The sequence below is a fragment of the Columba livia genome, chromosome 3 (genome assembly GCF_036013475.1).
Source record: "Columba livia isolate bColLiv1 breed racing homer chromosome 3, bColLiv1.pat.W.v2, whole genome shotgun sequence".
Taxonomy (NCBI): domain Eukaryota; kingdom Metazoa; phylum Chordata; class Aves; order Columbiformes; family Columbidae; genus Columba; species Columba livia.
This window is the reverse complement of record NC_088604.1, coordinates 6,996,305-7,068,393: the sequence shown is the minus strand read 5'-3', so window position 1 is coordinate 7,068,393 and position 72,089 is coordinate 6,996,305. Positions and strand designations below refer to the sequence as shown.

The window sequence follows — 72,089 nt, the reverse complement described above, 5'->3', positions numbered from 1 at the left end:
TTCTTCATGCTTGATGTACACACGCCATATTAGCAAAAATGTGAAAATTTGACTCAGCATGGCCTGGACTGAACATAAGTTAGAGCCCTAACAAGTAAACAAACCTATAAGTCATTTTCCAGCCAAGCTGCCAAGAGGCTCTTCAATCCCCAGGCAGAATTCAATGGGTGCCACGCTGCCAGACTGTCCACAGCCTGCTGCTAATAAGGAAAAATCATCACAGTTTTGCTCTTCTTTGATTCATCTCAGTGTACACGGAGAGCTAATCCTGCAGACTAATTCTCAGCTGGCTCAGCCACAGGACAAAGAAAGGGAAGGTCGTTTTAGAAAAAGCATCACAATTCTGCCTTGCTCAGCCTGTGGTCGCTCACGAGGCAGAATTGCACCATCTCACTGAGACGCCAAGGGGTTACACCCGCCACACGATGTCCAACACATTTCAGGAAGCAGCTGATACTTCCACTTAATCCTAAAAACCTACTTTTGTCATGCTCCTGCTAAGCACTGTATTGTCCTTGGTCCAGTCATTGCCTGCTGAGTAGGCATGTAGGTATCTCTGAAGTCAACCATTGCTGGTGAGTTAGTGACTCAAATCCTAGAGTTTCTCACCTGAGCAGCTCTTTGCCTGTGCAAAGGTAAGAGGAAGCAAGTCTGAAATAGGAATAAAATCCAAAACCAGGAGGATGAAATTATGTTTTCCACTGTTTCTAAGGTGGCTCTGAACCATCAGAGTTTGCTCTCTACAACTACCTGAAAGAAGGATGCTGCATGGAGGGGGATGGTTTCTTGTACCAAGTAACAAACAACAGGAAATGGCATCAAGTTTCACCAGGGGAGGTTTAGATTGGGTATTAAGGAAAAAGTCTTCCCAGAAAGGGTTGTTGGGCATTGGAACAGGCTGCCCAGGGAAGTGATGGAGTCACCATCCCTGGAGGTGTTTAAAAGACCTGTAAACGAACTTCTTAAGGACATGGTTTAGTGCCGGTGTTGGGTTAATGGTTGGACTCCATGATCTTGAGGGTCTTTTCCACAAAAAATGATCCTATAATTCTATGATTCTAGACTTTTCCAGCTCAGTCCCTACATGTCACTGTGACAGCTAAGTGAAGGCAGCTGCCTTTGTCTTCACTGGGGTGTGATGACCAATCCAGTTGCCGTCACCCCTTGGCTGGGAGATGGAAGAATCAATACAGCTGGGCCAACTTTTTTTTTCTTTTTTTTTAGTGAATGTTTTACCTGTGTCTTCCATCCTGTATAACATCTGCCCTTCACATATGTCCTGCTTCCTTGTCCCATGAATGGGGCATGTGTGGTACATAATGCCACTTGCAGCAAGAACATGGACGGGAGGAAAACGGGGTTAGGAGGGTAGAAAGGCTGACGGTGAGGACAAGAAAAAAATGAAAGAAACTATGAAAGACAGTAGAAATAAACCGGAACCTCTGTAGAAAGCTACAGCAGAGCTCAGAGAGAGGATGGCACATCTCCCTCTGGGTTCATTAACCACTAAGAGGATTTATGAGAAGAATTTGTCACACTCTTAGGAGTATTTAGAAAAATGAAAAAGTAATCTGGAAAGAATCTTACACCCTATAAACATCTATCATTTTTAATGAACACTTCATGCTTGTTAAGAGTGGAGGAAGTAAAAGGAGCTAAGCAGAAGTCAAGCAGGGTCTGGTTTGAGATGAAGCCCCCTGAGGTGTGCAAGGACCTGGAGTCCTTGGCTCACACAGATATTTAGGGATGTAAGAGGTTCCCTGAGCATCTGGCCTGGCCTCCAACCACCACTCAGTGGCTGCTGATGTCCCACATGTTGCACCTGGAGCATGTATCTATGTCTCTGATACTCATGAGCACTTTGATGCTTGGGACTTTCAGTGAAGACAAGCAATAGTGCTTCCATGGGCTTTTTTGTATGGGTGCTGCAAACTGTGGGCCAGGCTCAAGGGCCAGAAAGGTCACATCCAGATGCAGCAGATGTCACAACCTGAATGGACCAAAATCCTCCACTGTAGAAGGAACAGTCTCAAATGGCTGCTGGTGACCCAGAAGATTCTCATTCTCGCCTGGGGAGAGAAGCATCAGGCAATGACCTGCTTGAAAGCAACTGTGCCACCAAAGCCAGGACTGGTGACACTGAGGCAATTCCTGTTGCACCCCTGACTTCCCCACAGAGCTGAGCCTCTCAAGGTATTCTCAGTTTCTTCTGGGTTTTAGGAGGCCTAACCGTAAACCAACAAGTAATGCCTGAGGCATTTTCAAAGCCACCCTGATAGTCCTCAGCTTTCAACACAAGGTGGCAGGCTGTCCCCAAGATGGGGAGCAGCCAGGGCAGTCCAAGTGTCCAGAAATGGTCCTTTGTCACCACAGAATAGAAAACACTGATCCTTCTTTTCCCCTTTTAGAGGAGGAAGGAAGGGCATAAGGTTTCTGTGGGATCTGTGGTGACTTAGTTGTAGGTGGTGAATGAAGGATCATTGCTTTGAAAAGCTTCTTCTGAGCCTGAGCTCTCATCCAAAACAACCTACCAGGTTGGGAGGAAGGTGACTGCAGAATACCAGCAGTCTGGTTGTGGTGGTGGTGGTGGTGGGATGCTGCTGTAGATGCGTCTCTCCTGCCCAGAAATTGGGTACTGGCAGCACCCTCAGTGCATCCTCTTCAGTGGTTTGGCTACCAAGTCTTGGGGCCAGGCTGGAGATGGATTAGCTGAGGGCTGTTTCCCATCCTTTGGACCTGCCTCACTCATATGGACATGTCTGGTGACCACCAGGTTGTGTCTAAGCCCATTTACCCTCAACAGGCCCGATCCTGACCCTGACCTGCAGGTTGACTTTGCAGCTTGATCTTGGATCCACCTCATCACCTCAACTTGCCTGAGGACCTGGACTCTTGGTTATAGAATCATAGAATGTCCTGAAGTGGAAAGGACCCACAAGGATCATGGAGTCCAACTCCTGTCCCTGCACAGGACAACCACACAGTTCACACTGTGTGTCTGAGGACGTTGTCCAGTCTCTTCCTGAACACTGTCAGGCTTGGGGCCGTGACACCTCCCTGGGAAGCCTGTTCAGTGTCCAGCACCCTCTGGGTAAAGAACCTTTTCCTCATGTCCAACCTGAACCTCCCCTGGCATATCTTCCTGCCCTTCCCTCAAGTTCTGTCATTGGTGACTAAAGAGAATATCGGTTGAACTTGGTCACCATCTCCTGACCTGGAGCAAACCTGCACCAGCCATGTCAATAAGGAAGAAATGAGGGCTAGGGAGATGCCTTTGAAGGCCACTCACCAGTGCAGATGTACCCCTGGCTCAGCTGCCCAGGGTTACCCCAGGGCTTCATATCCCTGTGGGTGAGGGGTGGTTCTGGGGTCATCTACCTGTTCTTCATCATCCCCTGATGGAAGAACACAGCACACATGGACCACAAAGCTCCCCGCAGAGCAGAAGCTTCCCATGGCTCATGGGTCTCCTAGTCCTGAAGTTTATTTATACAGCACTTTATATTGCAAAGAGCAGCTGAGCATGGTGGGACCATGGAAAGAGCAGTCTAATCCACCAAGTCTCACATCTACAGCAGCTGTTGGCACTAGGTGACTGGTGTGCATGCTCCGCACTAATGACTTGATGCTCTGCCTTCCCCTCACCCAGCTGAGAGCATGCGGGGTTCATTAAGCCCATTTGCATACAGCTCTGTATGAAGTCATTAAGAAGTGCCAGACATAAGAGTGAAACTGGATGAAAGCTTCACCAGTGGGAACAATCAAAGGAAATCCCAGCGCTCAAGCTCCAGTTTGCCTCAACAGATGGGAATTCAATTAAGGGCTGATTTGATTTGTGCAGCTCAGAGGAAAGCCACCTGACTGGGTGTTGGACATATTTTTGGCCCTGAATCAGCCATAAATACCAAGGATTGTTTTAAGCAGACTGGAACAAACATGCTGGACCAAGCCCATATCTAGCTGCCAGCTGGGGAGCCAGGGTGGGCAGCAGAGGAGGGAGAATTGCCTGTCACAGCTAGAGAGTTGATGTGTAGATGCTCACAGGGGTTGTCTTCTCCACATACCCCTCTCTAGGAAGAGATCTTGCAGATTTCAGCTGTGCTGGATCTGTCCTTGGCTCCCATGCATCTTGCTCATGCTCCCAGCCACCGCACGTCACTACCCCGTTAGTCCTCTAAGACCTGCACAGTCCATTGCACTAGAAATGCACCTTCTCACTTCAAGAGCTTTTGATCTCGCAATTGCCTCTCTGGGGACACTGAGATAAGGACGGTAACCAGTTATGATCAAGCTTTACAGAAGTGATTAGGTATCCTGTGTTGCTCATTATCTTCCTGTTATCGTTATCTTTTCTTCCTTTGAAAAACTGCTGTTTGTTAAATGAACTGATTCATCCTTTGCCAACGCACCGGACGAGCAGTGCCCAGTTTGGTTTACTTCTCCCAGGTTTCTGGCGGGAGATACTCAAGATGAGTGGTTTCTTAGTGATCTGAGTCCACCTCTGGTGGGTACTGATCAAATCCTATCAGCTGCTGGTCCTCCTAAAGTCTGAAGGAACTACCCTCCCCGTGAGTGCACAGGGAAAAATAAGCTCTTGCATGCAAGGAGCTGCTGCACTAATAAAATTAATGTGAACCTTGCTCCCTAAACACACGGGCTTGTGCTCAGCTGTGCTGCTGCATAAACACGAGGCAGCTCATGCAGCTCCCACAGGGACCTTGTCTGTCCCCGGGGTCCCTCTGTGCTGGGTGAGTGAGGTGATTGTCCGGCTCTGCTCTGCACTGGTGCGGCCTCACCTGGAGCACTGTGTGCAGGGCTGGGCGACACAGGATAAAAAGGTTATAAAGCTACTGGAGAGTGTCCAGAGGAGGGCTATGAAGTTGGTGAAGGGTTTGGAGGTGAAGCTGTATGAGGAGCAGCTAAAATCACTTGGTTTGTTCAGTCTGGGGGAGACTTGAGGGGAGAGCTCATGGTGGCCACAGCTTCCTCACAAGGGGAGGAGGAGGGGCAGGGCTGAGCTCTTCTCTCTGGTGACCAGTGACAGAACCCGAGGGAATGGCAGGAAGATGTGCCAGGGGAGGTTCAGGTTGAACATGAGGAAAAGGTTCTTCACCCAGAGGGTGCTGGACACTGGAACAGGCTCCCCAGGGAGGTGTCACGGCCCCATGCCTGACAGTGTTCAAGAAGAGACTGGACAACATCCTCAAACACACAGTGTGAACTGTGGGGTTGTCCTGTGCAGGGACAGGAGTTGGACTCGATGATCCTTGTGGGTCCCTTCCAACTCAGGACATTGATTCTATGAATCTGTGTGTATCAGCAGCACCATGTCCTATTGTCCCCTGCCTCACTGTGCTGGGACCATGAGGATGGTGGATTTGGATGAACCAGCAGTTTGCTGAGCCAGCTAGTGTGCAAGGGATCTGGTGAAAGGAGAAAAAACAAGGGATGTGGCACGTCCATCCAACAAAGTCCTCTTACACCGTGTCTCTTCCACCTGCTGCCAGCAGCACCATCTCACACCCCAGGAGACCCCTCAGAGGTGTGTCAGGTGACAGCACGTGTCATCCCTGCATTCTTTGCTGGGGTTAGGATAGGGCCAGTGCTTTCAAGTTTAGACCAGTCCCAAGAAATTTATCTTGCCAGCTTCCCTTTCGTAACAGGAAGGATAGCGGGCAAACAAGAATTGCAGGAAATGTGCAGCTGACCCAGGCAAAGGTAGAAAGTTTGCTCTGGATCGACATTCTGTGCAGATGGGAATGAGAAGAAGAGCCATTGCTGAAAGATTGTCAGTCTTCTTCATGGACCATTTTTTCTTTAGCTGAGAAATGCTATTTTGTCACAAATGAATTCTTGTGGAAATGTGTCTGACTCCACAAAGATACATATGAAACACTGACAGGGTTATATGTGCTACAAGACAGCCTTTCTCACCGCCTGTGAGCCCCAGACACCATTGGTGGTGCTTCCAGGAAAACCCTGCCCAGCAAAGCCCTCCTGTGCTGAGGGCTCCAGGATGTCTCAGACCCCAGCTAGGGAGCCAAGGCAGCATAGATACCTGGGATCCATACCTTGTACACATGGAGTCTGTATCTTGGACACAAGAACCACTTCTGAGCTTTGTGGAAGGTCCTCAATGCCTTGGCCTAGGACAATTTTCCGCCAGTGCTCAAGTTCTGTAGAACCTGAGTATTCACTGTTTGGGCTGACAGCCAGCAAAGTTGAGAGAAATCATCAACACCCATGGCTAAGCCTCTGTTTCAGTCTCAGTATCACTTATCAGATAATTAAAATGAAGTCTTTTGTTTATTTCACAATGTTTTTTCCTGTGTTTCCTTCTCTTACAGACCCTATCAGAAATTCTTGTTTAAAGTCCTAGAGCAGGATACAATTTTTACAATATGTGATGACTTTCAGCTGAAGGGAAAGTCCAGCTTTCAACCACCTCTAATCTCAGCTATCTTCAACCTCCATTCCCAAGCCTGTTGGACAGATTGCATTCCAAAAATTAGACTGGGGAGCCTCTGCAATGTCTTAGCCCTTTTGTAAGGATCAGCATGTTCAGTGGTCTGGAGCCTGGGGAAGAAGACTCCCAGAGGAGCGGCTGTACTTGCCAGTCCACAGGTCTGATCCCCTTCTCCATCCACCCTTGAAAAATGAGAATTTACACTGATGCTGGTGAAATTCTGTTGGTGCAAAACTTGTGTGAGAGGAAATTCAAGCCAAACATTTGCTGTTCAGCTGGGACCAGAGAGAAGGTCAAACCTGTGTCCAGCATCAGCTGAGCCTGCTGATTGCACACCCTAGCCTGAGATCTGGGTTTATTTTCATGTACACAGTCCACTGTTGATATTTCATGTCCATGTATGTGTTAACCATTGAGAAATAAACACCTTCGTGCTGCACTAATGAAAAGGCCAGGTGTGTTGGTTAATAAACAAACCTTTTTAATCCATAAATTGCATATCTGGAACATGTTAACCTGATTGTTTGGTATTGTCCTGTCCCGTGCTCCCTTTTCTCAGAGAGCTTTTGGGGTCTGCAGCAAGAGATTTCTCTCCAGATCTGTTCTACAGGTGTTATATCTGTACTGGGCCACAATCCCACAGGTTTTCCAGTCATTTCTAGAGGTGAAATGTGAAATGCTATTGGGAGAAAACAGGTCTGGAAGAAATCATAAAATGCACATGCAGTCCCAGATCTTTGACTTGGCCGGAGACAGCCTGTAATCATCAGCAATGTCTCCCTATGCGGATGATGTCTGGACCTGGTCCAGGCTGAGCTCCTCAGAAAGGGACTCTTGGAAACCTGGGAAGCTGAACAGGGATCTACCCCAATAATTACTGAGCAGACAGAGGTATCTACAGGCTTAGACAGCAGCTGATGTGGGCTTCCAGCATATTTGAGAGGGCTATTGATAACGGATATGGAACTTGGCACCTCAGGTGGCAATTAAGTTCTGACATCCCTGCAGGCGCTTTGTTTTGGCTTTAGAGTTCCCTACTTCGAAAAGCACAGGGACTTCCCAGCAAAACCTGTTGTTAGACCCAGCATCTCACACCCATTCCTGCTTTACTTCAGAAATACCAATGTGATGCAGCCTCAGCACATCCACGAGACGTGAAGGAGGCCATGGCACTGCTTATCTCACTTAAATCCTTTAAGGTTCAGTTTGCAGTTGCTCAGCAATGCCTATATCAGCTCGACATGAGTGTCAGAGCTTAGCTTAAGGGATCCAACCAGAATAACTGCATACCACAGAGGCATATTTTGGTGTTGACAAATGAGAGAGCTCAGGGGATGAACAAAAGCCAAACTTTGGTCTCAGATATGGGAATTTGAGTTGCCAGTCAAGGTTGTGTCTGGCACTTGATCCCTTTGGCCTCTAACACTGAGGTAAGTGTTTTCCTTGTTAAGAAGTATTTGCTTTGGCTTCTCAGGTCTGTCTTTCTCTATTAATCTCCCTTTTTTTTTTCTTTTTTTTTTTTTTTTTTAATAAGGAGAAAACACAGCAAACTGAAGCCATCAGCACAACTGAGGGCCCCAACCATGGGAAAAGTCTCTAAGTGAGACTGCTGAGAGAAGGATCCCATATCTAGCAAGGCACAAGAGATTTGGTACTCAAATGCCACACTGTTCTGCATTTCACTCTTGCTCCAGCTAGATCTGAGCCATAAGTTGATCAGTCCTTCTCGTGTGTAACGGCAAGCCTGAATACTGATCTGAGAGCAAAGTATTATGGTAGGAACAGATGCTTAGATGAAGTGCTGCCTCTTTCTTCATGTTGGGTCTAGGTATCTTTGAGTTTTGCAATATAACTGCATCCCTATTGACTGAAATACTCCCAGTAGTCATTCCCTATGGATTCAGGTGTCTATGGGCAAGCATCATGATCCTGAGAGCACTGACAGGCTTTGCAAGCTCTTTCTCTCTTTGAGGTTTGTTTGCCTATTCCCAAGGCCAGATCTGCAATGGTACAGATGTGTAACCAGGGGTCAGACTGCTGGAAAGACAGTTAAGGTGTGAGAAGAAGCCGGGAGACATCTCACTGGGGACCCTGACTGTGCTCAGGAGCCACATTTAAGTTTGCCCTTGGTCCTTGGCGGAACCACTTTTTGCACTGGTGTGTGCCCAGCCTTATACCTTCCTAACCCCAACAGTGACTCACTGATGTGACCTCCTGGCTTCACCTTGAACCTGCACTTTCACTATATGTTCATCTGGGAATGGGACTGTGAATGAACTCAGTCACTGTCAACAGACCTGCTCTGCTTTCCCTGTTCAGGTGCCACGGGACTGTGGACATCGGTGAGGACACTGTCCTGCCATTCTCAGCACCAGTACAGCTCCTGGCTCCTGCCATGTGGATCATCCAGCTCCTTCTGCTCCCTGGCACAGGGTCTCTCCTTCCCCTGTGGGTTGAACATCCACCCAGGCAGTTGTAAGCGAAGTCCGAAGTCCCTCAACAAGTGCCTTTCCACTGGTTTCCTGGGAATTTGCCAGTCCTTGGGAGCAAGCTATTGCAAGTCAGCCAGAAGCTATGCTGGATGCTTCCCTACTCCTACATTTATACAGTCCTAAAATTACATTTGGCCCTTTGAAGGTAACAATGAGGCTGATGTGGCCCCTGGTGAACATGAGTTTGACACCCCTGACTTGGAGAAAGTTTAACGAACTACCACAAGAACATGATAATGGGAAAATTCTGCCAGCTGGGGGATAGAAGACGATGCTCTTGGGAGGGGCGTTTGTCAACATTCTCCTGATAGGCAGCTAAATTGTGCCATACTCCTTCCACACTACCCAGAAAACAAACTGCACCTTCCATCATGCTGTTATCAGGCAGTTTCCTTGTTTCACAAGGCTGTAAGCAAACAAGGAAGTATCTCTCAGAAGATGGGAATTCAGGTGAACCACCTCTCCCTGTCCAGTAACACTGACAAAAGCTGCTGAAACACCCCTCACTGGAGCCAGTGTGCCCTTCCCCACCGTTCTGGCTCCAGGCCCATTACTGTGTCTCACACCAAGGACACTGGCCTGAGCTTCTCTATCCTGAATCCCTAAGGTGCAGAAACATATGGGACTGTTCAGCAACCTCCCACCTGCTTAGGATAGAACTGTAAAAAGATGAAGTTGTCTTATGAACCATAGAAGCGATGAAGTGTTTCCCCAACTTTATATCCAACAACTTTTATTGCAATATTGTGGAGTCCCATCATTTTATCATAGAATCATAGAATGTCCTGAGCTGGAAGTGACCCACAAGGATCATCGAGTCCAACTCCTGTCCTTGCACAGGACAACCCCACAGTTCACACCATGTGTCTGAGGACATTGTCCAGTCTCTTCTCGAACACTGTCAGGCTTGGGGCCGTGACACCTCCCTGGGGAGCCTGTTCCAGTGTCCAGCACCCTCTGGGTGAAGAACCTTTTCCTCATGTCCAACCTGAACCTCCCCTGGCACATCTTCTGCCATTCCCTCGGGTTCTGTCACTGGTCACCAGAGAGAAGAGCTCAGCCCTGCCCCTCCTCCTCCCCTTGTGAGGAAGCTGTGGCCGCCATGAGCTCTCCCCTCAAGTCTCCCACAGGCTGAACAAACCAAGTGACTTTAGCTGTTCTTCATGCAGCTTCACCTCCAAACCCTTCACCAGCTTTGTAACCCTCTTCTGGATACTCTCCAGTAGCTTTATATCCTTTGATACTGTAGCACCCAGAACTATTCCCCATAATATTTACCTGTTATGGTAGATGTTGTAATACAGCATAATACTCAAGCTACCACCCCTACCTTACACCCTACTGCAGTCCCTTTGTGTCCTCTATATGCCTCTGTTTCCAACTATCTCCTGTATTTCCAACAGACCTCCTCCTTATCTCCCCATAGGGCTTCCCAGTTCATTTCTATACTCGACTTTCTAATATCATCAGCCAACACATGTGTCTACTCCCTGGCTCAGCCTGGATGTTGGCCTGCCACGAGTCTTCACCATATAGTTGGCAACCACTTAACTGGTGTTTGACTGGTTGGACATGTTTTCTAGCAGCTCAGAAGCCAAACAAAACATACTTGTCCTTTAGGTATTTGTCTTTTAGCCCAGCCTCTGACAGGAAACATGTTGGTATTTATTATCGTTGAGATTACAAGAAATGACAAGATTTCTGTCCTTCACAGAAAATGTGTCATCAGTCTAAAAGGTGTTAAGGAAGGAATTAACAAATATTACAATATGCAAAACATGCTCGTGGCTAAAAAAACCCTGCTTCAAATTAGTTTTCTTCTCCCAATAAACATGGTGTTGTCTCTTTTTGGTGACATTAGAAGTGCCCGTGGACAACTAGCCAGGGGACCTTTGTGGAAATATTGTCTTCTTTTTAACAGCAGAAAGAGTGCATCTTGTCCCAGAGCAAATAAGGGCAGCAAAGAAGAATTTGATTTCATAAAAAAATAGGACTAGGACCTGGACCTAGTCCAGGGAACACATAGTGGTGAAGACATCTCATTCATATATGTAAAGGAGAAAAAAGATCAGATTCAGACAGGAAAAGTGCTTTTCACAGACAATTGTACCAAATACAAAGGTTTCTGTATGGTCAGAAGTTTCTGTTTTGCCTAGTCATTTTGTATGCGAAAGAGGAAATGGCTTGCTGAATGAATGGGCTATATATACATGTATTTATATATAGGGGCTCTCTGAAAGCTGGAATTCATAAATCATTTTAGTATTTGCCTTTCTTTGGGCTCAGTTACCTCTAGTCTCCCATGTGGTGACTCCATGGTTCCCATGGAGGGATCCGACCTTTGTTGCTTCATGCTTGCTTGGGATTTGCAGTGAGCTGATGGACATTTAGAGCAGAAGGGTGACTGGGGATTAGCTGTATGACCAAAATGCTCTTTACCGTTAACCAGCATCATGCATAAATATGTTTGGACCCAATAAAAAGTTCTCTTTTCACTGGAAAGGATATGCAAATCCATGAACTAAACATACATGCAACCCACTGCCATGTACTTCAGCCAACACGCGTTCAATGTGAATCAGTAGTGGTTGCACAGTCTGTATTCTTTCACTTTGGAGCTTCTCAGAGATAGTGGATCCCTTCTTCTTTGCCTTCATAAGACATTCTGCACAGAAAACACTTCAGAAGAAATGCCCATGGTATTGTGCTTTAATATCATATATGTCATTTGTTGTCAGAGCAAGAATTTTAAATCCATGTCTTCCTAGGCAAGTTTATTATCCTAATCCTTACCTACATGAGGCTCCCTTTCTCTTGTCAATAGATTGAATACTAAGTAAATAGAGTATTAAATGACAGGAGCATGAGAACATAAGAACAGTGTACAGATTGTCTGCCCACTTCTGTGCTTGTCATGGGGACAAGATGAGGAGGAAAGCTCCTGGAAGTCTTTCCCTACACGTTCTCCTTTACCCCAGGAGAAGAATACAATTTTTTTGATCATAACATAACACATTGACTTCCTTATCATGTTGAACTATGTGCCACATTGGCCAGACTTCAAAAAAAGGGACTTGACCCTGAAAACACTCCCAGCTGGGTTCTTCACGTGCATGATGTCACTCCCATGCCAAAGTCTGTGCACTACCAGAGGTTTAACTTTTCAGGAGCTCCCATTCACGCCCTGCCTAAATCCTGAAGGTTCTGCTTGATTCCATCTCCAGGTGATGATATCCTCTTCCCTCCATCTCCACTTGAGTTCTGGCCGTCTCACTGATGGCACCATTTGGATGATGACAATATTCTTCCATCTCCTTCTGCTGGTATCTACTCTTCACACAGAATCACAGAATCACAGAACGTTAGGGATTGGAAGGGACCTCAAAAGCTCATCCAGTCCAACCCCCCTGACGGAGCAGGAACACCCAGATGAGGTTACACAGGAAGGTGTCCAGGAGGGTTTTGAATGTCTCCAGAGTAGGAGACTCCACAATCCCCCTGGGCAGCCTGTTCAGTGTCTGCCACCCTCACTGAGAAGAAGTTTCTTCTCAAATTTAAGTGGAACCTCTTGTGTTCCAGTTTGAACCCATTACCCCTTGTCTTATCATTGGTTGTCACTGAGAAGAGCCTGGCTCCATCCTCATGGCACTCATCCTTTATATACTCATAAACATTAATGAGATCACCCCTCAGTCTCTTCTTCTCCAAACTAAAGACCCCCAGCTCCCTCAGCCTTTCCTCATAAGGGAGATGCTCCACTCCCTTCATCATCTTTGTTGCCCTGCGCTGGACTCTCTCCAGCAGTTCCCTGTCCTTCTGGAACTGAGGGGCCCAGAACTGGACACAATATTCCAGGTGTGGTCTCACCAGGGCAGAGTAGAGGGGAAGGAGAACCTCTCTCGACCTACTAACCACCTCCCTTCTAATACACCCCAGAATGCCATCGGCCTTCTTGGCCACAAGGGCCCGGTGCTGACTCATGGTCATCCTGCTGTCCCCCAGGACTCCCAGGTCCCTTGTCCTACGCTGCTCTCTAACAGGTCATTCCCCAACTTATACTGGAACCTGGGGTTGTTCCTGCCCACATGTAAGACTCTACACTTGCCCTGGGCAGTGTCCTAGTTTGTCCTTTGACACGCCAGGACCAGGACCACTCCTTTTGCCCCTGTCCTGTTCCACCTGTGTATCTTCAGCTCCTACTTGTCCTGCTCTTTGGAGCAGCAGCTCTGTGTCTACACAGCTTCAATGCAAAGGTATCCTCCTGACCGCTGGGCTTCTCTGTGATGTTATTATTATTACTTATATTAATAAATTTTATGAGCAGCTAATACAATAACTGGGAATTTCACAGCATACTGCATTGTATGGAGTTCTTAAACCTCATGTTATGTAGGATACAGCTTTGCAAAGCTCTCCACAGTCAAATCCCTCAGGCCACCATTTCTGTTTGATAATGCACCATTAAAAAGCATTCCCTTCATTGTCCATTGTCAGAAGAAAGGATGGGAAAATGGCCATTGCCTGGAGCCATCTGTTTTAAACAGGGCACAACTAACCCAAGGGAGGCTGCTTGATGTTTCAGAAAGGGATGGGTGGGTTGCACTTTGTGGGTAGGGACTCATAAATCCCTGGAGGAATTACCTCATTTTCTGCTAGGGGAAATCCAACAATCGCATGAACACAAAGGCTACCAGTTACAGGCGTCTTCCACTTCCCCTATTGGTTTTCACAAGAGTTCAATGAGTTCTCCATCGTTCTGCAGAAGTTGCTACCTTGGCCTGGGTCTGTCCAGTGGTATTTCCTATCAGCTGTGAAGGCCCTTGGCTTCCTACTGTCGATACTGCTTTTAGCACACGAAGCTTTATATAACCCCAGGCAAAATGTGTCATTAAAACCACAGTCCACCAGAGCACCCAGATGCCTAATTTAATAATAAAAGGGCTCAAGCAAATCTAAAAGCTGAAAGAGTAGGTCTTATATTAGGGATGTCAAATAGTTGTATCTCTATCTAAGCGCAAAAATGAAGAAAAATGAGGCATCTAATGTAGGAAAGCAGCCAGCTGTGATGTGAATGTGTCAAGTATTAGTGAATAGCACGGAAATTTGGATGGATGGTTGATTGTTGAGATTATTAAAAATGTGGACCTTTGCTTTTAAATTCAATTTGTCCATCTTTAGCTTCCCACATTTGCTTTTTCTTTTCCTTTCTCTATAAGATTAAATAGCCATTTAGCGTTTTGTGACTTCTCAACACAATGATGACATTACACATTATTGTAGTCATCATTCTCCTATGAGGAAATTCATACAAGTGTGGCAATTAGCCTGAAAAAAAACCCCGTATTATAAACCCAAGACACTTAAACCTAAAATAAACCCACAAAGTTGGGCCATGGCAGTGTACAACTGAAGCTCTCCAAATACCCAGATTAATTGTAATCACTGCAACAAATTCCTGGTGTTTCTAGGAAAAAGTAATCTTCAGGAACCTTATTCATGCAGATGAATATTTTCAGTTGACCACTGGCTGCAGTGAGACAGTCCAGAGCACATCACTCCTTTTGATATGAAACCATCCAGCCTTTCAGCACTACTGTCAGTTCTAAATATATTACTCAAGTCAGATGTATAATGAGACATTTCATTACTTCCTTCCTTCTCAGCACATTAGAGCAAAGTGAATCAGGATTTGCTGCCCCTGATATGAGAAAAGGTTAATTCTTTGCTCTCTGCCTGCATCACCAGGACAACTGAAATATCCCTTTGCTGTCCCTGTGCACATCAGAGCATTGCAGCTCACTTGATGGTCATGACATTCCTTGATAACGGGACCTGATATATCCTCCTTCTAGTGACCTGTGGCATTTAACGATTTAGATTTGTTATAGTTGTACTGAGAGGCCCCCGCCAACTTCAGAGCCCCATAGTGCTCTGTGCTGTGCAAACTGAATAAGCTTTGCCATGCAAAGACAGAGCACAGGAGATAGATAGATAGATAGATAGATAGATAGATAGATAGATAGATAGATAGATAAAAGCTCTCCTGAGGCCCTGCAAGCCTTTCCTAACCTCTAAACCAGATTAAGTCAAACCTAGCCATACTTTGCATTTATTCATACCTACTCAAATATTAGAAGTTCAGGCTTTCCTCATTCCCTTCAAAATGTGTATGCCCAGCCTGAGCACCAGTCTGCATTTTGGCAAATTGAATTGTTGTTTGATGATGCTAAACCATGCATGTCAGCTCTTATCTTGAAGTCCAGAGAATCATTCAGTTTTGCATAATATAACGACACATTGATTGCAGCGAGGTCTTTCCACAAAGAGTGGTATTCATCTCACTTCACTGGAAATGCCAGCAATGTAGATATTGCTCCTGAGATGGTCTTTGACACTCCTGTTAGTCAACAGGCAGTATGGGCATTTCTGGTCCAAGTCGATTTTGATACTTTCTTCTAAGCTATTTTAGACATTTATTTAACTGTTCTCTAGAATACTAATTTCTCTCCATTTCCCAGATGTGACAGTAAAATCTGCCTCAGGCTTTCTTGAAGATTTCAAACTTATCTTGATGACGAACAGGAACAATTCGGAAACCTTGGAAACTAGTGTGGGGGTGGAAACCACCTTCCACCCAACACAAAACCCATCAGCAACACCAATAAAAGTCAGAAAAACAAGAATGAACAATAAACGTACCACAAGCACTTTCTATATACTTTAAAAAATAATCCCTTAGGTGCTCCACTTAAGAGAAATAATCATTCTGTCACTCTAATCAAAGAATCTCAGCAGCATTTTCTTTCCTAAATGTCCCAACTGTCATATTTTGCTCATCCCAGTCAGCAGAAGGAAATAAATTGGAATAAAAATTCCAGCTCCAGCCAGACAAAAAAAAATGAAACTGAAAAACCCACTGAAAGGAAGTTAGTGCTGTTAGATTTAGAGGTTGCTGTTAAATACAAGGAAATACAGATCACACTCATTAATTAAAAGAACATGAGGATGTGGTATACAGCTCTGTCTCTTTCCCTCTCTGTGCGAAAAAAGGTGTATGTCAGTGAGCACAAGAGTGAGGTGTATTCAGTAGTGAAATGTCCAAATGTCCCTTTTTGCTTTTATAGTATGAACTGGATCATGATAGAGTAACTAAAAAGTGATCCTGAGTAGAGATATCAAGCTACTTAAATAAATTCCTGATGTGTCCAGAAAGAAGGATGCTCTTAGGTGGGGATCTTGAACCCTATACACAATTTTCCATCTTAAGACATCCTCAGAAGAATGGTCCAGATACACCCTGTTCAGACCCTGAAATAGAGACACGAGCTGTTCTCAGCTACATCCAAAGTCAAGACGGAAAAGCTGATACCCTCACAAAGCAACACTTATAATAGGTGACATATACCCTGTGCCATCTCCTGGGTTGATGTAGGACCACAGTGCTGTAATGTGTTAGTTTGAAAGAAGATCAGAGGTGGTGCAAAGGCAGGAGAGACAAAAGCAAGGAGGCCACTATAGTGTCCATAACCATGACTGAGCCTTGGGGAGCCATCCCCACCTTCCTGGGGTGTGGTCCTTTGGTTAGGTCATGAAAACCATAGAATCATGGAACAGTTTGGGTTGGAAAGGACCCTCAAAGCTCATCCACTCCAACTCCTGCCATGAGCAGGGACATCTTCACCCAGATCAGGTTGCTCAGAGCCCCCTACAGCCTGGTATAGGATGTCTCCAGGGATGGGACATCCACCACCTCTCTGGGCAACCTGAGCCAGTGTTTCACCACCCTCAGTGTAAAAAATTTCTTCCTCATGTCTGGCCTGAATCTCCCCTCCTTTAGTTTAAAACCATCACCCCATGTCCTTTCACAACAGGCCCTGCTAAAACATCTGTCTCCATCTTTCTTATCGACCCCTTTTAAGTATGGAAAGGTCACGATAAGTTCTCCCTGGAACCTTCTCTTCTCCAGGCTGAACACCCCAACTCTCTCAGCCTGTCCTCCCAGCAGAGCTGTTCCAGCCTCAGATCATTTCTGCGGCTCTTCTGGCCCCTCTCCAACAGGTCCATGTGTGTCCTGTGCTGAGGGCTCCAGAGCTGCAAAACTGCAGGTGGGGTCTCACCACAGCGGAACAGAGGGGCAGAATCACCTCCCTCAACTTACTGGCCATGGTTCTTTTGATGCAGTCCAAAATACAATTGGCCTTCTGGGCTGCAAGTGCACATTGCCGGCTCACGTCCAATTCCCCCTCTGGGATGCCCAGAGTTAGGTAGCCGGACCCACACAGCACAGTTTGGGGGTTATTCCAGGGGTACCTGTCCTTCTGGATGAATGAACCTTTGGCACCTTGAAAAGGAGCCTTTGTGCCACAGCTTTATCACTGGGGTGTTGCTGAACAAGAGTTCCGTGTGGAAAGGCTCTCCTATATTAATTTGAAGAAGACTTCAGCACCTTTCAGCATGAAAGGCACCATGGTTGAAAGTCTGAGAAGCACCTGAACAATTTAGACTCCAGATCACTGTGCAGAGTGACAACTGAGGAGGCTCTTAGAACAGCTCACCCTAGAAAAACAAAGTAATTTATTTTACTTTCACACCCCTGATCACCAAAAAAGTGTTTTCCTCATCTTGAAGTTACACTCTCCAGCAACTCTGTGAGCACCCCCGCCCAAGCGTCCCTTGCATCCACTTCCCCCCTCAACGGCAGGAAATTGCTTAGAAAATATTTCTCAGGTTCCTTCCTGGCCAGAGGTCATCTCTGTGTTTCGGACCAGCAGGAATCACCGTGTTCTCTGACACAACAAACGGAGAAGGAAGATCAGCCCTGCCCATCCAGCACAGCGTTTTCAGGCTTATGTTTTTCAGCTGCAACTCCACCCCGTGCTGGTGGAGAAGGGATCGGTTCCCACTGATCGCAGGAAAGGGAGGTCACAGGGCTTGCTTGATTAAATCACCACAAGCCAAAAGGTTCTCTCCCTTACAGAGAATTGCTCACAGGCTGTTTAATTTGTTCCAGAAAGAAACGCAAAACAAAAAAACAAACAACCCCCCAAGCCCAACAACCAACAGCACACACGGAAAAGCAGGTGTGTCTGGAGCTCTTGGGAAAACAAAGGGCAGAGACTGAGGCAGGAGTTGACACTTGGATGGGAAGTTTCCTTCCCAGCACAGAAGGACAAGTTCGGAAAAGACTTGGACATGAGGATCACTTGTTGTCCTACAGGTATGGATGATGTGTGTGAAATGCAGCATCGGTCTCCTTGCGTGGTTGAACAGTTTGGGGCGGGTGAAGGTGGCTTGAAGGGATTTCCAGGGTCAGAATTGGACATTGCAGTGAAAGCTTTGCATGACCAGTAAACTTGCTGCAGGTTTCTGCTGGGAAAAATGCAATCAGCGCATGTTTCCTTTTCTGGTGATGCGTTGACGGGTTTCTGTAGGATGCTTTTGGCTTTTCAAGGTATGAATTAAACCATTCAAGTTTCTGGCGAAGTGCTACTGTTTGTTAGCTTGGCTAGAGAAGTTTAATAGAGGTTATGATTACTCTAGTTTAAACTCAGGGCTGCAGAGGTAAAGAGGGATGTGCATGGAAATACAGTACTAATCTGGACTGCATTTATTACCTCCTAAGGCATACTGCATAGTTTCCGGGAAAAAAACAATCAACGGCAGTAGCATTTGGATTTTTTCACTTAGTTTTATGCTTACGGCATCTGGGATTTGCAATGCAGATAGCAGGCATTGTATTTTTGTCAGCTGTATAAAACTATGGGCTTGTTTCTTTCAAGAGCAATCTCTTGCATTCCCCTTCATTATCGTATTAGGTGACGGTGACAGGGGAGAGAGTCTTGGGGCAAGCGTGGCTGCAGGCTGAGACGTTGCCAGGTACTGTCTTCAAGTGTCACATTTATCTTGTTTCCATTCTTTTCTAACTATGTTTTAAGCTGCTTGAATGAAAACCAGTTTTACAGTGTAATGCTGGAGTGCTGTTGTCCACTGCTCAGTGTCAGGGGGATGCGGGGATGCTTTCTGATGCTGTCACCTCCATTGGTGTCTGTAACCCAAAAAGTTCTGCTCCATCCAAACATCTCTGGTGCAGCAAACCTGCTGGTTGCTTAAAGGATCATGACTCGGAAAATAATACAGCTGTGGTGTGACCTTGTACAACCTTGTTTCTCTCTCTGCATCAGTAGGAAAGTGATGCTCGCCTACATGTATCAGAGGCTTTCAGATTTGGGGGAAAAAGGTATAAATGTTTGAAAGCTGTAACTTCTGCTTTCAGTGACATTTTTATGGGAGGCAATGAGCTTATAACAGGCAAGGAAACGGCAAGGGAAATGGCATTGAGAACTGGAAAGCCTGAGGCTCCATTTCACCTCACTCCATCACTTGCTCTTGCATGGCAAAAATGGCATTTCTCAACCCATAGATCTTCCTCTCACCCAGAAAATTCCTCATCCATTTCTGTCACTTTATCTGTCTTGTGATGTCTGGCAACATTGCATAACGAAGTGATATATAAGGAAATTTAGGGGCAAATCTTCAGCATCCACATGGAAGTGGCACTTGACTAAATTCAGCAATGGCTCAGCCGGCTCAGCAGGAACCTGTTGTATTTAGCATTTGTCATTATTTAACTTCCCTAGATTCCTCTGAGTTTGTCTCCGGTGATGCAGGTTTAAAAACCAAACAAACAGAACATGCGTAGGCTCTGGGAAGATATCTTTGTCCTGATCTCCTTGATTATTTTTATTTTTTTAACACCTCTTAGACAGGCTTAATAAAACAGTTTTCCGAAGTCTGAATTGGAGACGTGGGAAATTCCTCAAACTAGGCAGAGCTTCCTCTCATTGTTAAAACACAAAAGACCAGTGCAGCCTTTACTAGAGTTCCTTTTTTAACCCATTCATCTTGATCAAGAAAGCCTCCCTGCTGCTGCCACCGTTCATGGCTGAGATTTGAGGTTTTCCAGAAGGAACAAAACTTAGGATGTGAATTGCATCATCCATGAGGGCATCGTTCACTTTAGGGCTATATTTGCACATTGTGAATGAAATGTACTTGGACTTGAAAATGAAATGGTTCACTGCTGGAATTAATCTCAACCTTGGATAAGAATTGTGGGTTTTAAGATCAAATGGGATGAATCTACAATAAAATCAAACTCATTTCAGAAAAACATTTTGCAGTTTTCCATGAAACAAGCTCTTAGAATTGCCATCTCAAAGAGGGGTCCAACTGCCCTTCACGAGCTGATTCGCTGTAGCTGCAGGGTTATGCAGAGCTGATTTCTCAAATGATCTTGTGTGTTGCTCAGCATGCCTATAGGCAGTTACCACCCATCACTAATCTGATCCAGCACCTGCCGCCTGCGGTAACGAAGCAGCAGCTTGTTCCCCTTATCTGTGCTCAGCAGCATCCTGCACAAGGGCTGAGCCAGTGCTGGGAGAAACTGGAGGGCTGTGGTGGTGGCCCTGGCATGGGCTGGAGTGGTTGCGTGAGGAAAGTGGGTGAGATGGAAGCACAAGGTGGGTGCGCAGGAACAGGGAACGTGGGAAAGAGCATGCAAAGGATGATTTGAAACAGCTCGTTTCTCTCTGATGGAGGAATGATCCACCCGTGGAACTGAATGCATTAGTTGCTTTAAATTATCTGAAGCCTAGTCAAACTTGGATCTATCTGTACACTTTGCAGGATTTGGGGAAAACACTGAAAAAGTGAAGGATCAGCTATCTCAGACTTTAGTCTGAGAAGAGCTCTGATTTTTATTTTTTATTTTTTTTCCATCTTGAATTTTCTATTTTTTCTGGTTGAATATGTATAGCAAACCTAGAACTATCCATTCACTTCTCAGAAAACATTTACAAACTAAAGGTTTTTGAGAAGTATCTAGTTGGATATATAGCCTCTAGCTCATGTTGGAAAAGAAAGATGAATCTTTGGTATGAGAGGAAACTTCTGTTTGCAGGTTAAAGCAGACATGAGGGAAATTTTTCACTATGAGAACGAGCATTGGAATTATCTCCACAAGGAAGTGGTGGACTCCATAACACTGGACACTTTTAAGATTCAGCTGGACAGGGTGTTGGGCCATCTTGTCTAGGCTGTGATTTTGCCAAGAAATGTTGGACTAGGTGATGATCCTCGTGGTCCTTTCCAACCTGGTAGTTTATGATTCTATGATTCTGTGTTTTTTTGCAGGAAAGAGCAGTTCCTGCAGGTTGTTAGTAATTACAGTACTATATTTGTATGTTATAATGCTGCACTGGTGGACTTTGTTAGGGAATTTTTGACTGTATTTGCAGCCTATTCAGAGGGCTTGTCTAATTATGGTGGTGGCCTGTGAGAGAGTTTTCACTCTGACAACCATCCTATGACATGGCAACCTGATCTGGTTGAAGATTTCCCTGCTCATTGCGGCGGGCTTGGACTAGATGATCTTTAGAGGTCTCTTCCAACCCAAACTGTTCTATGATTCTATCATTCTATGATTTTATGTTGTAATCTTAATTCATCATTTCTACACGCAGCCTGTATCTTCTCTCCAAATTTCCATTTATCCCTGTGGAAACCTGTGATGAATTCTGTCCCAAAGCACTCCCCTCTCCAACACAACTCTCATCCGAGCAAGCCAAACAAGATGGGAGTAATGAGTCTGGCTGGGACAGAGTTAACTCTCTTAATAACTGCCCACAGTGTGCTGTGGTTTGGATTTGTGGCTAAAACAGTGTTGACAGCATGCTAATGTTTTGGCTATTGCTGAGCAGTGCTTGCACAGCATCAAGGCTTTTCCTTTGTTATACTCTGCCTCTGTAGTGAGTCGGATGGGGCTTGGAAGGGGCTACAGCTGGGAAAACTGAACCAAAATCACAAAAAGGATGTTTTAAACCATGTAACATCATGTTCAACAATAGAAAACAGTGGCAGGATTGTTTTCCAAGGTCATCATCGCTTGGAAGCTTGCTGGGCATCTGTATGCGTGTGGAGGTGGGAATGATCGCCTTCATGTCACTTATTTTTTCCTTCCTCTTTCTTTTATTAACCTGTACTTGTCTCAACCCACTAGTCTTATCACTTTTTCTCTTCCTATTCTCCCCCATCCCACTGGCAGGTGAGGAGTGGGTGGCTGTGTGGGTGCTCAGCTGCAGGCCAGGGTTAACACACCACAGTAACATACCTAGCCCACCTTTTAGATACCTTCTAATAGACCACTTTTGAATAAATAGAAGGTTTTTCCCAGCCCAGAAAAAATAAAATAATACACCTTTAACACCCCTGTGTCATCTCAATCAGTAATATTTGCTTTAGGAAGAACTCAAAGGTCACTTAAAATTGACCACTCTTGCTACTGAAATCCTTCCCTCTGGCTGAATGGTGAGCTGTGTCTCATCTGCCTTCTAGGTATTTCTACAGCTCTCCCTTTATCAGGTTGTTAGCGCAAGCACTGATGGGTCATTCCTACTGCAGGTTCCCTCTAAACACCCTCTGAAGTAGGGACAGCTACTTGTTTGGCAGCAGAGAACTGAAGCACAGAGATAGTGAGTGTCTGCTTACATGGCTGGTTGCTGTAAACCCAGGTTCTGCCTAAACACACCTCAAGAGGAGAGAAAAAGCTGTAGCTGCCCAGGTTTGAGGATGCCTGTGAGTAGCAGAGCTGTATGTGTTCCCCATTTAAATCTTAATATGAAACATTAATTTCCAAATGCTTTCCCCAAAAACATAATAGAGCTGTGATCTAGTATGTAATTTACTGTCCTCGGAAATGCCTCAAAACGGCAGAACTTCCCCCAATTGTTCACGCACAGTGGAAAAGCTCTCCTAGAGTTCCTGCTCCAGCTCGCTCCTGTGACCACAGGCTTGGCCCTCGACAGCCATCAGGCTGAGTGTGTAAAAACCATCTTCATTCCAAAGCTGTCCCTACGTGCCTTACAACAGGCTGTTCACAGCATGCCCCTTGCTCTTGAAATTGTTTTACTGTTCCTTCTTGAGAGAGAAATTCTTCAAATTCCTGCATGGGGTCCTTAAAATCTGGGTTGATTGATCCTATGGCTGAGACCCCAGATAAGTCTGTGCATACCTCAAGTCTCTCCAGCTGTGAAACAGGACTGATGGCACTTCCTTCCTTCCTCTCACTATCCGTCCTGTTTCAAACCTACAGCTTAAAATGTCAAATTGCTATTCATAACTGCTGAACCTTGTCTCAGTAAGGACATTCAAGATGTTAGAATCATAGAATAATAGAATGGCTTGAGTTGGAACTGACCTTAAAGATCACCTAGTCCAACCTGCTGCCATGGGCAGGAACGCCTTCCACTAGACCACATTGCTCAAAGCCCTATCTAACCTGGCCTTGAACACTTCCAGGGATGGTGCATCCATGACTTCTCTGAGCAACCTGCTCCAGTGCCTCACCATCCTCATGGTGAAGAATTTCTTCCTTATATCTAACCTAAATCTCCCTTCTTAGAGTTTAAAGCCATTACCCCTTGTCCTATCACTACAGGCTCTTGTAAAAAGTCTCTCTCCAGCTTTCCTGTAGCCCACCTTTAGGTACTGGAGGCTGCCATGGGGTCTCCCCGGTACCTTCTCTTCTCCAGGCTGAACAACCCCAACTCGCTCAGCCTGTGCTCATAGAAGTGTTCTGTGCTCCTAATGCAAATCTGCTCAAAAGGTGCCTGCTCCTTTCCCAAATGACTTGTTTCTGGCCAGCTCTGTCTCAGCATTGTAGTACCAAACTTGACAAAGACCTAATCCATCTGACAACATTGAAGGAAGGCTTCCCTTGTCCCTAAAGTAAGTGCAGATGCTTCTGAGGATGTTGAAACAGAGGAGATTCCTACTGAAGTAAGGCTTAGATTGCCTATACAGTCAGTGGAGAGCAACTTAGGTGGCTCTGAAGATTTGCCATGAGAAATGCCACCAAAATTAGCCACCAACCTCATCTCATCGAGGGCAGAGAAGCTAAATAATATTTCTAATCTTGAAATGTGTGTTTTACCTTAGGGCATGCTAAGATTAGAAGAAACACATGTGACAGCAACAGTGCAGTGTAATAGACTGGAGCTGTTCCCTAACCCTGAGGCCATCTGTCAGGGCAGAGTTCTCCTCCATATTGCCCAATCTCTCCTTTTTCCTCTAAAACAAAGCAGGCTAGGCTGTGTGGCTGGCTGGGAACAACACCTATTCCATACTGTGCATTGAGTAAGTTCTGTGAATCTTAGCATTGGCTGAGACAGGGAACGGACCAACTATTGACTAGGTCTCCCAGAAAGACACCTCAGCAGCTCATCTACTCTGGCCCCACATCTAGTGGCAGGTGTTTGTCTAAGTTCTCCAAAGGCACCCCGGGACCCAAAAAATGTCACTGCCCAGCTCAGTGTTGGACCTAATGAGTAAAACTGCTGTCAGGTGCAAGTTAGTTTTGCATTGCCATGCTTTTACACCATATGAACCCAACATGCACCACAGGTGTTGACAAGGTTGGACAGCCCCTGGCCTAAATCTGAAGTGTGATGTCATTTTGAACCAGGCCAGGCATCTGTCTGAAATCTAATAGTCCTTAAAAGTGTTCTGAACATCAGTAAAACAAACTAGTCCCATCTATGTTGATCATATTCTGTCTTGATCTCACACCTAATGCCAATGATGAAGATGAAAGAGCTCTGATGATTTTGAAAATGTTACAGACAAATGTAGCCTTCGAGGAACCTAAATACTATTTAGCATTTCTGTGGTATCCTGTGCTCTGAAAGACAGACCAGTACAAAAATAGTACGTCTGGAAGTGAGATCAGCAGAACAAAATAGAAACAATTATTTTTTCTCTCAGGCTTGATCATTACAAAAGGGAATAATGAGATATGGGCAACAGAGACCTGCTTTCACTGATCTAAGGGATTTCCCTCCATCTGTATGATTCTTTGTGCAAAAGGTGGATGCTATTTTGTACTTTGACATCTTTTGTTGCTAGGTGTGACAGGCCAGGCCCTCAGGCAGGAAACTCCTGCTGTCCAGAGAGGGGTTATACAAACTCCAAATGGCTGACACCTACACAACTTGCTGTAGCTTCCTACACAGCCAGCTGTGCTTACAGCAATAACAGGAAAAAAATCAAGAGGTTAATAAAATGAAATGAGCAGGAAGCACGCGGTCATCAGACTTTCTAGTACTTCAGTCTATAGAAGTAACCTGTGGCTGGCCTGACTTAGGGACCTAATCCAAAACTCATTGAAGCCCATGGAAATTCCACTTAAACGGATGTTGTTGGACCTCACTCTTTACTAAATCGATATGGAAGCACAAGGAGTGTTCCACCTTCCCCGTACTCACAAGGTGTAGAGATCCAAATCTCTTGCTTTGTTAACACTGGTTGTGAGACAGGCCAGACACTAATAACTGCAGATGGTCCAAAAAGAATTAGAAGAAGGGAAAGTTCATGACTACACCCATTCTCTCATCCCAGCCATCGGAGGTGAGCAAATGTATGCTAGCATGTGCTTTTGCACAGCTTTTTGAAACATGGTACCCAGCTATGTGCAAAGAGCTGGAGTAGTAGAGTGGAACTCATTGTTTCACATTTTCTTTTCTTTTTTACTTTGTTCCTTCTACAAATCCTCAACATGAAGTTGAGGCTCAAGTAGGAGCCTTTAGCTGGAGTTGAGAAAAACCTCTTGAGCATAGGTGAGGAAGAAATGCCAGGAAGAAGTCAAGAACTGGGATGGGCTTTCTTTTTTATTCTTTTTTCCCAGTAAAGCACTGATTTAAATGTCTTTTTCACTTTGGTTTCAGCTACTACTATTTTCAGCCTGACAAAGTAATGTGCCATGTGGCCTGGGGAGCATTCATCCCTTCACTTATAAGTGCCATGGCACCTATTTGCATGCAACTACCCCACAAAAAATAAAGATTGACCCTACAGTCCCCCTGGGAACTCAACCTCTGCTTTAGTCTTACAGATCCCTTTGCATCCAAGCCAGCTCAGCCCCTTGCACCACGCAGGGCCCAAAGCTGGAATAACAGTTCTTCAAACATCACAAAGTATCTCACAGCCTGTTTATTGCCTGTTTGAATCCTTATCACCAAGCAGTTCGATTTGGAGTCCTTGATTAATTTGTGTTTATTTTATTTTTGTTCGCATTCAGATGTGTTATCTAAGGTCAGTGCAACTTCCCCTGACCCCCCCCTTTCCCTTTTAGCCAACTCTCCCATGAAATATTGTTGTGCCTGGGTGTGTGTTTCTTAAAGTCATTGTGTGTTTTATGTCTGAAACAAACATTGTCTGATCATCCAACTTATTACGCACTACCCAAAGGTCATGTTTTATGCACAGACGGGAAACCTCTTCTATTGTGGCTGAGGAAGAACAAACTGGATGGTCACTGAAAACAAGGGCTTTAGACCCAGAGATCAAGTCTCTGAAAAAAATGCTGTTTGGAAAGGGTAAACCAGGCTCAGCTGCTAGAAGCTACTGGGCAGCCATGGAGCTAGACTGTCTTGTGCCATCCATGTGTCTGCTCCCTTTGCACCTTCTGGTCTTTAGCAGCTCCTTGTTCCCCTCTCCATGAGTCCTTCACCTCCACACATCTCATGGCACCATAGACCTTTAATCCAAAACGCCTAAAGGGATGCAGAGCTATTCAAGCCACAGTGAAATAAATGCTGGCATGGGGGACAGCTGAGCTTAATTAAGTTCAGAAGATATAGCTCAACTGGAAAGGTGCAGAGCAGAGTAAGTACCGAAGAGGTGGGATGACTGCTGTACTAGAATGATGTAGGACTCGTCAGCCTAGACAACTTATGGGGAATTTAAAAGTGATATATGCTGTTATGAGGCCATGAAGAAATGGTGCCATCCAGTTTTAAACTTAAGGACCAAACCTGACCCTAATGAGTGGCAGATGCAAAGCCAGCAAAGAAGATTCAGACCTCCTTGCTCCTGGATGTTGTGGATGTTGGATACTTTCCTATGTTTTCTTATAATTAACTTCATGTTGTGTAAGCTTCATAGGCTGTCAAGGGCTATTAAACACCAAGGTCTTGCCTTTGCCTCCAGAAGTCCCTCTAGCTCTGATTGCCAGCAGTGAAAAGAACATGCTGAAGAGTGCTGCAACATGCTTATTTTGGTTTTGTAAACCTCTTCTCTAGGGCCTCTACTGTAGCTCACATTGGATAAGAAGTGACTGGGCTAGAGGATCCTTGGATCCAACCAAGTGTAAGTCCGTTTATGGCATTAAGCAACCACTACCCATTAGAAAGGTTGAGTAACTGTCTCATTGTGAGCAAAGGAGTAAAACCACAGAACTACCTGCTTTTACAATGAGGCTTGTCAAACCTCTGAAGGAGAATATAGGAGGCTGACCACACAGGGGGATCATAGCCTCAGTGACCCAGGACGTGTCTTACAGCCCTAGGAGAAGGCCAAGAGCTGAGGCCATGGACTAATACTCACCTCACAAAAAACTCTGCTGGTTGACAATATCTTGCAGCTACAGAATTGTTTGTTATTCTCCTCCCATTGATGCCAAAGGTGTGCTCATCTCTACTTCAGCTCAAGAGGGCCCACGTTCCTGGACACAGAATATAGAAGTTTCAGCCAATGGAAATGAAATGCCTCTTTCTAGGATGGCTGTGTGAGGATGGATAACTCTGTATTATAGCACAGAAATACTTGTTTCAGTTTACACTTCTTGATTCATAATCCCTCAGCAAAGAAGCCACACCAGGGTGGGTGCCTCTTGAGTTCCTGTCATCAGTTATTTATAGACATTGACAAGATCCCCCTGTGCCTTTCCTTTTCCAGGCTAAATAGTCCCAGCTCCCTCAGCCTCTCCTGGCATGACAGATATTACAGCCCCTTAATCATCTTTGAGGTCCTTTCTGGACTCACTCACTCCAGTATGTCTATGTCTCTCTCATACTGGGCAGCTTGGGAACTGGACACTGTGTTTCAGACATATCCAGAACCAGGAAATCTTATAATTAACTCTGATATCAAATGAAAAATGTTCCAAAGACTCTAGAAAGAAGACAACGCTGGGAATGCTGCCAGATGTGTCTACCTGTAAGAGACAAGAGAGTGGAAATCTGAGAGTCAAACAGAAGGAATAAGGTGGAATAAGTCCGGTCCTGCTGAGTGAATAGGTCACCTGAGCTGAGGAACCCAAGTAACAAGCCACAGGGCTGTGAGAGTCTCTAGAACCAGTCTGGCCATCAGGCATGAGGTACCAAGCCCTGCTGCAAGGGACATGCAGCATGTCCACTACATATTACTTCTGGGTCTGGTACAACCCAGGTGCCTCTGCACCACGTTACACTGGTAAGGTCATCAAAGCCATAAGCTACATGGGCATCATCTCCCTGACAAAGATGGAGATATGTACTCTGCAGAAAGTTAGCCTTCAGTAGTCCTTCCCTGTCCAAACACAGTGAAATGTCTCTAAGGGCTGGTGAACTTTGTTGCCTAGTCCCATGAAAGAGGCAGGCCAGAGGTCTAGCGCTGGTGCGGTACCTTCCCAGACAGGTTTGCTGTGCAGCTAACCAGCAACCGGGACAGTGCTGATGTCTTGCCAAATGTGGCAAGCTGTTTCACACCTTCCTCCTTCCCTGAATTGCCGCTTAGCCAATAGCTATCACAATTAATGCTTATTCATGTCCGAATACCCTCACTGATCCAGCAGGTTGCTGTTTTCCACTGACAAGCAGCAAGTCTAACTGTGAACTGTTCCGGCAGGGCTAGAATGATGTACTTAACCATGGTATTTCAAAATGATCATGGAAAGTTCTGTTGGCTGCTCTTAGAACATTAGAACTGCTTGAAGGATGTCATAGTTTGGCCGTTCAGCTGGACAGTATTTTCCGTACTCTCAGTTGTCTGACTGACTGGTTCCTATTCCTATTCCAGCTACTGTGCCTCGCAATCAGATTTGCGGAGTTATTTTCTTCTCGTAGGAAGCCCTGCTTGGTCATGGTATGAACTGAGCCTGATCTGCAGATAGCTAGGACTAAGTTATTTTAATTTTCCATGTACACTGTTTGAGTATGTCAAAAGGTCATCAACAATTCATAGGAAGGCTTACAGAGGAATAGAGGAATTTAAAGTCATAAAGTCAACAAGGAAATGTTCATGCTTCATAAGCAAGGATGGAAAATGTGACTTGATGTAGAAGAGAGTGTGAACCAGACTCTTTCTATGGAATATCATTTAGGGAAAACCTTTGACAAGGCTGTAGACACAGTTCAGCTCCTCTGTGCTTAAACCAGTGGGAATGTTGTGCTGGAGTGGTCCAGAAAGAAATTTTGGAACTTGTCAAAGATGGATATAGCAGAGTCCAAACACAGCTCTGAGTACACAGTTTGATGGTCTTGCATGTCTCCTCTGAAGGCCTTTGAACTCATTCATTGCACAGAAATTGAAGCAGTGTAGAGAAACAGGAAGAGGTCAATAAACTACCTACCTCGTGCCCCATCACCACAAACACACAAAGGGGCAGAGACAAGGACTCTTTTCCATGTCAGCAATTTTATAGTTTCTTCTTATAAACCTCCACTGAAGAGAACTTTGCAGCTGCCCTGAGAAGCCTAATTCAGTGCTTCTAACCTTTACAGTTACACATTTTACATATTCGCCAATATATTTATCTTTACTTCAGATTGTCCAATTTCACAGCATCCTTCATCTAGCTGTCGTGAACATTTATGTCGGTCCTTTACCAAGTGACAGACCGTTATCGTGTCCTTACCCGAGTCTTGTCCTATCTAAACCAAACAACCTCCAATCTCTCGACAAGGTCGTGGTTTGCTCATGTCTTTGCATTCATGTGGCTCTCCTTTGGATGCTCTCCAACACATCAACATCCAGACACACCTCTCCAGCCAAGGCATTAACAGCATCAAGTAGAGTACTTTTGTTACCTTCCAGGTCTTAAATTAAAAAAATACTTGTTAATAAACTTCAGAATGAGATTAGCCTTATTTTCAATAACATCAGCTGAGAGGAGTTAGGTAGCAATTTGCTAGGACTCCCTCCGGATTATTTTCTGCAAGACTAGAGCAGGCAAAACAATATAAAATCATGTGAGAGAGATAATAAATGAAGCACCAGAAATTGACATATTCACCTCAAAACCTTTAGTCTCAAAGTAATCTAACTGTTAATTCCAATATTCTCAGGATACACTCTGTCCTCCCATTTCTGAAACATATCTCTCTGAGAGGCTGACTATGCAAAATTCAGACTCAATAAGAACAGCAAATGGTGTAAGAACCTGCAGTGTTGCATGCAGCTTCTGAGAGGGTTTACTATCTTTTTCTGAGTTTGGGATACAAGTGACAATGGGATTTGATTACACAAGTTGCCCAGGTTAGATTCTAGGGATGAGACTGAAGTGTTAAAAGCCAGGACTGGAATAAAGATGGGTGAATCAAGAGGGCTGTATCTTGTTAAACTTCGTTTCTAAGTTGTTTCCACATTTGCTTTGAACAGAATCTCTGAGGTTGCACCTGTGTGGGAAGATTACCCTGGTCTATTTTGTTCACACAAGGTGAAATATGTTCTCGTGTTTTTGTAGTGGCACATTTCCAGTGAATTACAGGGTCAGTGCAGCTCTGCCTTGTTTTGGATGAGTGCTGCTTGTTCAGAGCAGGCGTCCTCTAAAACACTTTTTTCTTGCTTTCTTGAGCCTGTGATTGCTCTCTAAGTGCAGTCTCAGATGCTGAAACTTAAAGTGTTCTGGGGTTGAAGCTTTAAAAGTTTAAAATCCAGGAAGTTCACAGTTTCTGGTGACATGACAGTAAATGATGAATGCACACAGGAAAAAACAGCAGGATGATCAGGACATTTCCCTGTGCTCACATACTAAGTTGATTACATACCTAATGCTCTGACACTGTGTAATTTTCAGATTCTTCTGCAAAGCAAACCAAGATTTCTCATCTGACAATCCAGCGTCTGGAGCAGAAACCATCTTTTAAGGAATCTTTTCACCTTGCTGGCATTCTTTCCCATTCTGCCTGCAGAGAGAAAGGTGGTTGCATTTAGTGCTGTAGATGTAGCCTCGTTTTTCTTCTTGTTCAGGTTCCTGAACCAAACTGATGTCACTGCAACAGTGGGAACAAACTCTAGGGACAATGAGGGCATCAATCACGCCAATTTCATCACCTCAAAACTGCTGAAGAAAGGCAGGCTGAGGGCTGATTCACCACATTGTGGGGAGGAGCAGGTGACCAGGTTTGCAGAAAAAGGAGCAGGAATAGGCTGTATTGCTGCCAAGGACAATGCAACCTCCAGTTGGCTCACTGGAGAGAAGTTTAAAATTACATATTGTGATGTCCTCAGTATCATTAGTAATTGCCGGCACCTGCAAAGGCTGCAAGGCAAACTTTTCTAAACATGTGTTTTGCTTTCTATGAATCACACCTGGCAGGAAGCAAAATGCTGTGACATGTCTTAGAGCTTTTAGAAATGGAGCAACCAACACACCACAGACAGCTGATAGAGGATTCAAGACCTGGCCCAAGCTCACTGTGGCGCAAAAACGACCACTACTACTCTAGTCAGTTAACACCGAAGGTAACCCAAACTATGCCCAATGCTGCTGTGACAGCTGTCACTTCTGCTGCCCTGAGACAGCCCATGTCAGCTGGCAACATGACCCTATTGCAACTGCTAGACCAGCCCCAGTATCACAAACCCTTAGTTTGGGAAGTAGTGTCAAAGTGGGAAAGACATGTCACTTTATCAGGCACCTTATTGACTTTTTAACTTCTGTTTTCCTTCTGCTGTGTGACAATGAGTGGCATTTACAGCTTGACTCAGTTGTCTACCTTGGAGACATGTGCCCTTTTGGCAAGCCTTGGTGTGTCCCACGTGGCCTTCAGCTGCTGCACGGTGGTTCTGGAGATCCTGGGGTACATCCCGTGAGCCTATTGCCCCCCATGGACTTGTTATGAGAAGGCAGAATCCCCATAGGGACCACTTCCAGTCTGCAGGGGGACAGGAACTCTTTCCATAGACCTATTGCCTGAATAAATCACTGTTTAAAAAATAATCCCCCATAATATGAGTTTAATCCCAGGCTTTTCCACAGACGCTGCATGAGTCTCACACGCATTGATATGGAAACAAATTCCGTTCATAAACCGTCTGCAATCAAAAACTGTACGGACAAACGCCCCATTGTTCTCTGGAGAGATGTCCCATGTTTGTGCACTGGGTTCCTGGCTCCAGAATTTGTTCAAGGTCAAAATAGACATAACACATCAGAGTTTCCTCCAGTTTCTGGGGATTTCTTGCTCTTCCATCAGAGTCATTGGTCTGCATCTTTGTGCAGCTTCTCTGAGGGCACCAATGCCAGATCCAGCCCACAGCGAGTACGTTGCCAGCTCAGGTAGGAAAACTTTAGGGTTTTCCTCCCTTGGCATTTTAATGAAAGCCCACAAACATTTTACCATAGCTACAAAACATGATTTCACTGTTTTCAGTCCTCAACACCCTCCTTTGTTAGAACAAAGCAGGTGAGTAACAGCAGTGGAACAAGTTAGTCCACTTGATAAGCTAATCTGCAGATAAGACACTGAAGGACTTAGATCAGTGCAGGGAGAAATAATGAGTACTACCTGATGAATAGTATCAGGAAATATTTCCTCTTAAAATGCCTTGTGGGTTTTCTGCAGCGGCATCTCTGATCAGCCTTGCACTTGAAAATTACGTGCAGGTTCTAGTGGTGACTTGTTTTCTGGGCAGTAATAACATGTTCAGCTAATTATACAAGTTCCTGTGTCTTGATTTCCCTCTGAGAGAGCAGCCTGGGCTGCAGTATGAAGCAGAGGGTGTTTAAGATGGATCTAATCAGAAGATCTTCTATTCGAATCACCTGAGAAGGTAAACCATATTATACTTCCATGCGCTTTCGTTATTTTTTAAAACGTATGTGGTGGTAACTGTTGTGGTGTGTGGATTTTCAAGAGAGGGTGTAAATATTTTGCAACATGTATGAAAAAGAGAAACTTAGACAAGAAGTAGAAAGAAGGTCATGTAGATCATCTGTGTCCTGGGTCAAAGTGAGACCTTGCTATTTACATTTAGGAATCTTCTGCGCTTTAGAGTTAGCTGTAAACAACATTTTTCAGCCTGAGAGCTGTGGAGAAGAAGAGATCTGGTAGCAAACCTGGACTTCTCTAGCTCTATGGGCCTTATAAGTCAAAGATACTTATTGCCTTCCAGGAGACAGTTTGTATGAGAAATGATGGATGTGTCCATATATCCTCTGTTTTACCAGCTCAGGGTAGATAGATACTTGGGAGACTGCTTGCTGAAAAATTTACGGCAATTCTGTTTTCAACAAGACATTGAACGAACAAGGGGAGCAGCCACATTACCTGAGAAGGACATTACATTTTTCCTTATTTGCAATTTGATATTTGTTTGCTAGTTTTCTGTCTTTCTAGATTTTAGACTCTTAAATAGCTACCAAAGCCCGAGTAGAATCATGGTTCTAATTTACATGAGTTGTCCTCTATATGGTTTATTATGTATACAATTAATGGGGCGTTTAGTCTCAGCTACATGGTTGCACAAAGGGTGTATTTGAAAATAGAGGCTGACCCACAACCTTTGAATATTAATGCAAGTTTGTTTGCACTGCAAATGATACATGCAAAACTGTAGCAAATGCTGTTTAACCTCATCATAAACTTTGTTTAATGATATTTTTTCCTTTTATTATCTGTAACCAATTAAACACAAGTTCTTTGTACAGATTAAGCTATTGTATTATATGCTGTGAGCATATGCTGCATATACAAAACTATCAGAAATCTTTTTGTTAGTGTTTCTATTATTAAGCCACTATCTCAAAGACTTGTGCCACAGGTTATAACTTGGCAATGTTTCCCTCTTGATTCATTTTGATTCATCTTGGTCTTGGGATCAGCCAGATCCATGGAAGACTTGAGGTTGTCACAAGTGGATGATGTCTTCAAAACAGCAAAATAGCCTTTTTTGTGGAATGCTGGATATACTGATGGACAGTCCCAGGAAACTGAAGAGACACTTCCTTTCTCTTACCTTTTTTTTGTTGTTGTTGTTTTTCCCTGATTCTGACAGCTATTCATTCACTGCATTTTGGGGCAGGGGGGGAAAGATGTTATGAATCTATGAAATGTCTTGATTTCTGATTATTCCTACATAGGTTCATAAGAGCATCTTTTGGACTGTCTCCCTTATGAGGAAAGGTTGAGGGAGCTGGATCTCTTTAGCTTGGAGGAGACTGAGGGGTAACCTCATTAGTGTTTACAGATATATAGAGGGTGAGTGTCACAAGGATGGAGCCAGGCTCCTCTAGGTGACAACCAATGACAGGACAAGGGGTAATGGGTTTAAACTGGAACACAAAAGGTTCCACTTAAATTTGAGAAGAAAGTTCTTCTCAGTGAGGGTGACAGACACTGGAACAGGCTGCCCAGGGGGGTTGTGGAGTCTCCTTCTCTGGAGACATTCAAAACCCACCTGGACGCCTTCCTGTGTAACCTCATCTGGGTGCTCCTGCTCCGGCAGGGGGATTGGACTGGATGAGCTTTGGAGGTCCCTTCCAATCCCTGACATTCTGTGATTCTGTGAGCAGCCATACTGCATCAGCTGAGATGTATCTATAGCACAGTTTTTCTGTTTTTTTTCTGTTGTTGTGTGTTTGTTTTCCCTCTGTTGTTACACTAGAATATATTAAAATTAATTTTCCTTTTTCAATTGCTCCTCAGTTGCCCCATCCCTGGAGACATCCCAGGCCAGGCTGGACGGGGCTCTGAGCAACCTGATCTGGGTGAAGATGTCCCTGCTCATGGCAGGGGTTGGACTGGATGACTTTTGAAGGTCCCTTCAACCCAAACTGTTCTGTGATGCTGTGATTCTATGATTCTCAGAGTTCGGTTGACATTTTCTCAGACCCCATTTCTGAGTGGTAATAGTCAATTCAGAATCCATCACATAATACATGATGTCAGGATCATTTCTGACGACCTTACACTTACCAATGCTGAATTTCATTAATTTCATGACCTGGTCTCTCAGCAACCTGCAATCCCTCTGCAGATCTCCATAGCCAGACTTGGCTTTTGTTAGTCTCAATCATTTAAAGTTTTCCATGGTGTTGCATCATTAATCACTGCCTTTTCCACATGAGAACAGAAGGTAAGACACAGCCTTACATGCACATTTTGGCAGAGCTCTGGTTATAACATTTCTCTATTGGAAAAGCAAATAATTTCTTCCTACTTTTACCTGCTGTCTTGTAACCAGGTCAGTGTCCAGGTGAAGCCTCACACAGATGAATCTCTCTCTAGGAACCACCTTTGGTGAGAAACCCTGACAAATCCTTGCTGGATACCCACATAAGTGACATCAAGTATATCACTTGGCTATAAACTTGCTGCTGTCCTCAGTCCTTTCACACGGTGAGACCACATATCATGTTCATATTATAATTTCCTGTCATGGGCTCTTTTGAGCAGGAAAGTCACAGCAAAGCACCCTGTCTACTTGGGAGCACCAGTTCTGATGTGCAATGGTGATGGCAATAAACAGCCATTGCCAATGTTCATTAACATCTCAAGAGATGTAGATTTTTCTGCTTTCACCTGGTGATTCACAGCCTTTCAAATCCTGAGATTCTGGCTGGTTTGTATGAACAAAACAATAATAATTTTACCAAAGCTCATTATTTTAATCAAGCTGACATTATCCACTCTGAACATACTCATCTGAACATGCTGTTCTTGTAGAGCATGCTGGTATTTCCTATGGTGTGAGTCAGTTGAAAATTCCCTGAGCATTTTGCTTCATTTTCTTTTCAGGCTGTACAGCAAAGTCATCAGACAAAATGCCATCCCTGATTACTGCAGGTCTCCACTGCCTATTTCTGCTGGTCACAGCATGTTGCCAGACATCACAGGACTCAAGCTTCCGTCCATTCATCCACTATATAGTGAGTATCCTTTCCCAACCCCATGGGTTTTCATTTGGTCTCTGCTTGTAGCACCCTGCTGTAGCTCTCCTTTACATCCGCAAATCCTTTGCCTCCACAAGTCATTAAAAGTCAGTAAAAGATCAGGTGGGGAAACTGAACAAAGAGTCTTCCCAGTGTGTAAAAGAGATGGAGAAAAGCAGGACCTGGGCTCTTCTTGCTTCCCAGTCTTAAAGCCTCTCCAGAAGGAACTGAGCAAAACTTCTGGTTTCTCACTTGTGTTAGGCTCTAAGGGATTTACATTTCTTCTCCATGGCTAAGCCTCAGTAACAGCTACATGGACACTGCCTGACAGGATTCATCCATTCTATGAGAGAAACCAAATAAATCTTTCCTAGAAGTGACCTGTCAACAAAAGCAGCTCAGGCACAGAGGTGCTTGCAGGTAGGTGACAGGAGTCTCAATGCTGTCTCCCCAGTAGGACAAGTGCACATGACCAAAATGCCACTCCTGAGTGACTTGTGTTTAGATGTCACAAAAATTTACCAACTCTTGGTCTATCACAATTATTATTGGACCAGAAAATACTTATTTTTTCTTACATCATGAACTCTATGAAGCCAAACTGGATCCTAACATCTATCGTCATCCCCCAGCACCACAGTGTCCTTAGTTCTGATGGACCAGCCAGAACACAATGTGCTTTCTTAAGCAGGTTGTAAAAGGGAAAAGGAGACATGAAGAGGAAGGTGGGAACTCCTTAACTTGTTTCTACCACCATCCCCTGTCTTGGCAAACCAAGATATATCTGGTTCCAGCAGCCTCATCTGCCCTTCAGCAGATGTCTAATAGTGACAAAGTATCTTGTTTGATCTGTTTTTTATAAACTGTCTCCATCTCAGCACTTGCACATTTTCCTGAAAAGACTAACACCGTATTTTTTAGCATCATTGATCGATGATACACCCTGCAAATGAGTCATTATTTAATGTCATGAAATATGTGAAGTATTTAACAACATAGCACTACCCAGCAGTTGTTTGGGAGGATAACTGAAAAAGGGAACCACTGATTCCAAACCTGGAGGGAGACGTGGATCACAGGGGGCTTTCTGTAACTCTCACAGCTGCCCTCTAAGGTGAAAGAGCAGTACAAAAATGCCCATGTACCTTGGGATCTTCTCTGCCAGCACAGCTGTGATGCAAAGCCCAGCTCTAATCACACACCAGACGGTTCCTTTATATAAAGAGATGACTTAAGAGCTGCCAAGCTATTCACCCTTTCTGTAAATAAAGATTCCAGTAGGACTCAAGAAGCTGGCAAAGATGCAAATTTCCTGCCTGCGTCTTTGCTTGCGCTTTAGCTTTTCTTGCTAACTGTGGTGCCAATGTATTTTTAGGAGATGGCTAAAAAAAATAAGATGGCCTGCATCTCACTTGGCTGCACCCTGCATGAACCCAGTCGTACTGAATTTGTGCCACCATTGCCCTGGTCAACAGTGCTATTGATGGCCCACAAAATAGCTGACCTGGCACCTGAGCTGGAGCCAGGGCTTTTCAACCCCTTTTCTGCTCCTTCTCAGGCTGGCTTTGCTGCTGCAGAGCTGGAAGCTCAAAGAGGAAAGCAAAGGGTATTATGAGTCCATTTTCTGGATTCAGAGGCTGAGTGGCCAGCTCTCCCAAGCAGTTTGCAAGGCTGGCCCAGGACTGAGAGAACAGCATCAGCCCCGTAGCCGTTTGCAGCTCAGACACAGAATTTCTGCCTTGCAGAAGTATGCAGAGAGACACCTGCAAACTCAGTACATCCTTCAGCTGGTGGTTAACATTTCCCTGCTTGGAAGATATAAATACTCTGTTTAAAGAGGAAAAGCAGGGTGTGGAGAGGCAAAGATTTGAGAAGGGAAAAAAAAAATAGCTCTGCTGGTATTTTATTCACTAATTCTTTCATGCCAAGAACAGCAGTTAAAGCTTCACTTTGTTTTTTCACAGAGCTTCACTCTTTCTTTTCCCACAGATTGACAGTGCACTAGGAGAGGAAATCTTCCAGCCAGAGATGCACAGGCAGAAGAGAAACAGTACGTACACAAGTATTTGGTAACAGAGCAGGTTTCTAAGAAGCCAAGGGTGAAATCACTATTGGGGACAGTATTTCCTAAGGTACTGAACTGTGACCATCAAGGAGGAGGTAGTTGTTGTGGTTTAACCCCAACCAGCAGCAAAGCACCACACAGCCAGTCTCTCACTCCCCACAGTGAGATGGGGGAGAGAATCAGAAGGGTAAAACTGAGAAAACTCATGGGTTGAGATAAAGACAGATAAATCACTAAAGCAAAATAAGGAATTGGTTCACTGCTTTCCATGGGCAGGCAGGTGTTCAGCCATCTCCAGGAAAGCTGGGCTCCATCATGCTAAGGGTTACTTGGGAAGACAAATATCATCAATTCGAATGTCCCCTGTTCCTTCTTCTTCGCCCAGCTTTTATCACTGAGTGTGGCAACATATGGTGTGAATGTCACACAGCAAGTGATATGGTGTGTGGCATCATATTGGTCAGTTGGGATCAGCTGTCCCAGCTGTGTCCCCTCCCAGCTTTTTTGCACCCCCAGCCTACTTGCTGGGAGGACAGAGAGGGAAAAAGAGAAAGCCTTTATGCTGTGTAAGCACTGTTCAGCAATAACTAAAACATTGTGTTATCAGCACTGTTTAAATTACAAATCCAAAACATAGCCCCATACAAGCTACTATGAAGAAATTTAACTCTGCCCCAGCCAGAACCATTACAGTAGTAAAGGCACAAACAAAAGAGGTGGAAACCTTTGTCTGGCCAGAGATTGACATGTAAGAGCACAGCTTCTGTACAAGATGAAATACATGGTATTGAAAAAAACATGAGCCTCTTAGCAGAACAGATAATCCTGTATGGCTTCAGTCTATGGTTGTCAGTCAACCCATCCTCTTTCTGAGTCAAAGGAGAGAAAGGGCGAGACAGCTTTTCTCTGTATATATTATGCCATTTATATCAGCTTCCTTTTGCTCTGAGACCAAAGAACTGTAGTTTTTGTCAGACAAGCAGCAGATGAAAGGTGTGCAGAATATCTGCTGAGTAGGAACCAAAAAGATTTCCTAAGCAGAATGACACACTAAGCTGCCATTAGACAGTAATAGAGCCCAAATGCTGAAACAGAAGCCATCAGTTTCTGATTTACCCTCACACACAGCTTTGCAGTCTCATGCTATTTCTCTTTCAGTGCTTACTTTTGATCTTCCCCCTCTGGAGTACACCGTTGACATTGAAGTAAGCCTTACGGATTCATCTTTTCTGGAGCCGATCAAAGAGTATTTTAAAAACCTTAATCTCCCAGTTTCAGCTAATATTTCAAATGCAGAAATGACAGTTTCAGACGTCAACGTTACAACAGGTGGGTTGATTATTTATTTTTGTATTTTGGATGATGTGCTTTTTTTGCCAGTATTTGATCTCTCCCAGTTTTACCATCTGTCACCCGTAGAAATCAGCAAAACTGAACTGTCTCTGCTGCCTACTGAAAGACCCAACAAAACTGAAGCTCTAGCACACAACAGCATGTTTTGTTTTCTGCATCCCACTGCTGCTCTTTAAATAATACTGGCATTAGGAATAGCCCTGAATACTTTACTTTTCCTAAGGAAGAGACAAAACCAGAGGAAGCCTGAGCAAAATGATTTTGCTCTGGTTTGACTAACAAGCAGTCTAAGTTACTTTCAAGTCTCAGGAAGCTGTGACAGTGGTTATCAGACTGTTTACTTCCCTCCACTCACATTTGGAACGTAAATTGCTGTAAGAGGCTGTACTCCGACCCTGGCAGAGACTCGCTGCAGGAGATGCTGTCTTTTCCTGATATAACCCACTGAATGTATTCTTACAAGGCAAGATACACGACAGGTTTTAGTACATGAGTTGTGGTTGTGCAACATCCCATCCAAGTAACTAATACAGGGGAGGATCCGAGGCTGGAAAAGCTCTGCTGTGAGGACAGACTGAGAGAGTTGGGGTTGTTCAGCCTGAAGAAGAGAAGGCTCCAGGGAGACCTTATTACAGCCTTTCTGTGCTTAAAAGGGACCTATAAGAAACATGGGGACAGACTTTTTAGCAGGGCCTGTTGCAACAGGACAAAGGGTGATGGTTTTAAATGAAAGGAGGGGAGATGTAGGCCAGACATGAGGAAGAATTTTTTTACACTGAAAGTGATGAAACACAAGCCCAGATTACCCAGAAAGGTGGTGGATGCCCCATCCCTGGAGACATCCCAGGCCAGGCTGGACGGGGCTCTGAGCAACCTGATCTGGGTGAAGATGTCCCTGCTCACGGCAGGGGTGGCACTGGATGAGCTTTCAACCCATTCTATGATTCTCTGATACACAAACACACTAAGCATTCACAACTGTAGAGAAGGAAATTTATTACTTTCTTATCACTGGCCCATAAAGCTATGAAAGGAAGTGTTTATCAGGTCTCAAACGAACATGAAAACAGAACTTTTAAAGGCCTTCAGGGTCACATGGAATGTGTGAAAAACATTCTGTTAATATCTTACTTTGCCGATGGTTCATTAAGAGCAGAAAAACTTATAATAAAGTGGTTTCTTTTTTTTTTTTTTATTGGAGAGAATGTATGTCTTTCAAGCATTTTGTGATACTGGTGGTTCCTCTCATGCAGCATCTGTCAACATACAGCCAGAATGACACAGCAGCTCACTAGCCACCAGGACTTTGAATGACCATAGCATGCACTTACAATCTTAAAAAGCCTATACATTTGCTTTCGTCCCAGGCAATATAGGCATATCTAATCTGAAAACTATCACAGGACACTGGCCCATATGCCAGGTAAATTTTTAGGATCAGACTTCACATCTCCATTCAATTACTTAAAAGTAATCAGTCAGACTTATCCCTGTGTCAGCCCCATTCCAATTTCTGATTAGTCATTTATTAGTAGTATAGCAAGATTTGCAAGGCATCACTTCCTCACACTTGCATCATTCAAGTGAACTCATGAGAAGGGTGACATTTAGTTGAGATCATTGGCATAAAGATATAGCAGGGTAAATATATATCATGCAATATGTTATGCCCCATTTACCATTCTCACAGTGTTTCTCTGCCTGTCTGACACTAGTCTGTCTGCCCAGTGGTGAGAACAGTAGCTGTTGTTCATGTGAAAATGGATATGCCTGGCCAAGTGCGGTGTGCAGTGACTTGATAACCTGCCCTTCCATCAGCCAAGCACCCAACCTGCCCTGCGGCTATGTGAAGGAAGCACCTTTCCTTGGACCTTACTGTGAGCCTCAGACTGAAGGTAAGGAGAAACAGCGCTGAACTTCATCGCCATACAACTCATATACTGGTTGTGATAAAGCAGCACATGAGGACTGAGCTGGCTACCACATTACCTGTAGAGACACTCAAGCTCTTCTTTTTGGGATGTGGGTCCACCTTGACCCAAGTACTTGGAGATATTTAGTGCCATGCTGGAGCTCCAGCTCCTGGAATCACTCACATGCCTCTTTGGGACTTTAAGCTTCTGCTAAGCAAAGAACGTTTAATCTCATCACATTTTCAACAGAGGAACTTACAAATGTGACAAAAGTGTGCTGTAGTGATCAAGAGAAGAGAAGGAACAAAAAACCCCAGCATGTATCTTTGGTTTTATTTCATGACTCTTGTGACAAGGTGCCCATGACTTTTTAGGAGCCTGACTGATGCCTGGACACTTAGGCTTGGCAGCACTGGCATGGACCACTACCTGTTGTCTCTGAAATTCAAGACAAACCTACATGAGGACCTACCTCTGATTTGTCATAGAGCATCATGCAGAGGTATTCCTAGAGCTGGAAGTAGTCCAGTGCTGTCATGATGCCTGCTCTAGTCAACCCTACTTAGAGGCAATTCTTTTACCATAGGGCAGCCCCACATCAATACTGCTATGCTATTTCCAGGACTAGAGCTAGTAACTCTTCCATGTGGAAGTTTGACACCCTTTAGAAGTTCAAGGTCCTAAGTACAATGCTCCTCCACTGCATGGTATGGACATGTCCTTAAAAGGACCTAACTTAGAAAATCCCAATATCTCTCTGAGCATTTTGTACTCTTTTCTGCCCATTGATGGATCTTCTCCAAGAATATTACCCTCCTGAAGTCATTGAGGATTTGTCCATTAATTTCAGTGAAACATAGGTGGAGATTCGCCCTGTGTGACTTTCACTATGTAAAAGTGTCTGGTCAAAGTTACTCATCCAAGGTCTCTATAACTGGAACAATACAGCAATTCAGCCATTGTGGGAAAGCTGTCCACGGCCTTCTGAATGTATCACCTTCTGAAGGTGCCTACAGCTTTGCATCAACTGGAGAGAGAGAATGGATACCTAGCAAATGCCAGGCTTGTAAGTTAGATATAGAAAGTTAGGAGAATCCCAGCTTCCCTATGATACAGAATCTTGACAAGTTGTAAGATTTTGATTTAGGATTAGGGTGACTTCACCAAGGACAAACTACACCTGACTGATCTAGTGATCGTATGTGGTGGACTGCATCAGTGGACAAAGGAAGAGCTAAGGGTGTCATCTACCTAGGCTTCTGTAAGGCCTTTGATACAGTCCCCTACGTCATTCTTGCTGCTAAATTGGAGAGATAGGGGTTTGACCGATGAACTGTTAGCTGGATAAAGAATTGACCGGATGACGATGTCCAAAGAGTTATAGCCAATGGCTCAGTGTCCAAGTGGAAGATAATAATGAAAGAAACTGCAAAAAACTGCACTACTTAATATTACAGAGTGGGATCGAATACACCCTCAGCAAGTCGGCATGTGACACCAAGCTGAGTGGTGCAGCTGATTTGCTAGAGGGAAGGGATGCCATCCAGAGGGACCTTGAGCACTTGAGGAGAGAGCCTGTGCAAACCTCGTGACAAGGCCAAGCGCCAGGTCCTGCACCTGGGTTAAGGCAACCCAGAGTATCGATACAGACTGGAGGATGAATGGATTGTGAACAGCCCTGCAGAGAACTTGGGGGTGCTGGTGGATGCAAAAATGAACACGAGCCAGCAATGTGAGCTTGCAGCCCAGAAGGTGAATGATATCCTGGGTTGCATCAAAAGAACCATGGTCAGCAAGTTGAGAAAGGTGATTGTTTCCCTCTGCTCTGCTCTGGTGAGACCCCACCTGCAGTTCTGTGTCCAGCTCTGGAGCCCTCAGCACAGGACACACATGGACCTGCTGGAGAGGCCAGAGGAGCCACAGAAATGATCTGAGGCTGGAACAGCTCTGCTGGGAGGACAGGCTGAGAGAACTGGGGTGTTCAGCCTGGAGAAGAGAAGGTACCGGGGAGAACGTTTTGCAGCCTTTCAGTACTTAAAAGGGGCCAATAAGAAAGACAAAGACTTTTTACCAGACCCTGTAGTGACAGGACAAAAGGTAACAGTTTCAAACTTAGGGTAGATTTACATTAGACATAAAGAAGAGACTTTTTATTATGAGGGTGATGAAACACTGGAACAGGTTGCCCAGGGAAGTTGTGGATGGCCCATCATTGGAAGTGTTCAAGGTCAGATTGGGTGTCCCTGCCTCTGGCAGGGGGGTTGGAGTAGATGATCTTTAAAGGTCCCTTCCAGCACAAACCATTATATGATTCTAAGACTCTATGATTAAGTTAGAAGAAAAAGCTAAGGAATCAATTTGTAAGCATTACTTCTGATTATATTTACATTAATTTTTATGTTTTTCCTTACAGACTCATGTGGCATGGGAGAGCCCATTGTAGTGAATATGTCAGTCAGACTTGACACAGACTTTTGGGATGATCTCAGGAATTCTTCTTCTGAATTATACAAAAAATACAAAGCTGACCTTGAAAAAGCGGTAATGACTCTTGTTTTACATCTCTAAAGGTAGAATGTCCTCTAAGAAATATGGTATTTACTCTAAGTATCTGGGAAATAGTGCGCACTGTCACTGTGCCTGTGGAGAGCTGTGAATTATGCAGCAGTGGTAGCTACGAAGTGAGCCAAAGCTAAAGCTCCATTGAAAGGCAATGACTATATTCTCATTAATTTTAATACACTGGCTAGCTGGGAAGTATTTAGGAATCTTTTGCATCAAAAGCATGGAAAAAAAACACATTATTGGTCCCAGCTTAAATCCACATAAGCGCGCACAGAATTAAACCATCAGCACAAATTTATCCCAGTGACAGTGGGGAAGGCACCAGGCCTATTCTGTCAGATATGCTATGTGCCCTTAAATCAATGTTGAATGGAGACTTTCCTAGTTTAAGCATGCTAAAATAATGTACAGAGAGCTTACGTCATGTAACATGTCTTTGTTTACAGTTTAATGCTAGCTACAGATGTTTACCAGGCTTTGAATCAGCAACAGTAACTGATTTCAGGTAAGTAAACAGTTTCATTTATTCCTGGAAGACAGAAATCTTTCTGACCAGTTTCAGGGAGTCACCAGTCAGCAAAGACTAAATTCATTCTGACTAGAACCCATGCCCAGTATATACATACTGAATAACAGTATAATAGCTGCAAAGGAAAACCCAACTATTAGCATGGAAATAGGATTGTGGGTAAAATTCTCCAGCGTGCAAAAGTCCAAGAAACACAACCATTATTCATCTGGATCAAAGCCTTTTGTGGGAAAGACTGAATTCCACATAAAAGGGGAAAGGATGTGAATAAACATAATACCATCTCCCAGGTCATCAGGAAGATGAATTAATACTTTGACTCTGGATATAACATTGGTTCTGGATAAAAGAGTCATCGCTTAAGTCCACACATATTTATATGCAGCTGTATTTTAGGTTTTATAGGAGAAGTTTACTAGAAATAGACAGTAGATGAAGGAAATGTCATGTAAAGTTGTTCTTAATTTGGGAAAAGCTGTAGCACAACCTTCTTGTATACCAGAGCCAGTCTTGAGTCACAACAGGAACCTTCACAGGCCAACCCTGTGAAACCTTCCTAGCCATGCAAAGATGGGTCACCACAACAGACACAACCGCTAATGTGCAAGAATATTTAATTCTCGTGCTTGTCTCATTCTTGTATCTCTTTAGGCCTGGAAGTGTTTTTGTGAACTACGAAGTAAAAGCAGGAGCAGCAAGCTTTGATCAGATAGCATATTCCAACAAAATTGTACCACAATTTTTAGATCCAGCATATGGGCTAGACCAAGGTACCTTCACAACAGAAATAACTAGTAAGTTTAAAGCTCTCTCAGTATTTTTCTCTGATCTTTAGTATTTCCAGCCTGAACAATGTAGCTGCCCTATACTATTGATTATTTGGTACGGACCTTCAAAAAACATTTATTTCCCTAGCTGTTTAATTTAATAACCTGTGCCACCAAATCTTAGAACTTACATGAGATGAATATGCATGTAGAACCAAGTCCTTCCAGCTACTCCTGATGCAGTCTCTCCATGAGAGAGAGATGGAAAACCCTTGAGTGCACCTCCAGAACTGAGACAGCTCTTAGCATATCAGGCTGCCAGCACTTCCCACTTCTTCAAACAAAATAAAAAACATCCTGCATTTTACATGAGAACAGGTCCCTCTGGTTTCCTTGGCACAATTTTCATGCTGCTGCTGGGCAGCAGGTTACAGTTTGGTTGCCTAATCAAGTGGTCCAGCAGATTACTTTAACCCAGCTGATGGTCCTCCTGGTTTCTCTACTTAGAAAATAGTGGTGGTGATAATACTCACAACTCTCAGCATAAAACCTTCTGGGATCTTCAGTAGACAAAGACAGTAGAAGGATATGTTCTGGGAAAATTACATAGATTGTATCAGAGGTGGTGCCCTGGAACTGATGCTGAATGCATATTGGTTGTGAAGCACCTAGGATTCTCACGAGATGAATGACACCATATAGACGTGAGCTGAAATGACAATAATGCAGAACAATGCTCTTTGCCTTCCCAGATGAGACAAACTTTACTGTGAGTCCTGGTGACATTTTTGAAGGGGATACAGTAAGGCTGATTTGTGAGATAAATTCAACATCTCAGGATGTGACCTGGTATCACTTCGATCAGATCATCTCAACCGGCTTCCCGTATTTGATGGAGATAAAAGTTACAACGAGAACCTCAATGTCGATTCTCAAAATCATCAACATTACAATGAAGGATTCTGGTATGATTTTCTATTGTAAAAGAGCAGATGTAAATCTCTAGCACTGATTGTTTCTCCTAGAGCAAACTGAAGTGTCTACACAGGCCTGGGTACTCTCTGTCCCAGGTTTCACTGCCGTATCACAGGAGACAGCAGTGACTATGTGGCTGTGAGGCCTTCTCACCCTTTTGGTGTGGTAACTTGAGGCTATGGTTGCATTTGTCCTTGATGGCCCTTTCCCCCTTTGCAAACATAACGTAACTCATCAAAGCTCAGAGTTACAGTTTTTCATGTGTTCATGTTTAGATTGTTTTGAAAATAAGAAACAGGTAAATTGGTGACGTTTTGCTGGGAAGAGTTATCAGGGGAACTAACATGTATTATCAGAGTTTTGATTCAAGCTCTCACTCAGTTCTTCTCTTTGAACTAAGAATTTTACATTTGACTTCAAAAAGGGGAGTCTGTGACCAGGTATTTGGGGAGGTACAAGTCATGGGTCCAGATTTCTTTGGGCTAAGGATGCCCTGAACTTTATTGTCTCCACTTCTATGTAAGTGGCCTTCTTACTTGGATATCACAATGGGGAAGAGTAACCCACATACCTGAAGTATGAAGGAAATTTTGAGATCTGATCACCAATTTCAGGAGGAAGCTTGGCTGCATCCAAGGGACAAATACCTGAGAAAGTGGCTGATAAATATTCTGTTTTCTTTGGCCAAACCTTCTGAGCAGTGTATGTGCCTACAGTCAGTGTTAGGTCTTGTGGAGTCCACCATGGGCACCTCTCTCACACCCATTCCATGTAGGAGGAGCCTTTTGCACAGTTCACTTTCCTACTGTGACATATTTTCTGCTGGACTATGGGCAACATACAGATCTCCAAAACACCTACTCAGGTTTTAAATATCTCAGTCCCATAGAGTCTCAAGTACCCATCAACACCAAAAAATGCCTAATATGTATATGTTTGGCACCAGGAATCTGTAAAGAGCATACTGTACTTGACCTGAGGGCACATTTAGATTAGCAGAGCCACCACAGAGCAGGGAGATGTGAAAACTAGGTGTGGAAGTAGCTCCCAGCCCCTAACTCCAGCTGTAGAGGAAAAATAGCAAAACATGTTCTCAATGCTAACATACTGCCTATTCTTTACAGGTTCCTATAGGTGCACTTTCACAAACCGCAATCAGCATCTCACAGTGATATACAACACCATGAAAACAATAGCAGTGTCTCCGCTATACATCACTCCAAACTTAAATGACATTGACGTTACATGCAACAGCCCTGAAATGCAGACAAACAGTCCTCTGCTGTCCTGTTGTATTGACAGACACTTACCATCACTTACCGGTGACTGGAAAGTAAATGGAGCAATCAATATTACAGGTAAGGTTAACAAAAGATTGTCTTTCACCTGCTAGGTTTGTTCTTTCTTCAAAGATCACCTTCTAATTGGCTAACCCAAAGGCCAAGTCCTGGGATGAATACAGGGTGTGCTCCAAAAGGTGTGTGTGTGGGGGGAAGGAAGATGGATGGGCAGCATGGTACAGACTCCATAAGTGTTGAGCAGGTGCCAGTGGGATACTGGGAACCTCCAGACACTGTGCAGACATTGATGCTTAAAACTTGCCGTCCTGGATGGAAACAGCTGTCTGGACCAGCATCATACTATCTTCTTCCAAAAAGCTGATTTCTGCATTGTCTAGTTTTGAGAGCAAGGATGAGTGTGTCAATGTCCACCACTATCTCCAGAATCACCCCTGGGGTATGAAAAGATTCTGTGTACCACGTACCGAGATTTGGCAATCAAGAGAGGCAGGTGGTACATTTCGAAACAGCAGCAGCATAGCTAAATACTGACTGCACAGCTTCCCTCCCCGCCTGTAGCTGTGATACATCACATGGCAGTTGAGTCAGTGGCATCCCACAAGGCTTTATTTACAATAAGAACATAAAGAATTAATAAAGCACTAAGTAAAAGTTACAAAGAGTTGCAAAATAACGTCAACAGAAACTCTCATAAATGCCTATGATCCATAGTCATAAACAGCCTATTGCCCTCTTAATGTTTTATGGGTATGGATTAACTGTTTACTGTTTGTTTGTTATATATGAAATTTAGCAGAAAGCAGGGCAGCAAAAGGAGAGAAAACATTTAAAGCTCATGTGCACAGTCATTTCCAGAGAGGACAGGTGCAGCAGGGCTTGCACAGAGAGGGGTGACCCTGGACTGCTGTAATCAACTGTTTTCCCCTCAATTCCCTGTGGCCAAGCTTTCCCCAGGTACTCTGCTTTCAAGCCAGATGCACTTGCAGCTGCAGCCTGGGACGGCTGTAGTGGGGTTTTTCCCCTTATAGCTAAACCAGAATTCTTCAGATTTGAAGTTGAATGACTGCTAAGTACCTCCAAATGTTTGTTTCAAAATAATATGACATTGAAATCTGCAATATTTACTCCTCTTTCATTCATATTATGTTAAATATTGCAGATAATGAGGTTAGGCTGACAAGAATATTCTTCATTTTGGCTTACCCTGAGGTATCTGAGCAATGTTTCTGCTTTCAGTCTAGTTTTGGCAGTAGGTGCCCAGTACTGTGCACCAGAACCATCTTCAAGCTTTTTGAAGACTCAGTGTGAACGTTGCCAGAGTAAAAGATGTGAATGAACTTCAGGAACGATGAGTTAAAAATGCCATGCTGTCAAAGGTTATAAAAGAATCTTTTTGGTTGGAAGAGACCCTCAAGACCATCAAGCCCAACCATAACCTTGTATGTAACCTTGTGGGTTACATACAAACCCACAAGGTTTTCCTCAGCTAGACTGATTGCTTGTGGTTTCCAGAGCCCAGGTGTTTTTTGACATCCATAGCACTTCGAGGAATGTTTATTTCTCTCCAGGAGTCTCCAGTTTCAGTGAAAACTGCACTGAATACAGGCTCGACATCAATCAATCACTATGTCCACCTGAGAAGTCAGGTACAGTGACGACATATACGTGTGAGCTGCAGACGGGACATGGTGCCAGGAGCACTCAAAACATCAGAGTGACATACCTGCGGACAGGTAAGAGCCAGGCAGCATGTAACAGACAGTCAGTAGGTGGCTTCTGAGGCACATGTCATTTGCAAGCAAATTGTTACACCAAGTGACTCTCAATAATCTGACATTTATCTTGTGTTGTCTCAGCCCATGTAACAATATCTCCAAGCATCAACTCCTCTGTTTCCAAGGGATATTCATTCAATGTAACGTGCGAAAGTGATGTGAGCAATTATGACAGTATAAGTTGGAAAATCCAGTCTGGAAATAACACCGAAACAGTTGGTTGTGACACATGCATCAAGAACAGCAAATCTCCAGCCACATCTGTGCTCACAGTGGAGACTGCCACACAGGACTGGAGCGGTGAGTGAACCTGCTTTGTAGTGGCTACAACAGCAATGAAATCTCTGTACCAGATTATTTGTTTACAGCATCTCAAGCCCTGCAAATCACTGTGAAGCCTGACCACAGTAAATTAAAAAAAAAAACAAAAAAGAGTTAAAATTATAACTGGTGGAGGACAGCAAGATGTGAGGCTGCCAACAACACCATACTTGTTGAGCATTAGTGCTCATGACCATGCAAAAGCAGAGGAACATTTCTGTTGACTAAAACAGTTTTTGTGTCACTTCTTTCAGGCACCTACATCTGCACTTTCTCCCAGAAGTACCTGGAAAGTTCGGCCAATGTGACAATTGATGTTATTTCCTTGCCTCTGAAGCAGAACATCCTGATAGACCCCATTGCAACATCTATACAGTGCAAGGTGCAACAAGCCCTTGAGTGCTGCATAAGCACTAACAGCGTGGACGATTACACTGTGACGTTCGTGGTTCAACAAAATGAATTTCAAGTTGGTAAGAAACAATAAACTTGCAGAATCACTAATCACACTGTATGTCACAACCCAGTCGCTGTGTTTTTTTGTTTTTATTATTTATTTTCAATTAGGTCCCTGTAACCAGTTCATACTTATTGCTATTTTGACAACCCACAAGCACTCCTGAGAGTGTAAAAAAAGGGAAATGGACTTTTTTTAGGATGGTTGCCAGGCCTGGAAAGCACAGCTGAGATTAACAGAAGAGTAACTGAAGACACTGATGTAGTTATAAATACTTTAATATTGATAAAGACTTTAATGAATTAATAGATAAATTAAATACCTGGTTTGCCTTACCAGGTAGTGAGAAGTGAGCATTTTCTTCACTGTTCAGATTAGAAATTGCTGAAATCCATTTATTTGCTTTTATCTTCCACTCTGCCACCTTTTTGCGCTGAGTATCGAGAAAATGTTACTGAAGTAGAAGATCTACTAATTCATGAAAAATATAGATAACACATTAAGAGTGCAGTTTGAAGAACTATTTTACTTTGTTCAAGAATACATGTAACGTATCTTAATAATCACTAAAGCCTGAGCTTGTATGTTTTCAAATTTAGGGCAGTTCTGCAGCTTCCCTGCATGTTTTCAAAAATGTTCAAGTGGGTTACAAAACAGTAATTTGGAATAAAGCAAAGAAGACCCACCAAAACTAACTCGGAAAACAGACAGGAGTGCAAAACAAACAGGCTGAAGTGTAAAGCAAGTGGAGACTGAGGGGTCCTTTGGTTTCTGAGAAAAATGCCAAGATCATCTTCTTGGAAGAGATTTCAGCCAGGGAGCTTTAGGCACAATGAAAAGCAGTGGGAGTGTGGTACAGATCTTGAGTTCAAAAGAGCCGTAAAAGAATGGCAAGAAAGTATCCTAGCCTAAATGAACCGCCTGTAGTAGAAGAAGCAACAGAAAGAGTATTCTCCAAAATGGTTTCTAAAGGAAGTTTTGGTCCCTGCACAGTATAAAGAGGATTTGGGCAGGATTTGCCCATACACCAGTAATTGAAAAGGTACTAATCATGCAGAAGCTGCCAGAAAACTTATTAAGTGGGGGGAGCAAGAGACAGAGATCAGCATACAGAAAGGAAGTTTTTCCACAAAGGAAGGTTTTTTTTCCTTAGAACCCACAGAAAAGAAAGTCTTGCAGAAGCTTTCTGCTGTGTGCTAGAAGATTGTCCCCAAATCTGTGTTAACGTGCCTTAAATCCTTCCATACAGTGAGGAAGAAAAAGGGAAACTTGTTTTGCTACATGTACAACTACACAGAAACAGAATGCAGCAAAGAGAAAGAGCTCACGGCATATTGCAGGTTTATTAACCGCATTGGGCAGCAAGTCAGCAGTGAAAGTATAAGACTGCACCTGATACCTGGTAAGAAAATAGTTACTATTTAAAGCTGTTAACTAGAAAATCCCAGTATATTTGATAAATCACATACCACAAATTTATTACTGGTAACATCTAACAGAGGCAGTTTTTGTTACCTAAGAATTTTTGATGGGAAATTTTGAAATACCAAGGAAAATATCCATTTTGCTGTATTTTTAAAAATTTGACATGCCGTTTTGCCTTCACTCTATTTCCTCATGGCCCAAATATCTTACCAAGCAGTTATAGTTCAGTCATCTTCTGTCCTTGCTTCCTTCTGGTGAAGCCTGTACCACCAAGATTCATCTCCAGTGTTGAAATGTGATCATGCAGCTCCCAGCTTGAACCCACAATTTAGCAAGGATAAATGATTGTGGTGCCTCAGGAAGAAGTCATCTGGGTCAGGAGGGCAGCCTATGGGAGGGTATATTCACTTTAACCACAAGAATGGCAACGTCCATGAGATGTTGCAGAACCTGGGCAGACCCAGCTTCCAGCCAGCTCTGTGGGAAATGCTGGGAATTAGAATTCAGGATTGCTAAATCCAGTTTCTGTGTTGAGTTCTGACCAGAGTTTGGATGTTTCAGCTTCTTATTCTAAATTGGAAAGAAAGAAATCTTGGACATCCCCATAATGCAGAAATGTTCTGTTTTTCCACAGTAGTGGTGCCTACTGTTGAATCGTAGTATCTGGTCAGATTTCACTCTCTTACACAATAAATATGCAAACACTTTATTCACTTGGATCAGCAGATACTTACTGATATGACTAACCAAATCAAAGTTAATTAGCAAGATTCACTCTTTGTTAAAAATGTGCTAAGGCATCGCTATCAAGGTCTTAATGAATCTCCTATTAGTGCTACAGCAGCACTGAGTTTCTTAGCAGAATAAACTGTGTGAATTACTGTTCACAGAGTCATCAATATAATCCCACTCCACACAAATCTAACCCTGTATTGGGTACTGGTTAGCTGATTTTTTTCAGTACTCAAAAACAAGGAGCTTTATTCAGTTTCCTTTTCAATGTCATGATTCTGAGAAATTGGGAATGCAAGATACATACACCCTGAAAGGTCATAATTAATGAAGAGAGCAAACTGAAATCCTAATTAGTTTAAAGCTCTCTGAACTTCAGGAGCCCAGAGGTTTGATGAGGGTAAATTATTCATCTATCTGCTTTTTAGTTTTCTACCTCTGTGTCTTTTTCTCAATACAGATATGGAAGTTTCCTGCTCAGATAGCTTTGGCATTGGAATAGAAGGAGCCACATTAATAAAGCCATGCCATGACTTAAATAATCCAGATGGTTTTACCAGAGGCAATAAAATTTACAAGTGCTCCAACAAATCATGGAAGATCGAAAGGAACAACTGCCTGTCTGCACCAATAAACAACCTGCTGACTGGTGCCGAGGTAACGTTCATGAGTTTTCTAGAGGCTGAGGGAGGAGGGGAGGAGAGAAGAAAACTTTTTGTTAAGTGTATTTTTTTTTGCTTAACAGAATCTAAAATATATGAAGCCTTAAAAAATCAAATATTTAATTAAATTTATCCTTTAAGATTATTTTAGGTCCCCTTCTCCAGCCCAAAGGGCACGTGACACTGCATGGCTACCGTCCATACACACAAAAGCTCGCTCCAGACAAGATCACCTTATTCATGGCATCCAGTGGAACAGCCGCTGGCCTGGGGTGTTCCCTGGACCATGCTCAGGCATTGCCTTGCGGAACGCTTGTTGCTACAGAGTACACTAACAACGAGGCAGTAGGGACAACCTACTCTTGACAGATAGGTGCTGGACCTTTGTTTTCAGCCTGGGTATCCTATCATAATGCTCTTCACTTCCACAAACCATCCAGAGTCACCCTTCTCTCAGTGAGGTTAGATGAGAACAATTACCTTTCTTTCATCAAGTACTTAATTATGTTTATTTTAGTAGATTAAGCACAGCAAGGTCCTAGGCAGAGGTACAGCTACTCAATTAGTAATTTTCTTAACTTGCTAGATGGGTCCTTCATATAGTTCAGGTCCAGGCCAACTATTTTCTCTCCTAGAATTTCCAGGACTAGTCTGTGAGTCAACACAGATGAGAGACCACTCTCAACAGGCAGTTTGGATATCCAGTTAGGGAGGGTCAGAGAGCTGAGCACTAACAGTGTGTCTAGAATGACCCTGGTTCTGTTTATTTTACTAGTACAGGGGAAGCCATTGTGAATGAGTACCAGGCTCCAGGCAATTGCACACATGTGATATACTGTTCTCCTCTGTTCCAGGCCTTGGTCAACAGTCCTGATGCAAAAGCAAACCTACCTACATACCTTGCAGAGCTTAAGGAAAAGACAAAGGAGGAGCAGAACACAATAAGTAGTTCTCCTGCAAACCTTGGTGCAATTGTTACCATCCTGAACATGGTCTCCTCTATCCCAGCAGAGGCAGAGGAGTTCACTATTCATGTAAGGTTTTATCTTCTGTCTTACCTATACTTATAAAACACTTTGCCCCCTTTTGTCACAGGAGATGACATTCTCCCTGAAGAATTTTCACAGTTAGGGTGAGGAACAGGAAAGTATTAAAGGAATTAGATGAAATGACAGTAAACATATGGAAGAGTTTATGAAAAGTCGAAGTGATGAAGACAAGGAGTCTATGCATGAAAGAGAGACTGCTCCATGCTTAGCAACTAGAAACCTGCCAGGGACCCATAAATGTCTCTAGCATTCTAAGTGAGAGGAAAGGACAAGGAATGATGGGTTAAAAACTGGATTTGAGCCAGCAATGTGCATTTGTAACTCAGAAACCAAACTGCATCCTGGGCTGCATTGAAAGAAATGTCAATAGAGGTGATTCTCTTGCTCTAATCCCCTCTCGTGGGACCCCACCCAGAGTCCTGCATCCAGCACAGGACAGACATGGACCTGTTGGAGAGGGGCCAGAGGAGACATAGAAATGAACAGAGGCTGGAACAGCTCTCCTATGGGGAAAGTCTGAGAGAGTTGGCGTTGTTCAGCCTGGAGAAGAGAAGGCTCCAGGGAGATCTTATTGCAGCCTTTCAATATTTAAAGGGGGCTTACAGGAAAGATGAAGAAAGACATTTTAGCAGGGTCTGTAGTGACAGGACAAGGGGTAACTGTTTTAAACTGCAAGACAGTAGATTTCCATTGGCTACAAGGAAGAAATTCTTCACCGTGACGGTGGTGAGACACTGGAACAGGCTACCCAGAGAAGTTGTGGATGCCCCATCATTGGAAGTGTTCAAGGCCAGGTTAGATGTCCTTGCACATGGCAGGGCTGTTGGACTAGATTATCTTCAAAGGTAAAAAGCTTTCATTGTTTCTATGATTAGGAGCAGAAATAGAAAAGAAACAAAACAAAACAAAACAAACACACTGAAATAATGATGGGCATCAAGCAAGGAAAATCGATTAGATGTTACAGAAAATGAATGGCAAAACATATCTTAGAAATACTTGGAAACACTGATTGTGAGGCACAGAGGAAGGGTGCTGCTCTTCCGAGCAGAAAAGTGCAAAGAGACATGATGGTTTGTAGCTGGAAAACCCTACAGAAGAGAGAGAAAAATCAAAGATAGCACAAGTGCAGAGAAAGAGGGGAAAGAAGGCTGGAGAAAAAAAAAAAATAGTAAATAATATGTAAAAAAAAAAGACTCACAGCTCCACTTTTGGAAACCTTAACTTGAAAACATAGCATGCAGAGGGTTAATAACTGAAGGTTTCACATGAATTGAGCAAAACAAAAAAATGCTGGACTTTTTCAAAAGGCAATTCTAGGACCACACAAAAATTACCATCAGAAACAACAATTTTTTGTATGGGATTTCAGTAACAGCATTATTCTCTTCTTGTTCCAGAATTTCCTCTCCACAGTGGACTTTATTGTTTCCGATTCCACAACTGAAGCTTGGGAAGACCTGAATAAAGAGGAGACACTCAAAAGTTCCTTGTTACTGCTTTCAGTAGAAAACTTCTCCCTGCACCTCCGAGCAGTTAATAATACCATTCCTTCTGTCTCCTCAAACAGCCTTCAGCTACAAGGTATGGTTGTCACAGAAAACAGCAACACAGATTATAATAAAAACTTCCGCAGTACAGAAAACCTCACAGCTAATGTGCTCATTGATGAAACTGAAATTCAGACTCTAACCCAAAATTCAACCATTGTCAGTGTGATGTACTCACGACTTGGACATATTTTGCCCCGGAATGAGCCTGACTACGTGAATGGCTTATTGCTAACAACAACTGTGAGCAGCAACAGAAGCCAGAAGTTTGATATTAATATGACCTTTGCAAAGAAAAACTCATCTCTGAAGATGCCCCAGTGTGTCTTTTGGAACTTCACGCTCAACAAATATAAAGGGGGCTGGGATACTCATGGCTGCACACCCACAGAGGTAGAAGATTATGTCATTTGCTCCTGCAATCACTTGACATCATTCTCCATTCTGATGTCACCTGATAAATCCTCCCAGGCGGTCTTCGAAGACTATATTACCTACATTGGCCTGGGCATTTCAATCTTGAGTTTGGCGGTTTGCATTATAATTGAATCCTTAGTCTGGAAATACGTGACAAACAACACAACCTCCTATATGCGCCATGTCTGTATACTCAACATAGCTATATCACTCCTGATAGCTGACGTTTGGTTCATTGTCACCGCCTCCATCAATAACCAAAACCAACAGATGAGCAGAGATGTCTGTCTTGTGACCACCTTCTTCATCCATTTTTTCTACCTGTGTGTCTTCTTCTGGATGCTCAGCCTGGGCCTCATGCTTTTCTACAGACTGGTCTTTATCTTACATGACACGAGCAAGACCACTCAGAAAGCAGTCGCATTCTGTCTGGGATATGGGTGTCCCTTTGTCATTGCAGTTGTCACCATCGCTGTCACACTGCCACGTAACAGTTACACCAGAAAGGATGTCTGCTGGCTAAACTGGAAGGACAGCAAAGCTCTCTTGGCCTTCGTCATACCTGCCCTGGTCATTGTGGCCATGAATTTGTTCATCACTGCAGTTGTTATAATAAAAATACTGAGGCCAACTATTGGGGATCGGTCAAGCAGACAGGAGAGGAAGTCTTTGTTTCAAATTGGCAAAAGTGTGGCCATCTTGACACCACTACTAGGCCTCACCTGGGGATTTGGCTTTGCCACCATCATCAAAAACAGCCATCAAGTTTTCCACATCCTCTTTGCTCTGCTCAATGCTTTGCAGGTGAGTTACACATACGTATGGCTTTGTTTCCTCTATGACCATTTAAAATGTAGTGACACCCTTGCAGTGCTATGCTTGGCGGGGAATAAAAACATCTTGTGAAGGTTCAGGTTTGCCTTGCACATCCTTATTCCCAAAGGGTTATTTGGGAAACCCATCCCAGGAATTCAGCAGTATTTTGTATTCTCAGATGTGTTAACAGATGTGCCTTATAGATAAAGGTGATATCAAGATAACTCCCAACTTTTCCAGTAGCTTTGGTAAGATCATCATTCCTGAAAATCAGGAAAATAGCCCTATTATGTTCAGGTGGGAAAGTTTCAGCATGTGTGGTCTCATTTACAGTGCATCTGGAGGCATCACACTATGCTCCTGTGGGTTCAAGTAATGATGGAGTATAAACAACGTGAACGTTACCAAGAACAGCTGGGTGGTACTAATAGTAAAGAGAAGAACTGAACAAATTACATGACTGAGAGTTTTCCATCAGCATGATTTTTACAACAATATATTTAGGTGGTCAATAGGATCCCAATACAATAAGTTTTCTTAAGGACACAATATTTATCTCTACTCCCTCTCGTAAGAGTGACCTCAAAAGTGTATGCTTCAGACCAAACTCATTTACCTTTTATATTGTGAACCTGCCAGTTTATCTGGGGAGCAGAGACAAGGCCTGTCTTCCATACACAAATGTGTCTTCTTCCAAATCTGTTTAGCACGAGCAAACTGCCTGTGTCACTTTTGTAGACCAGATATACACATGGTTTAAGCAGGCCAGGCCTGAAGAAGTCCTGCCACATCAGCAGTCCATTATGTCAGGCACAGATAGAAAAATGCCTTCTGTCAAAGAGTTCAGAGTTTCAATAATCAACACAGACATTGCTTGAGATAATTATGCAATTAAAAGGTTGGTGTCATCAAACTTCATGTAATTATCTGTCTCCTAGGGATTATTCATTTTGGTGTTTGGGACTCTCTGGGACAAGAAGGTAGGAATTCAAACTATTTCTTATATTCTGTGAAAACACTGTTGGAATTTGAAAACAATTGCTGTATTTATGGATTTTTACTTTTTTTAACAAACAGATACAAGAAGCCCTGCTGAAGAGGAATTCAATATCCAAATGGAGTTCTCAGCAAACAAAGGTTAGAACCTTGAGCTAAGAACGTACATCTGTTACTGCTGAACAGTCTAATATTCTCCAAGTGTCTTTTAAGTCAAATGCACTTTATATTATGAATTATTTATTTGAACTAGTCAGAGAAACTGAAGACACTAACAACAGAAGTATGAATATACTCCCTTTTTTGAAGGCCATTATTTCACTTACGATTGGTAAAAAATGAGAAAGAGGTTGATCGATATTTGCTCTAAATTCCACGTGAAATAAACCACAAAATGTAACTGAAACTTTATGTCAGAACACAGAAAATTTCGGGGGTGTTATTATTTATTCACAACCTAAGAGAAAAGCAAAGGGAGATTCTTTGGGAAAATGCCCTTCAGCTATGAGCAAGAAAGGACGGAGGAACTGCAACTTGAACTCATGAAACAAGGAGACAGGTCAGCCACCACTTTAGGCTGGTAGCAGAAAATGGGAAGAGGTTTAAATCTTTAGTCAAAATCATGCCTGTGTGTTGCAAAGATACATAGCCTCAAAGCAACTAAGGAGTCTATTAAGTATGAACTGTCATCTCAGAGGAGTAGCATTGGCTCAAATCCCTCCAGCTTCCACAAGAATCGCAGAGTTGCAGAAGTTGGAAAGTACCTCCAGAGATCATCTAGTACCACGCTCTCACTCAGACCATGGTCATCTAGAGCTCAGAGCCATGGCCAGTTGGGTTTTGAGTAGCTCTAGGGGTCAAGACTCCACTATCTCTCTGTGTAGCCTTTTCCTGTGTTTGACCACGCTCAAAATGAAAATGTTTCTTGAGTGGGATTTCTTCTATTTCTATTTATTCCCAAAGCTTCTTGTCCTTTCACTGAGCACAAATGAGAGAAGTCTGGCTCTGTCTTCATTCCCTCCACCTCTTGTCCTTTTACTGGGCACCAAGGAGAAATGGCTGGCTCTGCCTTTACTCCTTTAACTCCCAGCATGTCCTGGTGCATGAGGTTGTTTCTCCTTCGAGGCAGAAGGACTCCACATTTCCCTTTGCTGAACTTCATAAGAGTCCTGTCATCCCATTACTCCAGCCTGTTGAGGTGTCTCTGAATGACCTGGTCTATCAGTCATTCCTACAAGCTTTGTATCATTTGCCAACTTGGTGAGGGTCCACCTCTCCAATCTATATATCATTATCTATCTATATATCATGAACGAAAATGTTAAACCAGTATTGGACCCCATAGTGACCTCTCTGCATGTCCCCTCCAACAATGTGCTGAAGGCTTGGGAGGAGACAGCTTGTGATGTGGTGCTATTCTGACTGTGAGAAAAACTTCTTTTTCCCAGTAAACTGCAAGGAAGGCAGGAATAACTGATACAGTTAAATATTAAGCATCTCACTTTCTTTATTCCATCCTATACGGTCACATCCAGCAGAATAAAGCAGAGAGAATAAGTTGTTAAGTCTTGGACCTTAATTCTGAATTCCTTTTCAGACAAAATTTCCTGAGCAAAACACTTCCAACTCTAGTTCACACTGTGGAAGCTGCCCCAGGTGATGGGTATTGGTTTGTTTCTGTGTCAGTTCTGTAAATAAGGAATAAACAAAGCAAGATCAAAGTCTTTGATCAAACTTTTTAGGTGTGATTCTTTTACCTTCTTTCTCTGCCACCTTATGACACAGGTGACGTTGCACAAAACTGCCTAATTTCCCCCACCATGGTACAATATAATGAATGAAGACAGACTGAACAGAAAAATATGTGTTTTCCATACTTTTTTAGCACATCTTTTGGATGAATTCCATTAAATTCTCAAAAAAATCAGAACTGAAAAAGAAACTGCATTTCAGCAGCAAAAAGTTCCTTCCCATCCAGACCGTAGAGACTTGTGTTCCAATGCCCTCTAGTGTATCAAGTTAAATTTGCTTCTGACTATCTCAGGCTATTGGCCTTAAACGACCATCCCCAAGCATATAAATTTCAGTTTTTCTGGCTACCTTAGTGGATATACTCCCTCAGATAAGGGACCAGACTATCTACTGCCTGATATGACAGACTCTGTAGCCTAAGTCATCTTCCCTGACCAACAGTTAGACAGGTTCTTTGTGTCCTGTAGTTTCTTTTAAAGATGATCTTCATCATCATCATAAACATGCAAATGGGTGAACCCGATGCCTCACAAACATCTAAGTTGTCCCTCTGTGGATTGCCTGCTCTTACTACTGAACAATATTTTATTGTAACCATTTTTTTTCCCCCTCAATGTGGCTTTTTTGACAAAAAGCAATTTTCTCTCTTACAGTCATCTTCCCTGATCCTGGTGACACCAATGCTTGCTATGAGCTATCCATTTTCAAGAACCTTTAACAACTTGTGTGGGAAAACAGGTATGTGACAGTAGATCTTTCCTACTGAAGCACAAACAAGGTTTTGCCTGGGTTCTCACCCTGAGGGTCTGTATATCCTGATATCTATCAAGCTATTTGTCTACCCATCCACCCATAAATGGTATTTAATCTCCTAGTACAAAGGAAATGAAATAATCATTGGGATCATTAGCATAATGGCTCATGATTGTAGCATAATGCTAGCAGCGTATTTGCCTAACAGTAAAACAAGTATTGGATGATGGCATGTTTCACCAGTTCTAAAACCCACCAGCTGGGCTTTGTTTTGAGCTTAATGATATCATGACAGAGTGCTCCTGAGTTCATTTACTGTTCATGTACTCCTCGCCACCTTGGAGCTGTATCTCTTCAAAGGTTCTCTGGCTGACACTTTATGGACGTCACCATCTCAGTTATGACTTTATTTTGTGAGAAGCATTGCTGAAAATATAGGTACTTTCATTCCTATATGTTTAATCTTTGCATCCAACCATTTCTCAGAGATGATGGTGACATTTGGTCAAAGTGGGAGATGACAGAGTTTAATGTAGGCAAGCTACTGCTTTTTGAGAGTCTGTTTTTCAGTCAGATGATGGAACAAGAAGCTGGTCTCTGACTGATACAATAAGTTTACATGAACACACTAGCCAAATACAGAAGTCTTCTGCCACAAGAATGAGACTGGCTCACCACTGCCCACCACACTGCTGCCACCCGAAACTCCCAAATCATCAGCACTCTCTTCCATACTCTGCTCTCAGGTTCTGTGCACCTGGGTCTTAGTTCAGAGTCTTGTGGTCACAAGAAGGAGGGAGCTGGGATTCATTTCCAGGCCATGTGTTCTAGATGCGTCCCCACGCTCAAGGAGGAGCACTAGGTCCCTTGGTTTGTGTGAGCAAATTATTGCCCTGTGGTAGGATCGTCAGTTCAAGCTGACATATCCTGGCTGTGACACCAAAGACGCTGGCTTCTGTGGTTGCTGGCATTGCTGTAATCCAGCTAGTATTAGGGCTGAAGAGTCAAAGTCAAAGCCACTTGGGTCATCAGGACAGGTCTAATCATCCTTACTTTGCAGTGTCAACATCCCCCAGGTTATCTGTGTTTATGTCTAACCACTATGCTTTGTTTTGCAGGAAAATACAGAGTATCTTCTTCTGAGCCATCCAGCTCTTCCTCTGAGAATACTTCCAAGTCGTATTCTTTGCTTAACTGAGGCATTGCAAATGCTAAATCACATAACTCTGAAAGGACCTCTGCTCTTTCCAAGACACACAGAAGAAGTACCTGTGAGTCACCAAGAAGTGGACTGCTTCATTTTGACTAAACTGTGCCTTGGTGCATTCTTCTGGAACAATCATTTCTGGTTGACACGTAAGGCAGGGAAGCTTTGAGAGGTGGAATTTTACAGGGGCTGCCAATCACAGAAGAGAAGACAAGATGTTTCAAACTTGGAAGGATTTGAAGGCCTTCAAGTGCCACAAAAGACATTGGGAGTGAAGAATTCCCAGCCTTCAAGAGGGTGCTTAGCACTATGCAGTACTGAGCCATGAATTAATTGCAGTGCTATACACAGCTGTTGTCCAATGGCTTTAGTATTTCTCCTATCAACTCTCTGAATGACTCCAAAGGCCTGTGCAGATACACAAGTACCTCATAGCTCGTCTCCTGCACTCGTATTAGAGTGTGGAAAGGCCATAAGGTATAGTGCTCTCCACTTTAAGACTTTCTGGAGCCAAAGATTCACAACTGAGAAGGTTTATTTCAGATCTTCACTTTTGACTTAGATAAAATGCAGACTGTGATGATTCCTGCGTGGTCATCTTCAAGATGGAATGTACTGAAAGCTCCATGTGGCACTTTGTTGAAGAAAAGGAAGCTTTATATCGTTAACTATAATTTTTCTTCCCTTGATATATAATATGGTAAGACAGAGATGATTGCTGCCCTGTACCACAGAGGGTACTGTGTTTATTTAATGTATAGTAGTGTTAAGTATGCAAGGAGTCTTGTGTAAAGACTCTACGTTTGGGTCTTCTCTCAGAGGAGAATCACACTTGGAGGGCTCAGAGAGTCAATTCTGCAGTGAATATAGACCATCATGTGCCAGGCAGGATGAAAGGTTTTATATAAATTATTGCTGTAATGCTACATTTGTGGAATCACTTATTTCCCCGCCTGTATACCTTTAAACACAGGACTCCTGTCTTAAGCAGAGGGCTATGAGAGAGCCTGCAAACTATTAATAGCGCACAAAATGTTACAAAAATTAATGTAAAATATGATAGATGGAATCATGAAGATTTAGAGTTGAGGCCAATATTAAATACCACTGTCGGGATATACAGCCTCATTTGGTTGTTGGGGAATCAGGCCCATGTTTACCAGTGGTGAATCTGTTCTCTGGACTTTGGGATAACCAAGATGGGAAACTGTTGCTTATGGTTACAGGCATGTGTGACAGCTTGGTATGGGCAAGTAGTGATGACTGAAGACAATAAACAAGCATCAATCAAATATATTATTTATATTGAAAGCAATTTCTTTTTACTTGAAGATGTAGATACAATACTAGAACTAGAACAAAGAGATTAAGAAGAACTATTTGAAAATCCAGAATCTCTTTGAACTGCATGGCCAGTGGAAACTCAAAAATCAGACCTTTGCACATTATTCCAACCAAGATTTGCCTTTGGAGAACTATTTGGTCTAACTCACTCTGGAAGTAGCTTGTGCAATATTGACCTGCAGAACCATCCACTCCCACTGAGTTAGAACAGGCTTTACATAAACTGCAAAGTATGAGTCCCTGTGGATGGCACAGTCCCACCACACCTTATCTCTGCAGACATTTAATCTCTGAGGTTTCACCACACCTCCCAGTTTGGCCAAGCCTGGGTCTTGACTGTACATGAAGGACAAATCAGGATGTGATGCAGAGCTGTCTGGGACTGAAGGGCCATTTTGGGTGGATCTTCAAAGACAAGATCCTTACCAGTGCTACAGAAGCCAAGAAAATTCATGAAAGAATGACAAGGCATGAAAGAGAAGCAGTTAAGAAATTAACTGTGCCAGTCTTAAAGACTTTGGGCCAAGGCTTCACTTACATTGATACATGGATCAAGATAGGAGAGAATAAAAAGTGGAAGAGAGTGCTGAATGGAGGAAGAAAGGGAAATGCGTGGCAGCAACCACACTATACCATTCCCATCCACCCTTGGCAGCAAGAACCAGGCACAGGCAAGGTGGGCAGTGGGCTCACCAACAGCTTTGTCCCCTCAGGAGTCTGGCATTTTAGGCAGCTAGCTATTTTGGGTCAATTTGCCTAATCTTTCCCTTTATCTCAATCAAAAAACAAATCCCTCCACTTCCTGAACTCAGGGCTGTCACAGGGGTTGTCTCCTGATGACTGCTGTCACTCATGTGCCCTCCTGCTTAACTGCGAGGCATTTGATTAACGCGCACTACTACAAAAACCTACCAGGTTCATCTCATCTCTGGAAAGGATGGGATCTCTACCTTACTCACCCTTTATAGCACTGGATGGACAACAGTCACTGCCTTGGCACCTTGCTCTGATTTATCTCAGCTCAGGAAAAATAGTAAAGGAGGAGCTTGTGACAAGCAGGTCTCGGAAGCACAGACCTGCCTTCTCTCACACTCTGTACTTAGAGTTTTTGGGTTATGACGGTTGCTGAGCAGCTCTTGCATGTGCTCAAGGCCAGATTTCACCCTTCGTTCCTTAAAGACTTTGTAAACCTTCAATATGAACAATGTGAAAAGCCCAGGACCATTTTATCCACACTACAGTGGCCGCTGAAAATCAATGGGCCCCAGAACTGTGGTTTGGAGGTATGTGGTTCTGATACTTTTTCTTTGGACCATGAAGCTGATTTTGCTCTGATCTCTGATGTTTTCATGGCTCAGCAGTCTGGTCAGCATGTTTACTGCTTACACTATCCCAGGAAACATGTTCTAGGTCAAGTTAGGCAAGAATAAAAAGTATATGTACGAAGTGATCAGTGTGTAAGGTATGTTCAACTTCATGTTCCCTTGTAGCACCTGTGGCCTCAGCTGGATTCATTAATCCCATGAACAGAAGAAATTAGGTTCATTTCTTACAGGCTTGTGTCCTGTACCCACAAACCCTCTTCAATTTCCAATCAACTGAGTTTCCATGGACTTCCAGTCCTCACATATCTCTGTCCCCCAAGATTAGGGCCTCCCTAAACCTCCCCCCCATACACTCAGTGCTTTCTTACCTACACTGTCTCCAGCAGCTGGTGGGAACTGGATATGCTGTGAGGAGTGGTTCTGCTTTGCCCCTCTGCTCTGCTCTGGTGAGACCCCACCTGCAGTTCTGTGTCCAGCTCTGGAGCCCTCAGCACAGGACACACATGGACCTGTTTGAAAGGGGCCAGAGGAGCCACAGAAATGATCTGAGGCTGGAACAGCTCTGCTGGGAGGACAGGCTGAGAGAGTTGGGGTGTTCAGCCTGGAGAAGGCTCCAGGGAGACCTTATTGTGGCTTTTCCTTACTTAAAAGGGGCTAATAAGAATAGTTGTGAACTCACAATGAGAACTTCTCCGACGTCTTTGGTTCTCAACAGGATTCCATGTTGAGAAGAATCACAGAATCATTTTAGTTGGAAGAGACCCACAAGATCATCGAGTCCAACTGTTAACCTAATTCTGGCACTAAACCATGTCCCTGAGAACCTCATCTACACATCTTTCAAACACCTTCAGGGATGGTGTCGAGGGTTAAGATTGCGGGGTGACAATAAAACCCTGGCAGATGTATTGTTAACCCCCTCTCCCCCCCACACACTTCCCCCTCCCTCTCCCCCCTTTTCACTAAGGAGAGGCGATTGGAAGGAAAAGAAGCACAGAGTGAAGAGAGTTGGAAAAAATTAAAGATGTTTTACTAATGCTACTAACAAGAATAGAGAAAATAATACAAAATATACAAAACCAATCTTGAAAGTCTCAGCAACTGCAGAGCCGGCACCCGAAGTCCTGGATTAGACTCTGCAGCCAATCGGACCTGGATTCAGTCTCTCACTAGGCCTCAGTTCGCAGGGACGACTAGCAAGGTCCTCTTCTAATGTCGGCCATAAGCAGAAGGGAAAAGGGAAAAGCAACACGAGATCCTCGTGATCTCCCACTTTTATATGAAGTATTCACGTGAATGGAATGTTATACCCAGTTGGTCAGTTTCTTGGTCTCTTTCCTCTCGTCGCCCCTCTCGCGAGATGTCCATCTGTGCTTATCATTAAGTTTGCATTCCATTGATAGGTTTACCAAAACATGTGTCTGGTGCTCCAGGAAAATGCAGTTAATATGAAGGCTTTAGCTGACAGGAAAATTCACTGAAAGAGAAACTTGTTTTTAGCAAAACCAGGACATTCCACCCCTTATAATATGCCATTCACTGAATGCTTAAACCTTATCAATACAATCTAATTAATCACTACTACTATATATATATACATATATACACAGGAGTAATTAATCTTAATCAGTGGACCATCCTTTGAAAAGTTCATTAAGTTCATTTTGTCACAACAGTCTCCCAGGGCAGGAAAAATGGTACAAGTGCATCTCATGACCACTGTTTGTGGGTTAAAGATATCAACTTCAAAGAAGTTGTCAGGCGCCACTCGAAGAAGCTAGCTCTGGTTTCATCATCACTGTTTTGATCTGAAAGACACTTATTAAACACTGTTGGTACGGCAATTCACATCATGCAGTTCAGTATTGAATATTTTCACGTAAACTCAAATCCCCTTGAGGTACACACCGAACTTCTCCATCCTTAAGCATCACCCACCAGGTGCTGCCAGGTCCCTGGGCAAAAACAATCCCAGGAATGGGCTTGCCTTTGCCTGAGGCAGGAGTAACCCAGACTGCCTTTCCTAACATGTTTTTCATGTGTACTACAGGGACTTTATCTCCTTCTACAGTCTGTAGAATTTCTGATTGGGCAGGCCCGGCTCGATTGGTTGATCCCCTGGTGTTGACCAACCAAGTGGCTTTTGCTAAATGTGAATCCCAGTTTTTAAAGGTTCCACCACCAAGTGCCTTTAGTGTAGTTTTTAGCAAACCATTGTACCTTTCAATTTTCCCAGAGGCTGGTGCATGATATGGAATATGATATACCCACTCAATACCATGTTCTTTGGCCCAATTGTCTATAATACTGTTTTTGAAATGAGTACCATTGTCTGATTCAATTCTTTCTGGTGTACCATGTCGCCAAAGGACTTGCTTTTCAAGGCCCAAGATAGTATTTCGGGCTGTAGCATGAGGTACGGCATATGTTTCCAACCATCCAGTGGTTGCTTCCACCATTGTAAGTACATAACGCTTACCTTGACATGTTTGTGGAAGTGTAATATAATCAATCTGCCAAGCTTCTCCATACTTATACTTTAACCATCGTCCCCCATACCATATAGGCTTTAACCGTTTTGCTTGTTTGATTTCGGCGCAAGTCTCACATTCATGAATAACCTGTGAAATAGTGTCCATAGTTAAATCCACCCCTCGATCGCGAGCCCATTTATACGTTGCATCTCTACCTTGATGCCCTGAAGCATCATGGGCCCACCGAGCTAGGAAAAGTTCACCTTTATGTTGCCAGTCCAAGTCCACCTCAGCTACTTTAATCTTAGCAGCTTGATCCGCTTGTTGGTTGTTTAGATGTTCCTCGGTGGCTCGACTTTTAGGCACATGAGCATCTACATGCCGAACTTTCACAGGCAGGCTCTCTAGCCGAGCAGCAATGTCTTGCCACAGTTTGGCAGCCCAAATGGGTTTACCTCTGCGCTGCCAATTGCTTTTCTTCCATTGCTGTAGCCACCCCCACAAGGCATTTGCTACCATCCATGAGTCAGTGTAGAGATAAAGTATTGGCCACTTCTCTCGTTCAGCAATGTCCAAAGCCAGCTGGATGGCTTTCACTTCTGCAAATTGACTAGATTCACCTTGTCCTTCAGTGGCTTCTGTAACTTGTCGTGTGGGACTCCACACAGCAGCTTTCCACCTTCGATGTTTTCCTACAAGACGACAGGATCCACCTGTGAACAGTGCATACTGCTTATCAGTCTCTGAAAGAGTATTATACGGTGGTGCTTCTTCAGCACGTTTTACTTCCTCCTCATCTGGGGACATCCCAAAGTCTTTGCTTTCTGGCCAGTCTGTAATCACTTCTAAGATCCCTGGGCGATTGGGACTTCCAATTCGAGCTCGTTGCGTGATCAATGCAATCCATTTACTCCACGTAACTTCGGTTGCATGATGTGGAGAGGGAACCGTCCCTTTGAACATCCAGCTCAGCACCGGCAGTCGAGGTGCCAGGAGGAGCTGTGCTTCAGTACCGATCACTTCTGAAGCAGCTCGAACTCCTTCATATGCTGCTAGTATCTCTTTTTCAGTTGGAGTATAATTGGCCTCAGATCCTTTTTATCCTCGACTCCAAAAACCTAAGGGTCGACCTCGGGTTTCTCCTGGTGCTTTCTGCCAGAGGCTCCAGGTAAGTCCATTATCTCCGGCTGCAGTGTAGAGCACATTTTTAACATCTAGTCCAGTCCGAACTGGTCCAAGGGCCACCGCATGAGTTATCTCACGCTTAATTTGTTCAAAGGCTTGTCGTTGTTCAGGGCCCCACTCAAATTGGTTCTTTTTACGAGTCACTCGATAGAGAGGGCTCACAATCTGGCTGTAGTCAGGAATATGCATTCTCCAAAAACCTACAACGCCCAAGAAAGTCTGTGTCTCCTTTTTATTAGTAGGTGGAGACATTGCTGCAATTTTGTTGATCACATCCATTGGGATCTGACGACGGCCATCTTGCCATTTTATTCCTAAAAACTGGATCTCTCGTGCAGGTCCCTTGACCTTGCTTCGTTTTATGGCAAAACCAGCATCCAAAAGAATCTGAATTATTCTCTCACCTTTCTCGAAGACTTCTTTCGCTGTGTCGCCCCATACGATGATGTCATCAATATACTGCAAGTGTTCTGGAGCTTTACCTTGCTCCAGCGTGGTCTGGATCAGTCCATGGCAGATGGTAGGACTGTGTTTCCACCCCTGGGGCAAGCGATTCCAAGTGTACTGGATGCCTCTCCAGGTGAAAGCAAACTGCGGCCTGCACTCTGCTGCTACAGGAATAGAGAAAAATGCATTAGCAATGTCAATTGTAGCATACCACTTAGCTGCCTTTGACTCCAGCTCAAATTGCAGTTCTAGCATGTCAGGCACAGCAGCACTCAGTGGTGGCGTAACTTCATTCAGGCCACGATAGTCTACAGTTAGTCTCCACTCGTCACTAGACTTACGCACTGGCCAGATTGGGCTGTCAAAAGGTGAGCGAGTCTTACTGATCACACCCTGGCTTTCCAATTGACGGATCAACTTCTGGATCGGAATCAAAGAGTCTCGGTTGGTGCGATATTGCCGACGATGCACTGTTGTGGTAGCAATTGGCACCTGCTGATCGTCAACCATCAGCAGGCCTACAACAGAAGGATCATCTGAAAAACCAGGCAAATCAGACAGCTGTTCAATTTTCTCAGTGTCCACAGCTGCTATACCAAATGCCCACCTATACCCTTTTGGGTCCTTAAAATACCCTCTCCTGAGGTAATCTATGCCAAGGATGCATGGTGCATCTGGACCAGTCACAATGGGATGCTTTTGCCAGTTTTTTCCAGTTAGGCTCATTTCAGCCTCTACAACAGTCAGTTCCTGGGATCCCCCAGTCACTCCAACAATATTAATAGATTGCGTTCCTTTATAATTAGAAGGAATTATTGTGCACTGAGCACCAGTGTCCACTAAAGCTTTGTACTCCTGGGGGTGTGTTGTACCAGGCCATAGTATTTGTACAGTCCAATAAACTCTGTTATCCCTTTCCTCCACCTGGTTGGAGGCAGGGCACCTCTAATTTCTGTTTTGCACAGTCTCTGGGTGTGAATTAGAGGTTCCTTCAAGAGCATCAGAATCTCTTCTGCTCCTTTTGTAAACTGGAGCAGCCACCTTCCTAGGAGTTTTTCCTTTTATCTCACGTACTCGTTCCTGAAGTTCTGAGGTAGGTCTTCCATGCCACTTATTCATGTTTTCTCCCTGCTCATGTAGGAAGAACCACAGTGAACCTCTTTTTGTGGGCTGCCTCTGTCCTCTCTCTCGAGATTGGAAACGCCTTTTCCTAATAGCTGAAACATAGGTTTGTGCAGGTCGTGTATGGTATGTGTCTTCTCTGAGTTCTTTGATTTCTTGCAATATCTTTTCAAACCGGTCATCAGATTTTTCACACAATTTCTCTACAGCAGAGACACAAGCCCGTAGAGAGCCAGCAAGGCTGTCCTCAAAGTTCCGAAGCTGCTCAATCACTTCATTAATCTTTTGTTGACCTCCAGCTGACCAGACCATTCCTGCCAATGACTTAGCATATGCAGGGGGTGCACTTTGTACAAATCCGCGCCACAGAGATCGTGTACAATTGATTTTATCTGGGTCTGTCCCCTCTTGGTTGTCTGATCCAAAATAGATGATCTCTCGCACAGCTAATTCTCTCAGGAACTGAATACCTCTCTCCATAGTATTCCATTTCCCTAACTTGGATATACAATCTTCCTTGTAGGGAAATCTTACTTTCATAGCTGCCGGGAGTCGGGTCCAGAGAGTAGTGGCATTAGACTCTCTTGAAATTGCCCTATCAATGGTGGAATCTCTTGACAGAGATCCCAGCTGCCTGGCTTCACCACCTTCCAATTCAATTGTTTCTGCCCCATTGTCCCAGCATCGGAGCAGCCAGGTTAAAATATTCTCGCCTTCACGACGACTAAAGTCTTTTCTCATATCTCTCAGCTCACCTGGAGAAAAGGACCGAGTGGTGGTCACTTCATCTCCTCCCTGTCCTGATGATGCACCTTGGGTTGATGTTGGCCCTGTGCCATCATCTGCTGCATGGGTAGTCTTTCTAGTGACTTTCTTACAACCAGCAACTGACGCTGATATGGGTTTACCATCATTTGATTTATTTCCAGAGTCTGAATGACTGTCACAGTGGTTACAGCAGCAACAGTGCCCAGTGTGTGAAGAAGGGGGGGCTGCCTTGTTAGCCTTTGAGGCTGGAGAAGTAATGTTATCTGCAGCGACCTTGGCAGAGGAACTCTGCGGAGGAGCTGTAGCTTCAGCCTGCGAAGCCGCCGTTGGGGGGGCAGTGGCTGCAGCGGCAGCTTTGGCTGTTTTGCTCTTTCTCGAGTGGCCAGGAGTGCTTTTTGCTAAAGCTTCCGAAGACGCACCGCAAATCTCAGGACAACAAAGAGATGCAAACCTCCTGTTGAACGCCATTTCTCTTAACAGAAGCACAAACTGACACACATTCAGCAAACCAGATAACACCATCACAGTTCTATCAAAACTCCAAGGATATTCAAAGCTCTCTAAAACATTTGTGAACTGTCCTAGCGAAAAAACGAAAGTATTGTTAGTCAGCCTTTCTAAAGATTCGCTTGACCAATTAGCAAACACAGAGCCGTACTGCTCTTTAATCTCTCCTGGAGGCTTTTCAAGGTAAAGCAGAAGCGAGTAGAAATTCATTAGTGGCTGCAGTATAATGAAATAAACCAGTGACAAACCACACAGCATCATCATGACCATTGTCCAGTTCCTTGTTGTTATATAATGAATACTTCGATTTAAAAAGAAAGCCCAACACAGATATGGAATCAGTGAGCACAGTGTAGAAAATAACTGAAACAGCTTATGCCATAACATCTTTAAATCAGTGTAATTCACTTTGCCTTAATACAACTAAATATTATCCAAAGCAAACAGACGCACAAGTATCACAACTCTATGAGTTGGCACCGTGCCAAGAAAACTGAAAGGTACGTCAGAGCCGTAGAAAAGCCAAAAATCTTCAAATTTACCCCTTTCTCTTGCCCCACGTTGGGCACCAATTTTCTGTCGAGGGTTAAGATTGCGGGGTGACAATAAAACCCTGGCAGATGTATTGTTAACCCCCTCTCCCCCCCACACACTTCCCCCTCCCTCTCCCCCCTTTTCACTAAGGAGAGGCGATTGGAAGGAAAAGAAGCACAGAGTGAAGAGAGTTGGAAAAAATTAAAGATGTTTTACTAATGCTACTAACAAGAATAGAGAAAATAATACAAAATATACAAAACCAATCTTGAAAGTCTCAGCAACTGCAGAGCCGGCACCCGAAGTCCTGGATTAGACTCTGCAGCCAATCGGACCTGGATTCAGTCTCTCACTAGGCCTCAGTTCGCAGGGACGACTAGCAAGGTCCTCTTCTAATGTCGGCCATAAGCAGAAGGGAAAAGGGAAAAGCAACACGAGATCCTCGTGATCTCCCACTTTTATATGAAGTATTCACGTGAATGGAATGTTATACCCAGTTGGTCAGTTTCTTGGTCTCTTTCCTCTCGTCGCCCCTCTCGCGAGATGTCCATCTGTGCTTATCATTAAGTTTGCATTCCATTGATAGGTTTACCAAAACATGTGTCTGGTGCTCCAGGAAAATGCAGTTAATATGAAGGCTTTAGCTGACAGGCAAAATTCACTGAAAGAGAAACTTGTTTTTAGCAAAACCAGGACAGATGGTGACTCAACCACTTCCCTGGACAGCTTGTTCCAATGCCTGACAACCCTTTCAGTGAATAAATTTTTCCTAATATCCAAAGACATTGAGCTGATGGGCAGACTCACTACAGACCGTGTCATTTCCTTAGAACTTTCCTGTTTGAAAGCCAGGGATAAAGCATACGGTACAACCTACACAAAATAAAGGATAATTTCCTCTAACTTACACTCTTTCCAAGTACTTATAAGCTTTCACCTTGGGATAAATAGCATCAAGGGAGGTTCAGGTTGGACATTAGGAAAAGGTTCTTTACCCAGAGGGTGCTGGACACTGGAACAGGCTCCCCAGGGAGGTGTCACAGCCCCAAGCCTGACAGTGTTCAAGAAGAGACTGGA

At 43.8% G+C, this 72,089-nt stretch overlaps 1 protein-coding gene across 12 annotated transcripts; it reads left to right on the top strand.

Moving 5' to 3' along the window:
• The first annotated feature begins 17,754 nt into the window (after positions 1-17,754).
• Positions 17,755-62,602, top strand: ADGRF5 (adhesion G protein-coupled receptor F5). 12 transcript variants are annotated; one of them, XM_065055728.1, is made up of 24 exons: positions 17,755-18,175; positions 18,774-18,834; positions 27,093-27,159; positions 35,283-35,393; positions 35,793-35,923; positions 37,916-37,976; positions 39,150-39,320; positions 41,060-41,239; positions 43,671-43,798; positions 44,269-44,327; positions 45,003-45,145; positions 45,871-46,083; positions 47,218-47,451; positions 48,963-49,127; positions 49,251-49,469; positions 49,745-49,963; positions 51,197-51,349; positions 52,565-52,761; positions 53,621-53,800; positions 55,216-56,586; positions 57,537-57,578; positions 57,676-57,735; positions 60,000-60,084; positions 61,218-62,602. In XM_065055728.1, exons 5-24 carry the CDS (start codon positions 35,819-35,821, stop codon positions 61,295-61,297), a joined length of 4,065 nt encoding a protein of 1,354 aa, XP_064911800.1. In that variant the 5' UTR covers positions 17,755-18,175; positions 18,774-18,834; positions 27,093-27,159; positions 35,283-35,393; positions 35,793-35,818; the 3' UTR covers positions 61,298-62,602. The 12 variants fall into 12 exon arrangements, with proteins under 12 accessions (XP_064911800.1, XP_005512335.2, XP_064911803.1 ...); XM_065055726.1 differs by having other exon boundaries at positions 17,786-18,175; positions 35,239-35,393; XM_005512278.3 differs by lacking the exon at positions 27,093-27,159 and having other exon boundaries at positions 17,762-18,175; positions 35,239-35,393.
• The last annotated feature ends 9,487 nt before the right edge of the window (positions 62,603-72,089 follow it).

Coding starts and splice junctions, on each gene's coding strand:
- ADGRF5 (XM_021300901.2), top strand. CDS start 18,151: ATGAGGATCACTTGTTGTCCTACAG. Junction 56,587..57,536: donor CTCTGCTCAATGCTTTGCAG/GTGAGTTACACA, acceptor TCTGTCTCCTAG/GGATTATTCATTTTGGTGTT. Junction 57,736..59,999: donor GGAGTTCTCAGCAAACAAAG/GTTAGAACCTTG, acceptor TCTCTCTTACAG/TCATCTTCCCTGATCCTGGT.